Genomic DNA, 72,089 nt, shown 5'->3' on the forward strand with positions numbered 1-72,089 from the left:
TTGCAACCATCAATTCTAACTTTGACGCATAACAACAATAACAATATACCCAGTATAATCCCACAAGTGGAGTCTGGGAAGGGTAATGTGTACGCAGACCTTACCCTTACCAGGGGAGGTAGAGAGGCTATTTCCAATAGACCCTCAGCTCAAGAAAAGGTGGAAAGGAAGAGAAGAAGAAGAAGAAGAAGAAGAAGAAGAAGAAGAAGAAAGATGGGGAGAAAGACAGATGAGGGAGACAAAAGACGATAAGGAAAAAGAGGAGAAAAAGTAGCATCAGATAGTAACAATCAGGGAGCAACAATTTCCAGTAAAAGGTAGAAAAAGTAGCATCAAATAACTTTAACGCATAAACATAGCTAAATAACACTAACCCAATCAATACCAAGCATAATATTAATAACCCATAAGATTTACGCACTAGGGTTGAACCCGAGATAAAAATCTACCTACTCATAGTAAAAGACATGAAAAGATGAAAATAAGAAGAAATAAAAGACTTAAAATAAAAAATAAAAGAGAGAGTAGATGATTTTCTCCAATCGTAGCTCAAACTTGCTCAAAATAGCTAAAAGTAACTAACTCGTAGCTGCTATAGTGAAAAGATGCCCTAAAAAATTCATAAAGTTCTATTTTTAGGGCGCCCAAAATCTCTATCAGAAATGCTCTTCGGAGGGTTCTGCAGCTGCACATCAGCTTTTGCGGTCCGCACTTTGCTGGATTGACATTGCTTGTGCTTTTAATAGGGGAAGTTCTGTTGTCGTACTTCAGCTTTTGCGGCCGCATGTCAACTTTTTGGGCCGTACTTCAAGTTATGCTGACCTCATTTGAGGAGGCTTCAGAATTATTCAACTGTTCATTTTATGATCTTTCAAACTTGTCAATGCAAACTTGTTTTGCGGACCAAGTGCCACCACACTTTTGCCAAAAATTCCTAAAGCTTCAGTTCTTCCTTTGCGGCCGCATTCCTTCTTTTGCGACCACAATTATAATTTTGCAGACAACACATTTCTCGACACTTCTCTTCTTCATTGAATTTGGTTAAAACATCTCCTTTTTGAATCATTTCTCTTCATTGAACTTATATTTTCTAGCACACCTGCAATTCCAGCATTTTTATTAGATTAGGGGACAAAATCAGTACTTTCAGACTAAAAACTATAGCAAGAAGGCACTAATAAGTGGTTAAAATCCATACTTATTAGTGTTCCGATTCCAACGAAGGCAAGTCAACCAGATATGTTGTAGTGGGTTCAGACTGTCTTTCATTATATATTATTTGCGGACTGTGTCCCTTGATCCTTTGTACTTACCGTCTATTTTAGATGCTCTTTTGATTATGTATGGTGGATTGTGATATGTTTAAACCTTGCGTTATATTTTGAGACTTCTGTTATATTGTGAGAGATTTAGATATATTCATCTTATGATTTTGTCCTATGTACTATGATATTGTGTTTATTTGATTTAAGTTGATATCTTAATGAGTAGTAGCTCGGTTACGACTCATGAATTTAGATCGTAACAATTACTTGGTTAACTTTTTAGTTTTTATAAGATAAACATTGCCTTTGAACAGAAAAAAAAGGTGGGGGAGGGGGAAGAGGAAGCTTTTAATAGTCAACTTATAATATGCTAGCATCTACTATATATTTATCTATATTATATTAAAAGCACGAAGGCCCTATCGAAATGTTGATCGTCTTTTTTACCCTTTGTAAGTGAATTCTATATAGGATAAAATTGTAATTGTAGTAATTAATTTTTTTATTTTAGGAAAAAATATAATAGCGTGTGATTTCCTTTTGGTTCATGATTCTTTAGATTTTACTTTGTTTAGGATTCTTTCCGTATTTTTTTGTATATTTTTTGTTTCGTTTAGGTTTAGGATCTAGACTAGAATAGATTTTTCTTACTTTATAGTAATGCTTTACTTACATTGTATCTTTTCTTTGTTTAATTAGGTTTAGATTATCAATAGTAGGTTTTACGTCTTCTCTTTAGGATTTTAGAATTTTAGGACCAAAATAGCTTAGAATAAGGTGGTCAATAAGGAGCTGACCACATCTATAAGAGAAACCACAATTTTTATATTTTTTATCATAAGCTCTTTATTGTATCGACATCTATATAGATAAATTTACGTGTGATTTTGAGGTAAATTTTCTAACCTATAACATATTCTCAAGATTAAGCAAATAACTGCAAATTGAAAAGTTATCAATTATAATTTTTATTTATAATATTTGATATATGATCATTAGTTTAAAATTGATTTATTTACACATATTGTACATGTTGTTTCGATCATTGCATTCGTAACATAAAATTGGTTGGGCATTCTAAGTCATAACAATTGAATATTTTATCAATTCAAGATTATTTTTGTTCTATGTTTATAGTTAAAATTACTATAATTTTTATGCCATCTGTTTTTCTATGTTCTATAGTTAAAATTACTAATTGTTATGCCAGCTCAAGCTGCTCGTATTTGGTACGAAAAGTTAATTTGATTACCTCTTTTACTTTACTATATTATAATTTAAAATTTGTGTTCTTCAAGAGTAACCTTTGGTAATCAGCATCCCTGTATACGAAATTATGACAATTTTATTGATTCAGGTAAATAATTTTTCTTATCTCATAAATTTTATTTTATGTAATCTCTTTTATGCGGTGTCTAATTTTCGTACGTCTTGAAAGGTATTGCCTTTGTTGCAGTTCAACTATATAAAGAGTCCGAAACCAAAATGTGTTTTTTTTTGACTCAAAATACGCAAATAAGTGTTAAAAAAAAGTTACCAAACTATATATAACGCCACAAAAAGTGGCGCTATACAGTAACGGTGCAGATTGTGGCGTTATATATAGTAAAACTGACACGTTATATATAGTAAAACTGACACATCTTACATAGCGCCACTATAAATGACGCTATACTCCAAAATCCCATCTTACATAGCGCCACTATTAATGGCGCTATACCCCTTATTAAAAATCCTTCCGTCTTCTTCTTCTTCGTTTCATCTCCATTATTTTACTCCCTTTTGGTCCCCCCCGATTCTGCCCCATTTTAAAAAAAAAAAATTTGGGTCCCCCGACACATAAAAGTTGAAGATTGGTGGTCCCACTGTCGAGTAGAGCTTCGTGTTATTGTGGATTCACTCTTCCGGAGTCAAAATTTCGATCTATTTACATTCCGAAAATTCTAAATCGAGGTATTTCGATTTATTTTAAGTTGAAACTTTTATAACAATGCATATTACTTGATTTGTATGTGTTCTATTTCGGTTTGTGTTTATTTTTTCCGAAACTAGCATGTTAAATTTTATCCGGATTTAATTTTAGTGTTGTATAAAAATATGTAAATTAGTCTAAAAATGTGTTTGTTAATATCCTCATGTATATTTATGTGTTTTTATGCCGTTTAGTTTAGATTATTTTTTAGCGTAATAAAATGTAGACCTTTTTAGCGTAGTAAAACGTAGACCCTTTTAGCGTAGTAAAATTTAGAGCCTTGTAGCGTAGTATTGTGTAGTATTTTAGCTTAGAATTCATTTTGTTTAATTATCTTATATTCTAGCACGAAACCCATAATTATAAAAAATTTATATATATATAATTTTTACAATATAATTATAAAATTTTTATATATATATAATTTTTACAATTAATTTATTAAAAAATATGAATAAAAATTATAAAAAAAACATAAAATTATTAATGATAGTTTGGTACCACTGGGCCTCAGAAAATCTAGCACGAAACCCATAATTATAAAAATTATATATATATATATATATATATATATATATATATATATATATATATATATATATATATATATATATATAATTTTTACAATTAAGTTATTAAATAAATATGAATAAAAATTATTAAAAAAACATAAAATTATTAATGATAGTTTGGTACCACTGGGCTTCAGAAAATCTAGCACGAAACCCATAATTATAAAAAATTTATATATATAATTTTTACAATTAAGTTATTAAAAAATATGAATAAAAATTATTAAAAAAATATAAAATTATTAATGATAGTTTGGTACCACTAGGCCTCAGAAAATCTAGCACGAAACCCATAAGTATATATATAATTTTTACAATTAAGTTGTTAAAAAATATGAATTTAAATTATAAAAAAACACATAATTATTAATGATAGTTATTAAAAATTATGAATTTACAGTTGACGACATGGATGCACCTATACATCCCGGCCCTCGGACGTCGAAGCTACTACCCCTACAGCCCCAGCATAGATCCGAGCATATATGGGGGGGAGAGTTGCTTACGCAGACTTTTCGGGGCAGGAGAGTGGATTTATTGTGGGAGTTTTTGACTCCTCCCCGCGTTCTACATCCCCGTGTGGTCCATCACCTGGAGGAGATGGGATTATATAGGATCATTAGCATTGGCCGGATACAGCTCGACTATGCTTTGATCACGGCGTTGATTGAGCGGTGGCGACCGGAGACGCACACTTTCCATCTGCCCATCGGCGAAGCCACCATCACACTCCAGGACGTCGAGATTTTATATGGCATGTCCATTGATGGCTTGCCAGTTTTACTGCCTGGGAATATGAGATATTTTAATCGGGATTCATATATGGATATGCTGCACAGGCTCACGGGCTTCAGGTCCGAGGACCCAGATGTAGCAATTGGGAGCAGTCGTATGCAGTTGGTCCCCATTAGAGACCATTTGGTGCAGATCCACGATACTATCACCGACGACTCAGCGGAGGTGAATGTGGAACAATATACGAGGCTGTTGTTGCTCCTTCTATTTGGGGGGGGGGGGTCTTGTTCCCGAACACTTCGGGGAACCTAGTGAGCCTCCGTTTTCTGCATCATATTGCGGACTTCGATGATACAGTCAGCTACAACAGGGGTGGTGCTGTCCTATCATTTTTGTACAGGCAGATGTGTCGGGCATCCATTGGCACACAGAGAGACGTTTCTGGCTTTCTTCCACTTCTACAGGTGACAACTTATTCAAATAATATGTCCTTTAGTTACAATTCTACCTAGTTATAGTTAATCTTTACGTCAACTTTGTATGTTAGGTTTGGGTGTGGGAGCGATTTCTGCAGCTTCGGCCACCTCTACCACAACTACCGGCTAATGTACATATTCCTGATCTCCCTCTAGCTTATAGGTGGGTATTGCGTCGTAGACTTGCACGAGAGTATCATGGCCATCATAATCTCCCCTTCTGTAGGGATGTGTTGGATTTTCTGGAGGACGCACAGGTGAATATCTAACTAAACTTACCAATTATTGTTTAACTAGGTGTTGCGCATACTAACGGTTTGTGTTATTATTTGATAGTTCATCTGGACGCCGTACAACGAAGAGCTGATAGGTACCCTGCCAGCGTATTGCACGCACGACCGCCATATTTGGAGGGCTTCCGTCCCTCTCACGTGCCTCGATATTGTTGAGCATCATGCCTCAGAGCGAGTATTTCGTCAGTTTGGATTTCCGCAGCCTATACTGACTCGGCCTGCATGGGATCCTTTACATTATGAGAGGGATGATCGGATGAGGGTGGACGACACATTTATTGATTGGCTGACAGCGCAGTTGGGTATTTGGGACAAGCCGAGGGGACTTGACCCCAGCTCCGCAACACTTTCCTATCGAAGTTTATATGGCATGGTACCGCACTGTTTCCCGACTTTTTATCGGGAACCCAGTTCATCAGGTAGATGGTCGGTACGTCTCATACGCCGGGAGACATGAGGCTCTGGTATGTTTTCTGTTATTATCAATTACATTAATAGTAATTTCGAGTCAAATACGTAGTTTATATTAAAAACTTTTGTGCAGGCGATTGGATTGCATACCGTATATCGTATGGGGCAGCAGATGCAGAGTTATGTCCACGATCCTGTGATCATGCAGGACTATAGTCGTCGCTTCATGGATGTGGCTGCCCAGACACTGCAGCGAGGCCGATCGGATCAGTGTTTGGCACACCAGCCAGATTATATTGACCCAGACACATTGATTCAGTCTTCCATTTTTATGTTTTTTTGGTGTAAATAATATTTTTGTATACATTAACAACAATATTTAATCGAATATGACAGTTACTTTTTTTAGTTCTCATTTCGTTTTATAGTATTTGGTATAGTAACACAACAACTTAAACTTAACTTCCACTTAAATTAAAACAAAATTTAGTACAACAAACAAGGAAAACATTACTACAACACAAACACAAACATAACAAGCCAACATAATAAAAATACATGAAATATGAAAATGACACTAAACACATACACGCCAATGCTCCATCCTCAGTTGTCATTTATTCTTCGCTCCAACCACTTAAATCGTTCTTCCATTTGTTCTTTTTCTTCTTCTAACTCTTTCACTCTCACCTTCACCTCCGCAAGTTCCCGTTTATATTTTTCTTTGCGTTTCTTGTGTGCTTCACAATTCCATTCTGCTCTCCATTTTTTATCTTCCACCTCCTTCAGTTTCTCCCTCATTTCTGTAATAATTCTATCTCCCTCCTTTTGTATTCTCTGCTGGTATAACCACATATTATGAAAATCATGTAATCTCTCCATGTAGCTTTTCTGATAATATGGTTCCTCAACCCATTCATCAAATTCACAAGTAGGTTCGTTGGGTTGCTTGTATAACGTGTTCATACAACACCAATAGCGGCGTCCAGCGTTAGCACCTTCCCACCCACAATCCATCATGCATGGTTTTCCACAAAAGCAAATTGGTGGACGACCAGGTTGAGTCATTTGTGAAATATTTGCTTATAATAAAAAACCTTACTTACTTTTAATGAAATATTTATGGGGGAAATTTTTAGCACACAAAATAACTACAATGACCCCATTATTTATAGGCGAAACAATACACATATAGCGCCATATCTAATGACGCTATATTAGATAGCGCCATATCTAATGGCGCCATATCATGATGTTGACAAGACGAATTTATGTCAGCCGGTCAGCTTTTTCAGTTCGACAAGACAAGACACACATAGCGCCATATATAATGGCGCTATATTTTGCGTATTAAATATCGTGATGTCGACAAGACAACACACACATAATAAATATACCGATAATTATATTAAATTATTATTTAAATAGGTAAAATGGGAAAGTACAAATCATAATTAACAAACAAGAAAATTTTATTTCATAAATAGTTAAATCGTATACATAACAACTAATTATTACAACATGAACTCATGGGTAGTTAGGTACAATAGAAGAACACCCGCCCTGAGCTTGATTACTGTTGCCACCCAAAGGACATTTTCTACGGTCGTGTCCTGTTTGCGAGCATATACCACATTTGCGCGCATATACGGTATCACTAACATCCATTTGGTTCCGTATACGCGTTCTCTTCTGCACCTGTCTTTTACGCAAATAGGACTTGTTACACACCATTTTAAATGGTTCTGGGGGCCAGTAATGCTCAGCACCCACTGGCTGCAACTGACCACTATATGTGTTTAGGTATTTGGAAACACTATATTGTTGATCAATATAGTTGGTCTCCGCATAACCAACACGTTGAAAACACTTGATGGCATGTGAACAAGGCATGTGGTAGATTGACCATTTCCCACATGAGCATAACCTTGTAGATTCATTTACAGTATGTACATTATTACCCCGATTATTATGGATAGCGGTGCGAACTTCAAAAATACCTCGTTCGTTATCATATTGCAAAAAGGAATGCCAATGTGCTCGCCGTCTGTATTTCTCTAATCTCTTCATAGGCACTGGCATAAATTCAACACCCCTTTCCATCAATTCCGTTGCAGCTGCAGACCGTTGCACAAACCTCTCCGCCATCTGCTTGAACGACATACGCACCATGGCTGTGACGGGCAATCCTCTTGCTGACTTTAATAACCCGTTGAAGGATTCTGACACGTTTGTAGTAAGAATTCCCCAGCGTCTGCCACCATCTGCATGCAACGTCCACTTTTCAGGATCATGTCGCATTAACCAACGATATGCTGCCTCGTCTTCTTGCCTGATAGAATCCATATGCCTCCGGAATTTATGTTGTTGGTGGTCTGTTGCTGCCATCCACATCAAATCATGTAGATCCTTTTTGGGATGTGCCTTCTTGAAATTGGCCTTAAAGTGCCTCACACAGTAACGGTGGTATGCATAAGGTTCTTGCCAGGCAGGAAGGTTCTCCACAGAACTTAATATACCCCCGTGCCGATCAGATATTAGACAAATACCTGAACGATGTTTGACAACGTGCTCTTTCAAGTGGTTCAAAAACATTGTCCACGTCTCTGTGCTTTCATTGGCACAAATAACAAAGGCTAGAGGAAATATCTGTCCATTAGCATCCACTGCCATGGCTATCAATAGCTTGATATCGTACTTTCCATAGACATGAGTTCCGTCTATGGATATTACGGGCCGGCAATACGGAAAACCATCAATTGCTGGCTTAAACGCCCAGAACACGTAATTGAATATATATTCTGGTTTACCCGGACTCCGCTCAAGCCTCCATTCAACAACTGTTCCGGGGTTAAAGTGCTGCAGTGCAGCCATGTACCTAGGCAGATCCGCAAATGACTTATCCCAGTTACCATAGACTATTTCAAACGCTCTTTTGCGCCCAAGATATGCCTTTCTTTTAGTAATTGTGTTGCCATATTCCTGGTGGACTGCTGTAATGCACTCTTTGATTTTATACCTTATGGACGCTTCGATGTGCGGAATAAGTACAAGAGATATCAAGTCAATATCCAAGTTGAAGTGATTCCCGTTGAAAGTGTCCATTTCGCATGTGTGGGTGGGAATGTATTTACCCACTTTCCACATACCTGTCTTCTTCTTCGACGCACGCAACATCCAATTACATGGCCAAAACCACCTGCGACAAATAGCCTTGTATACCGTCGGACTTGACTCCGATACTTGCATCTCACGACACTCTTTAACATTGTGCATTTTACAAGCCCTGCTTACGCGTGCTTTATCAGGAAAAAACATCTCCTTTGCAAGCACCGTTGGTCTAGACTCATCCCACATTGCTGTCCGGATTTCATCAAAATCCCTTGTGAGAGCTTCCACATCCGGCACGGCTGGCAAGTTATCAATATAAGGAATCTCCCTTGAATGAAACGACACTTCAGACTCGTACACTTTTCGTCTATGGGAGGCTCTCTTCAAATCGGGTCCTTCCTCCTCGTCCTCTTCATCACCATCCTCACGAGCAAATGGTGTCTCGTCTCCCGATTCATCCGCATTGTTATCGTAATCGTTGTTCTCTTCCTCACTCTGTGCATCTGCCAGATCCTGATGTAATACGTCGTTTTTGGGCAATTGAGTGAGTACGGGTAGTTCAACTTGCTCGTTTTCACTGCACATTTCAACAAAAATATAAGCTACTAAATTAATAAATGCTTTATATATGGCTATATCATTTCACTTACAAGTCGTAATGTGATGACATTCCATGATGGACGTTTTCAGTTAGGTGATGACTACCGGATGAGTCACTTGTAAAATTCATATCCGGCCGGTACCCCCTATTAAATAAATGAGCGTTAAAATTAATTCAATACGCCAAAAATATACATAATTAACACAAATGAAAATTGAAGTTTACCACTCTTCTTGTGAATTATGGAAAGCAGGGTATAAATTATTTCGCTGCTCATTCGCCGACGGTGATAAATTTAAATCAAGAAAAAATCTTTCATCCGGAACATGTCCGGCAAAAACTGATCCAGAATAACCACCCGATGACTGGGGGTTATCTCTACTACGCACAACCTCATTTTTTGGAACGTCTTCGACCTTCATGTACATCTCCAACATTGTGATTACAAGAAATGCCCAGCATTCGTCCGGAGTCCTCAGGAAATCACTCAAAGTGTCATCATCGTCGATGTTAAACTCTGAGTAAAAAGCAACCCCTTGCGGCGTAACGGAATACGGATATCTTCCGGTTACTTTGAGTATCACTGAACGTTTTCTCACACTCATTTTTTTGCATAACAACGATATCAATGTTTCGTACTCCATTGAAAGTGGCAATTTAACATTACACTTAGCAGGTAAACTGTAGCCCACAGAGTTATTCTCCATCACAACCTCACCCCCCAATATAATGATACTCTTATTCTACGTTCTTCAGACATAATGAAAAAATCCTGGAGAATTTAACAACAATAGAAACCAACAAGAGTTAATTTTTTTTTGAATGAAGTTGTGGCGATTCTACGATGTTTATATAGGAAATGGCTAGCCGGAGAGGTTTTTTTTTTGTATATAGCGCCACAAAAAGTGGCTTTATACGCTTTTGAATTATTGAACCCAGAAATTATTGGTGGGGTCAGGTAATAAGGGGTATAGCGCCATTAATAGTGGCGCTATGTAAGATGTGTCAGTTTTACTATATATAACGCCACAAAAAGTGGCGCTATACAGTAACGGTGCAGTTACCGTTACTGTATAGCGCCATTATTTGTGGCGTTATATATAGTTTGGTAACTTTTTTTAACACTTATTTGCGTATTTTGAGTAAAAAAAAACCACATTTTGGTTCCGGATTCAATATGAGCTCAGTTGACAGGGCTGTTTGGCGAAAAGAATGGATAGACAGATTTGACAAGCTTCATGCGGGAGAACTACCGAACAAAAGTAACCTACATGCTGTTAGAGTTAATATATTATTGTTGGAGGACTATCGTTCTCCAGAAGAAAACTACAACATTGGAGGAGTCTAACTCGATCAAACGTGATGACAAAATAAAAAGTTACTGGCTTAATATTTTGTTAGTACACTCATTTCGATTGGATCAAAATACATCAGTGCATTATCAAATAATTCGTTTTAATATGTTCAATCCTTATTATGGGTTCAAGTATTTCCTTTAAATTTTCTTTTAAAAAAATTACTAAATATTTTCATTGGCTTGTATGACCTTACTGCCATGTTGGCATTAGAACACTTGTGGCACATGATTTCAAGGATTGAATTTACAAACGAATATGTGCTAATTAACATTTTAAGAATACAACAATCTTTTTTAAAAAATACAGGTAGATATATAATAAATTTCTAAAAGATTATTTATATATAATGTAACAAATTTAAGTGTAGTATAGTGATTGACATAATTTGAGAACTTTTATGTGAAAGTTTTTTCCTTTATTGAGTTAACCAAATAAGATCAATATCATAATTTTCAGAAATTTATATATTTTTTTTACTTTTACTATATAACTTAATTATAACTTTTAATATAATAGTTATGTGATTTAAAAACTTTACTTATTCTAACGGGTACACGCGTACCCGAAAACTAGTATCATTTAAAAGCGAACATGGTTTGGCATCATTTTTTAAAATCAAAATCAATCAAAACAAGTGACAAGATGTACTTAATCTGATAAAATATGATACAATCCTTTGACTCCTAACTATTTTTTAAATCTTTGACTATTCCATAATTATACCAAAATTATAACCCAATGCCTTCTAAACGTATAACAATACACTAGAAACTTCTTAATACCAAGAAAAAAAAACTTTTAGAGCACTAAACAAACCGTTGACAGATTGATATTTTGACATTCCTCCTCTTAAATTAAATCAAACATAAAATAAATACCCAATAAAATAATTAAGATATACACAAGTTAACTTGAACACTAACGTTCAAGTTTGACTTTATTTGTTCACACATGCGTCGGTTTGCTAGATCAATTCAGGGGAAAGATTGCCTTTTTTTCTTCTTCTTACAATAAGAAATTTATTTTGTTTTAGTGTTCTGAAAAAATAAAAAAAGGAGGAATCATGAAACAAACAAACAAATAAAATCCATCCATAAATGCAAGCCTGAAATCCTGTGGTTTTCAATCCTTTGTGCCCCACCTCTCTCCCTGTTGTTTTTTCGCGTCTCTTTCTCTCTCTTCTTCCCATCAAAATAATTCATTTTTAGTTCCTTTTTTAATTTCTGAAAAGAAAAGTTCCTTTTTTTCTCCTTTTGGTTCCTTTTCTTTCCCCCACACAATAATATATACTATACATTTTCCTATATATATAAATATTTTCTCTCACTAGCCGAAACTTTTTATCTAAAAACCCTAATCTCCATTGGAATTTCTTCTTTCCTTTTTGCTTCAAACCACCTGCATTTGCTTTTCATTCGACGCCAAAATGTATGTACATATATATATACGCACCGTTTTTGTTATCTTTTCGTTTGTGTTCGTGGGAAAATGCCGCATCTTTTTATCTGTGTGATTTTCTTAAACCGCATTTTCGGAATTCGGAAATTCTATTTATTTGAATGTGTGTTTCTCGTTTATTTCAAATGTAGGGAATAGGAATGGGGATTTTTTCCTGTATGTTTATCTGCTGGTTAGGGTTTAGAAGAATTAGCATTTGTTTTTTTTACCGTCTTTGTATATATAGGAGGAAAATTTATGGTGCGTGTTGTTAATGTGTTTTTGTTGAGCTTTTAGTGAAGGAGTGAAAATTTAATTGATTGACAGGACAATGATGAGCAATGAAGAAGAGAAAAGGTGTCCTCTTTGTGCCGAAGAAATGGACTGGACCGATCAGCAATTTAAGCCTTGCAAATGTGGTTATCAGGTCTTTTTTTTTAATAAATATTTTCATGGGAATATTCCTCTTTTAAGTTCCTGTCGTTTGATAGATAATGCTACTTGGAATTGAACGTTAAATTAACCTTAGGAGCAGCTGAATTTCATCTTGGTACTTTTTTTTTCCATTGTTTTAATTCCAATTGCTATGATTTTTGACATTCAATTATGTTAGGCTTTGTGAAATTTTTTGCTGATAGTTTTTGACTCTGCTTTAGAAATTTGATGTTTGATGTATCTTAAAGAATTGTTGATAAAGGTTGGTTATGTACTTTTCAAGTGGTTCCCTCATTTCTTTCTTAGGGAGTACAACTTATTTGAATGGGTGAATTGGTTTAGTAGTCTTTCAAACTACTGCCTCAAATACTTTCACAATTTAGCTACTGACGAATTGATTTAGATGGGTTGATGGCCATTTACCGGACTGCCTTCAATCTTCATCATGAAGTTTCAGAAATAGATGTAGTAGCATACCATCAAAGACCTTATGATGTTATTTAGAAGCTTATGTTCATCCTCTTCTATGCTGCTTTTGAGTGAGTGGTACTTTTTTCATACTGCTTTCACAACACTTTCTATCTTTAGTCAAGTTACATAATCTTCAAAAGTTAATTTTGTGGGAAGTACTTCATGAAATTTTAAAGTTCTTATGATATTTCTGAACGGGGTAGTAGATCTGCTCTATTGTTGAGTAGTGGATTGGAAATTTACTTGTGTGATCTATTTTATGTACGCACTAGTGTATATCGTTTTTGCGCATTGATTCTCTCAAATTCTGATTGAGTAAAAGCTTAATGAAGGACATTTAGGTATATTGTAATTAAGATGGGCATACAGTTATTCCCTGCTGCGGAAGCAAACAATGCTTTCATATTTCAATATTAGTCCTGTATAAAAGTTTCAGCTAAGTAAGCAAGAGAACTTTTAATCATATGATAGTTAGCAGAGTTCATTTGTGAAGGGGCGGTACTTAATTTGTGCTTGAATCAGGTCTGCTAGTTGGTTTCAATTCTTCCAAATAGTTCTGGAGATGTCATCTTCTATATTCAAAGACATACTGGGAACTTAAATGAGACTACTTCTTCAACTTCTCTCGTGATATTGTTATTGATTAACTTCTTTTAGGAAGGAATACCAAATTTATAAAGTTACGTTTGTCAATTGATTTTGTTTTTCTTTGGGTTTTTAACCTCAATTCAATACAGGTATGTGTTTGGTGTTGGCATCACATAATGGACATAGCAGAGAAAGAGGCATCCGAGGGACGATGTCCTGCATGTCGAACTAAATATGAAAAGGATAAAGTTGTGGCAATGCAAGCAAATTTTGAAAGGTTATTACCCTGATTGACTAATTTACTTCTCAAAGTGTTGGAGACAGAATCTAACGGACAATTATAAAAACAGGGCAGAGAACAACAATTCAAATCGGAAAAGTAAACCACCAAAGGCAAAGCCAAAAGCTAACGAAGTCAGGAAGGATCTTACAAATGTTCGGGTCATTCAACGTAAAATGGCATATGTGACTGGGCTGCCTCTTAGTCTTGCAGATGAAGATGTATGTAGCTTTTATGTTATACATTTGCTACTTTTGAATATCACTTGTAGAATTCTCCTTTACCATTTGCTCGAAGAAGGTTTCATTATCTTTAATTCTCTAGTATTAAGCAATATTCTTATATTTTTTGGGCAGCTCTTACAGCGGAAGGAATATTTTGGGCAATATGGGAAAATTTCTAAAATTTCTCTTTCTCGGACGGCCGGTGGTTCAATCCAGCTATTAACCAATGATACCTGTAGTGTGTGAGTTTGACATATGTCTATCATCTTGGTTCTATGTTATTTGTATTATGACTGTTGGATTTGCTTGTGTTTATTTTTTATTTTATTTTTTTTGTTTGATGCAACTGCCCTTATTGTTTCAAGTTACATTAAAAAAAGAGCTAGTTTGTGACAACGGTGATGTTAGGTTTGTTGATTATTACTGGAACTACGACAAATGAAAAATTGAGGTTATCATATGAATATCTCTATTTTTATCTATGAAGGCGTCTAATGACTGAATTTCCTGTTACCTTATCCCCAAAAAGTTGTGATTTTACTGTTGAGTTTCTCCCAGGTAGAAGTATTATCACATTCACCTTTATCTGATACTTCTATCATTTTCAGTTAGAATGTTGCAGAACCGTACAATTTGAATTTAATGGTAGTTTCCTTCCTTCAAAATTTAGTAGTAGTAGAGAGGCTAAAATGTTGTACATGATAGATTGTAAGAGCTGTCAATACTTATAAAAAGAATTGATTGTGAGAGATATCAATAAAATATCTTGCAGCAGAAACTGCATGTGGGAGAAAATTGAAGGTTTGATTGGATGTCTGCCTGTAATGTGTCCAGTATTTATGGAAGTTTGCAAGTGTTGAATTGTAGGTGTTATTAGATGATGCTGAAATGACAAAATCCATATTCACTGGACTTTGCCTATTTGTAGAGTGTGCGTGATTTGCTGTCAAATTTTTTGTTTGATTGGGGCTTTCCCCATTTTCTTCAAAATTATTGTTTGCCTGTGTAATTGTTTTCTTTGTCATTTTCTTCCTTGTAGATATATTACGTACTCTAAAGAGGAAGATGCCATACAGTGTATTCAATTTGTACATGGTTTTGTCCTGGAAGGAAGGTATTTGAGGTAAGGGCCTAACACTTTCTCTTTGTCAAACATTATCATCATTTATAATTTAGTGACAAATGTGAAAATTGTAATTTAGAGAACCTCTAATTTGTTTTATAAAAGATAAATTGTTTAGTGTTGGAATGAAGATAGCCCAAATAGAGAGAACTAGATACAAAGGATTCATAATCCGCCTCCAATTGGTTTGGGTTGAGGCTTAGTTGATTTTTTGATTTTGATTTAGTGACAAAGTGAAATTGCCCTTGCAGAGCATCATTTGGGACTGCAAAATATTGTCATGCTTGGTTGAGAAACATGGTACTGAACATGGTGTTTTGTAATCTCTGCTCTTTCTGTTATAACCTTTGTAGAAGAATTTAAAAGCAACCAATTTAGTAGAAATGTTGACATGTGCTTCTTTTGTCCAGCCTTGCAGTAATCCTTCTTGTCTATATTTGCATAGCCTTGGCGCTGATGAAGATAGTTTTGGTAAAGATGAGGTAGCTGCAATTCATACAAGGTATTGGCCATGCAAATATTTACCCTGTGCATCTCCAGTTTGAGACATGCTATCTCTGTTAGGTTTCTGTGACTGATTGAAGTGCTTATGAATTATGATCCTCAAACTAAAGTTGACATAGAGCAGCATATAACTGGATCACGCATAATGAACTTTAACTAGCTCTATTTTTTTTTTCCTGAGTATGTTCTTCAGATGGGCTGAAGAATAGCACATAAAGAAACTATCGTGTCTCAGATTGGCAGTATGAAATTAATATGTCTAAATCCAATCATTTTCCTGCAAAAATTTCATTTGGAAACTCTGTTTCCTAGCTGTTGACTTTGACATTCTTTGACAAGATAGATACTCCTGTTTTATCTAAGTAGATATTATCTTGTACAACTACTACTTGCGGAAGATTATTCTAGACAATTGCAACTTCCTGAATGTTTATCATGGAGATAAATGAGGAAACTCAAGCAGCAAACAGCTACATCTAACTGGTTTATATTTGACCGCCTAGTCATAAAATGTTGCATCAATTTACCTTTATTGATCCGCATCCACTTGATTATTGCTTCAAGTGTTCTCCGTTTCTAGAGCTTTATTTTTTTGTCTTAATATGATTGAAGTATGTAAACCTGATTTGGCAAGTCATAGAGGCTCGAAACCATCATGTTCTTGATATTCTCTAGCTGTGGTTACAGGTTATCAAAAAATTCTCTAGCTATGGTTATTCAAATGTTACCAATTCGTCTTCCATAGAGAGAACTATCTTAATCTGGGGATATCATGTTAAGCTTGGTTGTACAGCTGTTTGTTAATTATGTGCATCTTGGTTCCAGCTCTAGAACAGAATTTTTTATTTGTGTTTATGCAATCTGATTTTTTTTTTATTCTGCTGTAGGTTTAGTTTGTTAATACAAGCACCTTAAGTTTTACCAAATATTCAGAACTTGTTACATGGCATTGAAGTTTCAGGTTAATGTCTACCAGTCAAACCTGCTAACATATAGTGACAGAAGTGGTGCTTCTTGGCTCTTGTTATGTGAATGAATCTACTATCTTCCTGTTAGAAATGATGAATTATGTTGCATCTTGGGGTGCATTTATGGAAAGATTTTACTGCTATGGAACAATAGTGAGGTGGCAGTTTGTATTTTTCTCATTTTTTCAGAATATATTACTCTCTCGTCTTGGAAAGTGACAAGTTCTCTTGCTAATTGGATGTTATAGTAAATGGAGATCTTGCATGACATCTCTGACTGAATCTCTTTATATGCTTCTTTTTGTTGGACCTCACAGGTTCTTTTACCGTTTCTGTTTATTGGCCTTTTACTTGCATAGATAAAGGGTCGATTATACACTGTCTTAATTGGTTGATAAATTTCTCTAAGAGTGTATGCTAACTGGCGGTTTTGCGCTTTGGCGTTTATTCAGAAGTAGGGTTCAACAAATTGTTGGTGCCACTAGTAGTGCAATGAAGCGCTCAGGAAATGTCTTACCACCTCCAATTGATGAATTGTCCAATACTAGCTTTACTTCTACAGAGAATTCTACCATCCGAAGTGCAGTAAGTGTAAAATCTTTAGTGTTTTATTATGCTTGTTGGTAGTATATTTCTGTAGCAAAGCATCTAAGGCAATCACTTCCCTAATTTTCAGTGCAGAAGATGCTATATTTTTTCTGTTGTAAGCTCTGATATTTTTGGAAGCTACCATTTCTTGATTTCTGGCTTGAACTGAAAACATTCTCACCAGATCCTTTTTGCGTTTTTAGGGTGCAACTAATGATACAGTGGATCACCGTAGCTATATGGCTCGTGTAGTCCCTTCTAGTGATAAGGATGGAGGTGCTGGTGAACCAAACGGAAGGACAACTTTTGTAGATGTTGGACTGTCTAATAGTTCTCGTGCAGAGAAAGATGGAAATAGCAGTGAGGATAGTAGAATTTTGGATTTGTGTTCCAATCTATCTTCCATACCAATTAACAAAGATAATCATGCTCAAGAAACATATTCTGATAGAGTTCTATTTGAAGTTCCGTCTCCTAACCAGCCTGTCAATCATTTGAGGGATCAAAACACTACAGAAATTTCAGATGAACCATTCAGGGAAGACTCCACATCTTTTGATGGTCAACGATCGAAGGATTTGAATAGTATTTGTCAAGAGCCATTTCTTATGTCATCCCGCTCTGCTAAATGTACAGAGGATTATGGTGGCAATTCGCTCTTGCATAGGGCATGTAGTTCGAGTATCAATGGCATGGAGCATAGATCATTACATAACCAAGCAGAAGAAACTTTGCCGCCACTTTCATGTGTAAATTCCACACTAAATGATGGATTACATGACCTGAAATTTCAAAGTTCCGTGAAGTCTGATACAATTTATAGAGGTTCTAACTCATTCTCCAATGAAGAAATAGTGGAGCACTTACGAAGGACTGAAAATGGTAGCTTGAATAATTTTGATGAAAGTTCTGCATTCAATCCCGTGAAGAACAGTATAATTTCAAACATTTTAGCTATGGACTTTGGTTCATGTGAAAATTCCCTGACTTCGCGTCACAGTTTAACTGGCTTGTGTAATGAACCTAATGGGCAGCGTGGTTCCTGGAATTCTTTGCACAGTGGTCAAGGGTTCTCATTTATGAAGCAAGATGGGTTTTCAAGTCAAAGGGCTGATTTGGATTCTTCTAGTAATATCAGTCTGATGTCAAATCAGTCATCCATCCTTCATGACTTCAGAGAAAGGAAAGAGCAGCATATGCATGAGTCTCAGTATCAGAGTAAGTGTTAACAGAATTTTTTCTTTATTTGATGCCTAAAGTAGTTGATTTTTGCTGCCTACGTTTGTCATTCATGGGTCTGTCTTCCTTTTCCTTTCAAGTGCAATCTCCTATGTTGTACTATTGTATGATGTCTTTTCCTGTATCCACTAGACAACATTTTATTTAACGGCGATGGAAATGGGGCTGCAGAGGCTGTGGACCTGCTAGCAGGGTAAGGGAGTGACTTGCAGAGCTGTAGAATAATGGTTTTTGCTACAGCTGTAGAGCGGGACTGAGTTTTTTTTTAATAAAAAATTATAGTCAGATTTAGTCTGAATATAATGTGTTGTATCAAACAGTCACCTATAAAGAAAGAGGGGGCCTATATCTGACCTCTTTGATACAATACAGGAGAGACATGAGCCATGGTTCCTTTTGGGTGACAAAATTGTTAGGCAACTTATAGCTGGGCCAAAAGGAAATGTTTTGGCGGTAAATTTTGAACCAAGGCTCACAGTTGTACGGCTATTCTCAGGCTGTCTCTTCTCAAGTCCTTCCTCATGCGCTACTGTTGCTTACTAAATCTCCATCATCTACCTTTGTTGGTTGCTTCTCTATCTTCAAGCATATTATACCACTATAGACCATAAAATTCCTTCCCCCCTGCCAATTCTCTAGATTGAGCCAAAAGGATTCAAGTTTAATTCAGAGAAACAAAGAAACAAAGGTGGTGCCTTTACTTCTTCTTTGGCAGAGTTAAGTGTACAATACAATAAAAAAGATGCCAAGGGGCAGGGGCAGGGGCAGGGTGGGCTAGTTGTCTGGTGAGGAATACATGGGTGGGGGTGTGAGATCTTTTATCGGGACAGAGTTGAACAGCCCAGAAGTGGCAGTTTGGGTGGGGGTGGGAGGTGGGGGACCAAATGCTCTGGCACATCTCAATTCCCGTCCATCATCACAGTTATTGTAAACCAGGGTTAAACTAGTTTCTAAACTTAGTGCTGCTTGCGCATCATTCTTCTTGCATTAAAATTTAATTTGCTTTGGTATGTTTTCTGACAAGCATTTCACCTAATACTTGATTGCCACTTTATAATTCAACTAGTTAAAACTGTTGACAGCACTAGCAGGAATATTAAAAAGTTCTAGCTCTGCTTGGTATTGATCTCTAGGGAGGAAATGGTTTGTTAGGCCGCAAAATGTGCTCCAAGAAGGAATTACATAGGACTTTATATGTGCATGTGCGTTTTCATGAGTTAATTGAGTTTTGTGATGGAACCTCCTAATTTCCTGTACCATGTTACTGCTAAGCATTTTAATATGAAAGCATTATATCATTAAGTTTTGGGCCCATTTAATTTCAAACTGAATCTTTCGAACTGTCTTAGCAGTCTCAAGACCAAAAGGTCTGGCTCCACCCGGGTTCTCAATACCCTCAAGGGACCTACCTCCTGGTTTTCCGTTGTCTGATGAAATTGGAGGATTCCCTCATACTCTCTCTGGTAATTCTCTCCTGTCCTGTTGGATATTTTAATGGCAAGCTTTTTCTGTTTCAAAAAAAATTTGACAATAGGTTTTTACAGTTACTTCTATCTATGCAGGAAGTCAATTAGTAAATAGTTCATCAAATTTGATTCACCCCCCATCAACGAGAAGCACTAGAACTGCAGGTGAGGCTGATTTTGTTGACCCTGCCATACTAAGTTGTGGTAAAGGCAAGCCAACAAATGGTTTAAGTATCTCAGGCCTGGAAGTTGGGTCTCAGAGGAGAGCTTTGGAAGATGAGGCAAGGCTCTGGCTTCTGATGCAACAAAATTATGCTGATCAAGAAGGGAAATTCTCACGTGTTCTTGCTTCACAAACTCCATCTGCACATCTGGAGCAGAGGTTTCACGGTGCAGATGAGTATGCTGGCCTAAATGACTTACGTGGCTTTTCATCAAGGATGGTGGATCAGCGGCAAAACCTTGATCAATCTCTGTACGCACACTTATCCCAGCAGAAGCTTGCGAATGGCCACAGTTCTAATGGCTACCATCATAACGTTTTGGATGAGTTCCAATGTAGAAATGAAGTTGGCAGGATGGCGGAACTTCAGAGAAATGACAGATTAGGTCTCAACGGATACTATGCTGGGAATGGAAATCTTACATTCCAGGGGTCCAGGTCCGGCGATGTATTTGCCAGGGTGTTTGGGATGTAACTGTCTGTCACTATGCAAAACGAAACTGTCTTAATTACGTTATTGCTATGTAGTGTGCGGAAAAGTATAAATATGTTACTAATTACTTACTACATTTGACCTTGGCTGTTTTTGGGTTCTAATCGGGTGGTAGGATGGTGCAAATCCTCCAGGTCAACGACTCCTTACTCCCGTTCTTCAAACTTCATAATTTTTATAAAGAAATCTCCGACCAAGGATAAGAATAAAAGCTTATATTAAGTGAGTCCTTGGTTCGGGCAGAAAAAGCAGCATTACTCAATTATCAAACTAGTTGTAATGTTTTCTTATCCATGAATATGTCGCCAGGGCATTCTCTACTTCTAATAAGCCATGAATTAGAACAGAATAATTCTCAACATTCTATAGTCTTTGTCCCTACATTTCCTTTCTCCACATTGTTGGACAAACTTGTTCGTTTTGGGTTCGTATGATGCACATTTTCCTAATTCATTTGGACCTAAATGTAGTTTGCTACATCTATGACTGATTACGATTGGTGCATAAATTTAACTGCACGTGGTAGACAGAATTTCCAGGTGCCGAAATGCTCTAACTCCGGAGTAACATATCAGGCTTTTCACTTTTAGATTGTGCCAGAAATATTTACATTTAGTAGCCGAAAAAATGTATAAAACTTGTATAATTTTTGTATTAGGTCCTATGATAATTAGGCATTTATCAAAGCCAATTCACGAACTAACAAAATTGCATTAACAAATCTGTAACATGCTTACCTTAGTTTCTAGTAAGAAAATGGAGTAGGTTGGCATCCATAACTTGTACTATATGTAACAAAAATAAATGGATATTTAAATTTTTATTAAAACGATAAAAATGGAATGGTAATTATGTTTTAAAAGATTAAAGATATAAAAAAGATCATTGAAATCTACAAATTCTTCAAAATTTCATAACTTTTTTTTTTTTTGCTTTCATCCTATAGTCTAGATAGATAGTTTCCGAACCAATTCCTCATCTTAGAATTGAATTTACTTGTCACTTGACCTTGTAAAAGTAAAACAGAATTATTAGTAAAAATAGCACGGGTTAGCCAGTTTTCGAACTGGTAATTGAAAAATAGCCAGCATTTGCAAAGTCATTGAAAATAGCCACTATTTTGCTGCAACACGGAAAGTTCCAGCATAATATACTGGAGGTTGATGCACATAGGTATGAACTTCCAGCATAATATGCTGAAACTCCAACACACAAAAAGTTCCAGCACAATATATTGAAGATTTGAGCATCTGTGTATGAACTTCCAGCATATTATGCTGGAAAATTTTCCGGATTTTGAACAGTGTTTTCGTTTAGATTTATCCTTATATGAAAAGTGACTAAATTTCGATTACTTTTGAAACTGTGACTATTTTTCAATTACCACTTATAATCTGGCTATTTTGAATTTTACCCGAATTATTGTTACTCATTTAAATTAATCATGACAAGAAGTACAAAAGAAGTTCAATAATACGGTTTTGGACGTCTAAAACGAAAAACAGGAAGAGAAAACTACTATTTGCTCCAATTAGTTTAATCTTTAAATTTAATATATATCTAACTTCATTAATTATTGCCTAACTCCAATAGATAGCCGAACCACCATGCTTAGGATTAGGGATAGTTTGTACCTAGTAATACTTATTAAGGCGCAAATATTTCATTACTTTGCAATTAGGTAGTGCTAATGAAATACTCCAACTGCTTTAATTTATCTGTCTTATATCACTACTAGAAATTGGCCTATTGCAACATTATTTGGCTTGCTTACATGGCTTCTATTTGGCTAGCTCTTGTAGTAGTTGCAATGCTTGCTTATTTTCTTCAAGAATTAATGAGGAAGAAGAAGAAACTTCCTCCAGGACCAAGAGGACTTCCACTTATTGGGAATCTTCACCTAGATTTTTATAAAATAGCCAAGGAATATGGTCCCATAATGTCCATGCGATTTGGTCTTGTTCCTGTCGTTGTTGCTTCCTTTCCTTATGCTGCAGAACAATTCTTGAAAAACCATGATCTTGTTTTTGCTAGTAGACCTTACAGTGAAGTTTCTCAATACATTTTCTATAATCAGAGAAATCTTGTCTCTAGCAAGTACGGACCTTATTGGCGAAATATGCGTAAATTGTGCACTCTACAATTGCTTAGCAATGTCAAGATCCATTCTTTTCAGCCTATGAGGAAACAACAAGTTGGAACTCTTGTGAATTTCCTCAAACAGGCGGCTGCTTCTGATGGCGATGTTGTCGTGAATCTTAGTGATAAAATTGGATCTCTTAGCACAAACATGGCGTGCATGATGTTATTTGGGAAGAAGTACATGGACGAGGATCTTGGCGAGAAGGGTTTCAAGGCTCTGGTTCAAGAGACTGCGTATAATAGCGATGCCAAAACTTGGTGATTACATTCCTTTTCTTCGTGTGCTTGATCTCCAACGATTGACTCGTCGTATGAAAGAATTAGCTAAGCTTTTTGATGAATTTTTGGAGAGAGTTATCGACGAACATGTTCATCAATCCACTAATGAGCATAAGCAAGCTAAAGATATTGTTGATACACTGATGAGCATTATGCACTCTGGAGAAGCTGAGTTTGATCGTCGCCATGTCAAAGCAATTTTGCTGGTAATGTTCACTCTAAATGCCCTTTCTTTGTCTGTCTGAAGTTAGGGTTAGTTTCACGTATAGTCACCACTGGATAATATATATTTTTGTTTCATAAGAAAATCATTAAATTTTACCCATCGTAACAAAAATACTTTTGTTCTATAAATTAATTGGACATTAATTACGTACCTACTATAACAATAAAGTCATAAAGCTTTAGATACTAGGTTTGTGTTTAATACTACGTTGGTAAAGCTTATATATCACTTTATTTTATAGCGGGTAAGTTTAGATCCTCTAATGTGACAAAATAGATTCAGTCTTTTTAGGTAACTCAAATTCCTCATCGTCTGAACGTAAAAGTATTCTGAAATATTACAATAAGTTGCAAAAGTGGTAGTTTAAGCTTAGTTGATTAAACAATATTCTTCCCCAAGTCTTTCATGATTTCTGTTGCGGAAGCCAAATGTATATACTGTGAATGAGTCACAATTACTATACCAAAAATTATGGCAGCCATCAAATAATAAATAAGACAATAAAACAACAATAAAAGGAACACCAGAATTTACAAGGTTTGGCCAATTTTGCCTACTTCCTCGGACACAACCAACATTTTATTCCACCCCAAAAATACAAGTGAAATAATACTAAAGAGAGAAGATACAAATGCCTTAAGAAGATAAGAAGGCAAATGAGAGGTGTGTTTAAATCCTAAACATTAGGCCTTTTTTTATAGGGAGAAATTCTTCCCAAATTAAGTCTCCCACCGATGTGGGAGTTTGCCATTTTCAACAAATCTCCACCTTGGCAAATTTCCACATCTTCAATTTTCTCTCGGTAACAAATTTTGGTTGTGTCTTCATCTTCAGTGTTCAACAATGTTGATCAAATCCAAACAATGTTGAAACTTGATCGCAATCACCACTTTTGTCAGCATATCAGCAGGATTCTCTGTAGTATGAATTTTCTTCACCGTGACTCCATCTTCTTCTATGATTTCTCATACGAAATGATACCGAACATCAATGTGCTTCGTCCTTGCATGATAAACTTGGTTCTTCGCTAATTGAATAGCACTTTGACTATCAAAAAAAATTGTGATACTTTTTTGTTCAACACCAAGCTCTTTTAGCAACCCCTAGAGCCAAATTGCCTCTTTCACAGCCTCTGTAATAGCCATGTATTCCGCCTCTGTTGTAGACAAAGCAACTGTTGACTGCAAAGTAGACTTCCAACTAACTGGTGCCTTTGCAAAAGTAAACACATAACCAGTAGTTGATCTTCGTTTGTCCAGATCACCCGCAAAATCTGAGTCACAATATTCAACTACAGACTGATTGCCTTCCTGCTCAAAAATTAACCCAACATCTACAGTATTGTGAATATACCGTACAATCCACTTCACAGCTTGCCAATGCTCCATTCCTGGATTATGCATATATCTACTAATAACTCCAACAGCGTGTGAAATGTCAGGTCTCGTACAGACCATTGCATACATCAAGCTACCAACAACATTTGCATATGGTACCCTTGACATATACTCATGTTCAGCTTCATCTTTTGGCGACATAGTAGTACTTAGCTTAAAATGGGGAGCAAGTGGAGTACTAACCGGCTTAGTCTTCTCATCTATGCTAAAACGCTGCAGTACTCTCTTCAAATATTTTTTCTGAGATAAACAAAGTTTCTTTGAACGTCTATCTCTTATTATCTCCATGCCAAGAATTTTCTTTGCCTCACCTAGATCCTTCATCTCGAACTCCTTCTTTAGTTGAATCTTCAACTTATCAATTTCTTCTGAATTCTTGGAAGCTATCAACATATCCTCAACATATAAGAGAAGATATACAAAGGAACCATCTTTAAGCTTGTGCAAATACACACAATAATCGTATTTGCTTCTCTTGTACCCTTGCCGCAACATAAACTCGTCAAATCGCTTGTACCATTATCTAGAAGATTGTTTCAATCCATACAATGATTTTTCAAGTTTGCATACCATATTTTCTTTTCCAGCAACTTTGAATCTTTCTGGCTGAGTCATGTAGATTTCCTACTCTAAGTTTCCATGTAAAAATGCAGTTTTTACATCCATCTGAACTAGTTCCAAATCCAACTGTGCTACCAAAGCCAATATAATTCTAATGGAGGAATGTTTTACAACTGGAGAAAACACTTCATTGTAATCAATTCCCTCCTTTTGAGCATATCCTTTGGCCACCAATCTTACTTTGTAGCGAACATCTTTTTGGTTAGGAAATCCTTCTTTCTTTGCAAATACCCATTTGCACCCAATTGCTTTTTTTCCCTTCGGGAGATTGGCCAATCTCCATGTATGATTCTGATGAAGGGATTGTATTTCATCATTCATGGCAATCCTTCACTTATCTTCTTCTGAACTTTGGACTGCATCTTTATAAGTGGTAGGAACATCATCAGCTACAATTGAGGCGACATAAGCAACCGTCTCTATAAGACGAACAGGTTTTGGTATTGTCCCTTTTGGCCTGCTAGTTGCAATTGATTCAAGTTGTTGTTGAGGTTCTTGAGTTGGAATCTCCCTCTCTACTGGATCTTTTTCCATAGGATAATCTTCATTTGTTTCCTCCTCTGCTTCTTGTGTAGGAAAAATAAATTTTCCCTCAAACTCCACCTGCTTAGAAGCACCCTCATTTTGTTTGGTATCTTCTGTTACCTTATTTACCATAGCAGATTCATCAAAGGTAACATCCCTGCTGAATATTACTTTCTTTGTCATAGGACACCATAAGCGATATCCTTTGACTCAAGAAGTAATCCCCATAAAAATAGCCTTCTTTGCCCTTGGATCCAATTTTGACTCTGTATATAATAATATGCAGTTGAGCCAAATACGTGCAAAGAGTCATAATCTACAACAGGCTTTCCATACCATTTTTCAAATGACATCTTGCCATCAATAGCAACAGATGGTAAGCGATTAATGAGGTGACATGCATATGTAACTGCCTCAGCCCAAAATTCTTTTCCCAAGCCGACATTGGACAACATACACCGTACCTTCTCCAGCAAGGTCCGGTTTATACGTTTTGCCACTCCATTCTGTTGTGGTGTATGCCTGACAGTGAAGTGCCGGACGATGCCATCTTTTTCACAGACCTTATTGAAATGATCATTTTTGTATTCACCTCTATTGTCTGTGCGAATACACTTGATCCTCCTGCCTGTTTGATTCTCCACCATCGTCTTCCTTTGAGAAAAATTCCCAATACTTCATCTTTGCTCTACATTGTATACACCCACACTCTTCGGGAAAAATCATCAATAAATGTTACAAAATAGTGCTTCCCACCCAATGAAGGTGTTTTGGAAGGACCCCAAACATCAGAGTGTACATAATCCAAAATGCCTTTAGTATTATAGATCGTTGTACCAAATTTAACCCTTGTCTGTTTCCCTTTGATACAATGCTCGCAAAACTCCAAGTTGCAAGCCTTTACTCCTTTTAACAATCCTTGATCTGATAGAGTTTTCAAGGGTTTTCCTCCAGCATGTCCTAAGCGCATGTGCCATAGCCTAGTTGCTTCTGCCTCTTTGTCGTCACTGGATGTCACTGTCGGTGTCCCAATAACTGTACTGCCACTATAGCGGTACATATTATTGTTCTTCCGATTAGCCTTCATTACCACTAGTGCACCGGAGCATACTCTCATCACTCCATTTTCTGCAATGATTTTGAACCCTTTTGATTCTAGGGCTCCCACAAAGATGAGATTCTTCTTCAAATTCGGTACATATCGAACATCTGTTAATGTTCTGATCATTCCATCATGGTTCCTTAATCGTATTAAACCAATGACATATGAGGTAAGAGGGCTGTTATCCGCTGTGTGGATGACTCCATATTCTCCTTCTTGAAAATCCACGAACCAATCCTTGTTGGGACACATATGATAGCTACAAGCCGAGTTCATCAACCATATGTCTGATGATGTTGATGGCTCTGTTGTAACTAATGAGAAGTCCGAATCATCACAATCAACTACATTTGAATCCATAATGGCCTTTCCATTGTTATGTTTGGCCTTCAACTTCGGACAGTCTTTCTTCCAGTGTCCCTTTTCTCGACAAAAGGCACATTCATCTTTGCTGGGTCTAGATCTTGACTTGGATCTTCCCTTCTTTGTCCTCATTTGATTTTGAGGACGACCCCTCACAACCAGTGCTTCTCCTTCTCCGCCCTTTTGTTTTTCTCCCTTTCTTTGTTCATAGCTGTACAAAGCCGAACAAACTTCTTTGAGAGAAATTTCGTCATTCCCATGAAGTAGAGTAGTTTCAAGGTGCTCGTACTCATCAGGAAGTGACCCCAATAACATCAAGGCCAAGTCACCATCATCAAAAGTTGCATCCATATTTTGCAAATTTGTAACCAACTTATTGAAACCGATGATATGTTCGTTCATTATGGTACCAGGAACATAGGTGAAGCGAAACAGTCTCTTCTTCATGTACAATTTATTTTGACTGTTTTTCTTCAAAAATTTATCCTCCAGTGCTTTCCATAATTTACTTGCAGAAGTTTCCTTTGTGTATGGATATTTCTGCTCTCTAGCAAGGTAGGATCGAATGGTACCGCAAGCAACACGATTGATAATTCTCCAATCTTCTTCTCCAATAACATCTGGTCTTTTTTCTTCAATGGCAAGATCTAGCCCTTGTTGAAAAAGGACATCTAGAACCTCGCCTTGCCACATCCCAAAATGTCCTGATCCGTCAAAAATTTCTACCGCAAATTTCGCATTTGACACAATTCTTGTCATAAGCGAAGATGCCAATGATGACGTATTGTTGACACTTGATGTAGATTCTTCTTGTTTATTGTCTCCCATCTTTGACACGAATATTATTTAATAGCTGACGACACAAATCAAGATTATTTCCTTTCTGGTGTGGAAGATCAGACTAAGCTGCAACCACAGAGCATACTAAGACAGAACCTTGACACAGTACCAAGATAAATCTTTTCTGATGTGATAGATCAGACTATGCTGCAACCACAGAGCATACTTAGACAGTACCTTGGTTCTGATACCAATTGTTGCGGAAGCCAAATGTATATAGTGTGAATGAGTCACAACTACTATACCAAAAATTATGGCAGCCGCCAAATAATAAATAAGACAATAAAGCAACAATAAAAGGAACACCAGAATTTACGAGGTTCGGCCAATTTTGCCTACTTCCTCGGATACAACCAATATTTTATTCCACTCCAAAAATACAAGTGAAATAATACTAAAGAGAGAAGATACAAATGCCTTAAGAAGATAAGAAGGCAAATGAACGGTGTGTTTAAATCCTAAACATTAGGCCTTCTTTTATAGGGAGAAATTCTTCCCAAATTAAGTCTCCCACCGATGTGGGAGTTTGCCATTTTCAACAATTTCAAGTGACTGATTTTATTTTTTTCTATGACTTCACTAATTTAGGTTAGAAAATTAAATATAGTTTTGTCTATGTAATAATGATATTGATATTTGGTAAATGTTGTATACTGAAAATCTTTACATGACTGACCAGACATAACTTTCTAAATTTTCGATACTATATTGAAATAGTCGTAGATAATTTTTATATTGTAACATGCAATATCTTTTTTGCTTCTTCTCTTGGACTCTATACTGGCAGTGCTGGTTGAGTTTATAGCTAAAGAATAATGATATAAATGTAGGACTTGCTGATGGCTTCTATGGATACTTCATCAACAACGGTTGAATGGATTTTTTCAGAACTCTCAAGGAACCCCGATGTAATGAAATAACTCCGGAATGAGTTGGAACAAGTTGTTGGTAAAAACAGAATGGTAGAAGAATCAGATTTAGAAAATTTTGAGTACTTAGATATGGTTATAAAAGAAGGTTTTAGGCTCCATCCAGTAGTAACACTATTAATTCCTCACGAGTCCATTGAAGATTGCACGGTTGATGGTTTTCATATACGTAAAGGATCTCGATTTTTGGTCAATGTTTGGGCAATTGGAAGAGATCCAGATGTTTGGCCTGAGCCAGAAAAGTTCGAACTAGAGAGATTTTTGGGACCCAACATTGATGTCAAAGGGCACAGTTTTCAACTTTTACCATTTGGCTTTGGTAGAAAAAGTTTCCCTAGTTTGCAGCTTGGCCTCACTATTGTCCGATTGTTGGTAGCACAATTGGTTCACTGCTTTGATTGGGAGTTACCAAATAATATGTTGTCAAAAGATCTTGACATGAATGAGAAATTTGGTTAGTTACTACGAGAGTTCAACATATAATGACCATTCCAACATATCGTTTGCATGTATAGTAGATTAAAATCTCAATAATATGTAGTTCAAGATTAGTTGCACTTTCTTAATTTGGCCTGAATAATTATACGAGGGAAAGGCAAAAAAGAGGGGGATTTTGTCTTATGTTCATGATTTTAGATGTATTCTTCTAAATATAGAACCAAACGTTTTTGAAAAATTACCATTAAACGTTAATTATAACTTGTAAATAAAGCAAGACATAACAACGTCACAAGTACTTTGGTTCCTATTTTGATGGATCAACATATTTTGTGTTTTCTTTTTATTTTTATCTTCGATCAATTTTTTAATTAAATGGGAACTTGGTCAGTAGCAGGCCAGAATTAATGGTAACGTTATTAATAAGGGATATGTATCCTTGTTATTTGATTCCTTTTAATGGACATGTGTTATATATATATATATATACATATATATACGCTCTGCGCACTATTCCTACTAGTTTACTATGGAACCAATTGTCAAGAATAGTTTTCTCTAGAAATATAAATGTTATGTTATCGGATGGCCAACTGTACACCTTCACTAATATCAGAAGCTATATATGTCTAATAAAACAATAAAAGAAACCTCATGTCTAAGCATCATAGGAAATGCAATCAAAATTAGCAAGACTCCTTAGACGCCCCATTTCCTCTCTTTTTATAGAAAATATTATTATATTATACTGCATTAAAACTATAAATTATTACACAGCTTGGTCTTTCTGGATATATAATCTCTTTACGTTAATTAACATAATGAGATGTGTTTGCCAATACCTCATGCAACATTAATTAACATGCAAGCGTGAATCAAGTGATAGTAGTAAGTGTTACCATTGTTAGACATGAAATGCTAAACTTAAAATTGGACCAATCTCCCATCTACGCAATTTAAAAGAAAATAGTTCAATTATTTTATTCACTAGGAAATTCGTCCGCGATGTGCGGGGTTTTTAAAAAGTAAGTGAATTTACGGAATGACTATTATTTTTGTGAATTTAGTCTAAACAGACGAGATGGAAAGTTTCATATATATGCATACAAAAGACTTGAATTCTATGAATTGATTAAATAACAAATAGTATTGATTTTTCTTTAGAATTAGAGCAGTTCACATTGATATTAGACAATCCATATTTTAACATATAATCTTAGAAGTAATTAATTCTCGCTATATAATTTATACTTAATATATTTGTATGTATATTAAAACTTGATTTGTTTCCATTTAGATTAAATTTCTTGTTTTTTCTAAAAAAATTCAAAAATAAACTAAATCACCATGAATAAACATGAAATAGCAAGAAAAAATGTACCTTCTCTTTCACTCAAAAATTACTAAAATGTCTTTATCCATAATGTGGAATAAATTCCACCATTAAAAATTACTACTCCGCTTTGTTACCTGATGATGGAAATCACCATAATATACAAAAGGAAATGTAAATCTTATCCAATTTAAAACACCCACAAAATTATACACAAAAAAGAAGTACAATTTGCAAAAGATTAGTTACCAATTTGTTTTGATATTTGTTCAAATACAAGACACAAAATATTCAAGAAATATTATAATACAAAAGTAGAAGTATCTTGATTAGATTTTATATCCAGGCACATATAGTGATTGCAATGCTAAAAGAAAAAAAAAGTTGTCGTTATATTGAGACGATGACCTTTTATTGACATATTGCACTCCATGGCAGAAGAAGATCACAACTTTTGATCGATAATCTGTAAGAATAAATACATGTGAACAGTTGTATACATTCTTGTTAAACAACCACAAATATTAGGATATAGTATTATAAGGTGAATAGACAAAGACCTGAAAACTCAACAAATTAAAATTTATAAAAAAAGCATTACATAAAGTTAATAACAAAAGTCACAATGAACTTTTTGTTTACCTCTTCGTATCGAACACCTCCGCATTAGCATAGACGAAGATCTGGGAATATTGAAGAGACACAAAATTTTAAAAAGGAAGAACATACAAAGGACAAAACCCATCAAAAACATAACAACTATGGTGTAACAGAAATTGTAATAAAGAAATAGGGGAAAACAAACGGTCAGCATTAATATCTCTTTAATAGACATTGTAACCTTTAATAAGTTGGATTGAATGAAGTAATAAAAGAAAAGAAAAAAATTCAAAAAAGGAGAAAAAAGATAGGTGTGTTTCTTGGCTAAAGAGATATGCCACATCATCTTTTCTAATCCATCTTTTATATATATATATATATATATATATATATATATATATATATATATATATATATATATATATATATATATATATATAAATTTTATATATTTTTTCGACTATATTAAAATGTAGGTAATATAATATAAAACTTAAAATCCAAAAGCATACACATTAAAATACAAAATATACACATACGTTAAATTTGATGTTTCCTCTAGCCATAATTTTCCAATGTACGTTATTACTCTAAATCAGAACAGTGGGAAAGAAAAACAATTGAACTTGTAGTAGTTTTTCAATACCCTCGTTGTTTTTTAATTAGACCCTGATCCTTCTAGTCAAACGATTGGTTGTCTATGATTAACAAACTCAGTATGAAACTTTTATAATACTATCACCAAATTAAAAATCATCTTGTAAGATATTATTCGATTTAAACATATAGCAAAAGGTTAATTTAGTGACATGTGGACTAAATTTTAGCTAAACCTTACGATATCTAATGAGATTAGGTAGAAATAGTAGACTTGATAGCTAATTATTTTCTTTAATCACATCCCTAACTAGCACGTGAATCTGATCGATTCTGTTGCATAGCCGCATTAATTAATTACAATTTTAATTTATTTCAGTACTTTAGAGGCTGATCCATTAATTGCATGTGGAGCTGGTGCAAAATATTGCCAAGCTTTTTCGAAAGTAAACACAATTTTTCTTTAACAACTTGTTTGAATGGTTGTTACCTATTTTATTGTATCGTATTGTTACTTTAGATATGATATTTGTTTTTTATTGTTACTTAAATTTTATTATATCGTATCATTAAATCCGTCGTTACGTAACAACGAAATGTGTAACTTTATGTAACGACCGATTTGGTGTGGTCACGTCGTTACCTTGTCTTTTACTTTATTTCATCATTTACCCTAACTTTTTAAATAGTAATTTTACCCAGTATCATAATTTTTCTTCATAATATTGCAAGTTTATACTTCTCAACAGTTTCCCATTATCAAAGAAGTCCTTAACAGCTTGCTTGACTTCACTTCCAACAAGTTTCAAGTACACCTTAAAAAATTCTGCAGGGACGCCATCCACTCCTGGAGCTTTGTCATTAGGTAACTCTTTAACTGCATGTTCTATATCTTGTTCTGTTATTGGTCTGATCAGTTCCTTCTGTTGATCTTTTGTTAGATAAGGTCCATTCCTTGTTGTTTCCAGATCAATACAAAGCTGTTCTTTAGCACACTCTCCTAATAAGGATTGGAAGAAGCTTGTGAACTCTTGTTCTATCATTTTTGGTTCTGTAATCCTGACCCCTTGATCATTGTATATTGAACCAGTTCTATTTCTTGTTTGACTTGCCTTTAGCTGTGCATGAAAGAATTTGATATTTTGATCTCTTTCTTTTATCCAAATTGCTCTAGATCTTTGTCTTAGCATCTGCTCATTAACTTCTTCCTATTTTACTATCTGGCTTATCAGTTCTCTTTCTTCTGAAATCAACTCAGTATTGAATGGATCTTTATCAAGGTTCTCCTGAGTGTTCTTCAACTGTTTTCTTAGATTGTCCAGCTTCTTGTCTAAGGATGACATCTCTTTATTAAGCTTCATCACTCTATCCTTTAATCTCATCAGTTTCATCCACACACATTTCATTTTATATCCTTCTATTTGCTGCCCCCATGCTTCTTCCACAACTTGCTCAAACTCCTTATTATGCAATAACTCATTGTATAGTCTAAATGGTTTAGGCAAATAGGACTTAACTACCAATGTGTTAATGATAATAGGAGAATGATCAGAAACACCTGGCTTTTCAAAAATAGCTTCAACAGTACAATATTTTGTCAGTTGTTGCTCCCAAACGCACACACAAGTATACGTGGTTGACAAGTAATATAGGATTGTAAGTCCAGATATCGTACCCACAGGGACTTGTGATTAACTATCAACTAAATTAAACCAAACAATTAATCTATTCAAGCGAATCTTAACGTATGAATATTTAGCTAAAACTAATCTAACGTAACAAACTAAGAGATTAAAGAAAATAAGTTGGAAAATTATAAAGACGAATTCAATGTGAGTGAATATTCTAGAGCCATGGGTTAGCTAAAAATCTCGTTGAGTTTTTCACTTAACTCGTCTAATTAATTTATCTGGTTTATTGATTGACGGGGTTAATATTGCTCGTAGCCTTCTCCCGAAGTAAAACTCGCCTATTCAAGCTAACCTAACGCCTATATTCCTATGGAATTAGGATTAACAAGAACACATTAATGATTCCCGTATAGTAAACAAGCAAGACGATTAGGTATATTCCTATTCTAACCGCAAATCCGCTCCCCCTCAGAGTTAAGGTCTTGCTATACTCAATCTTATATGCAATCTAGAATTCCCTCTCCCGAGTTCAATCCTAGATTCGTAGATAGTATTTAATTGGTGATCAAACAATCAAATAATTAAGCGCAAGATTGAATAAATAAACCAATATGATAAATAATAAGAACAATTCAAGCTTCAAACTACAACGTTCATGTAGCACCCAAAACTCTAGAACTAATAAACTGTGAAATTAAAGGAAGAGAAGAGAAGAAAAACTAGTTAGAAGCCTCCTCCAAGCGTGATGTGTGTTCTTCCACGTGAATTACCCTCTAAAGTGTGTTAGATCCCTCCAAAGTGGCGTCTCCCCCTCCAAAAATAGGTTTAGTCTTGCTTTTATACGTGTTGGGTAGGTCTAGGGCCGAAATAACCTTGCCCCGGACGAAATTGGACAAAATCACGTCACCTGCGCCCTGGGTAGCACCAGGCGCCCACTAGGGCGCTGCCTCAAACTTCCATTCTGCCTCCAGCACCACAGGTGGCGCCAGGCGCTGTCTGTGGCGCCCAAATGCTCAATTCGTCCAGTTTTGTTCGTTTTGGCTCAAATCTTGCGCGTTTCGCCCCCAATTGCTCCCGAATCATTCCTACACATAAAATACTTCAAATTAATATAAACCATAGCATTTAACATTCCAAATTCACAAAACAAAAGTAAAATATGAGGCGATATACATAGAAATATATATGCTTTAAGCTAAACATCAACACCCCACACTTAGACTCTTGCTCGTCCTCGAGCAATGAGACTATATAATAAACCCCCAACTACGTACAAGTATCTAGAGGAGAACCTTAAATTTTAACCACACACTATACCCTTGACTATGATCAATATCGGCACACAAGCATGGACACACAAAATTTCACATTCTTCCCGTTTACGCATGCCCAAATATAACCCTTCAATTTAATCAATTTCAATAACCTATTTGTCACCACCCAACCTCAAAAGCCGACTTGTAACCACTAAGCACCCTCAATTCATGTACTTACCCAACATGAAAGTTTACAACATTACCAATCATTCATGAGATCATGTGCCCTTACCAACAAACAAAAGAGTGAATATAGTAGTCCACACATTCAAATACTTTTGAATATAGATTAAGGACATCACACAATTGAACAAAATTCGCTCACTCTCACAAAGAGTTCATATGCATCCCGTGGTCATACCATAAGCCTGCCCGTAGTGTATATCTCTACTAATTTAAGCTAGCAAAATCTAGGATTAAGACTTTAAGGTTGTAATGTAGGCTAAGGAATGGGTATGGTACATTTAGAAATAGTGGCTAACCCTCCTAAGCACTTTAATGCACTACATTCATGATTCAAGCACATATTCTTCTCAATCAATTCACTTGCCATATACAACATAGCTCTCTTTTCAATGAAGCACTTCTATATTTCCACTAGCACAAATCATTAAGAATTGGAGGTGTGTATTTTCTCCATTATTTGAACTATCATATTTTTTTCTCTTTTCTTGCAATTTTTCTTTTCCTTTCTCTCTTTTTTTTCTTTTCTTCACACACTCCATACATTAAAATTCATCGGCTAGTGACTTTTAATTTCAACCTTAGTGCACCAACGGGTGACTTTTGATTTCAACCTTAGTGCACCAACGGGCCCTTCCATGGTTCCACTCAAAAGATACTCCCCAATCTCTAACCTTACTTCTTTTAGCGACTAAGTGCCTTAGGAGGTAAATGTTCTATCTCAAATTAAGAAAAAAATAGGAGTATGGCTTGTAATGTTGGTGCCAAAAGAAAGGTCTATAGGCTCAAAGGGGCTAGCAACGGAAAATTTTATTTCTATGTGACAAGCACATCCATAATCAAGCAAGAAAATGCCTACGTCATCTCCTAGATTAGAACAACTTACAATTTTGCTTCGATTAACACACGGGGCAAGTTCTAGACTACACAGGATAGCACAAAAAATCATAAATCCTTACACACACGTTGCACATGACTCAATTAAGACGGTTTTGTTCAACTCTCAAGTCAAGCAAGCACACATAATTGAGAAATTTAAGCAATATTGCACTATGTGGCATACAAGTCAAACAACCGAGAAAAGGCGTCACAAAATAGGCTATTTACTTTATTTAGGCTTCACAATTCAAACCAAATACAAGGGAAAACAGAAGGAATGTCATAGCCTAATGTGCCAGCATCAACCATGTCAATGAGTATCTTAGAGTGACTCAGTTTCTTCCTAAAGTACTCCTAAAAAAAATAAAGTACCCGGTTCGAGCTACACCCTTGGAAAAGAACCGACACCCAAAGAAAAACCAAGGGATACTACCTAACTATCTTTAAAAACAAAATCTTTTTGGTGTTTTTAATCGGACTTTATCCCTCAAGAAAATTGTCCAAAAGATCCATCATCGGGGAAAGTCTGAACTTTTTCTAAAAAATTTTCAATTTTCGTTTCTTTTTTTACCTAGACTATGTCTACTACGAGTTCTAAAAGAAAAACTAAATAAAAAAATAGTTTATGCAATCACACTTCAGAAAGTAGTTTCCCTACCCCACACTTATTTTATGCATAGTCCTCGATGCATGATCATAGAGAAAAATAATAAAGCAAAGGTGAGAAATACTCCCTGAGACCCTCTCGGGCCTAGATCAGACATGATTCTCAATCTGAAGGGTCAGGACGACCCCACACTTAAGCTCAACATGCTCCTCAACTTCAACTTTGGGTACTCAGACTTCCCCTATTCTGCAAAACAAAAACAACACGAAACTTGACACTATAAAAAAAAAATTAAAATACAGGCTGGGTTGCCTCCCAACAAGCGCTTGATTTAACGTCGCGGAATGACACCATCACTTCACCACTTTTCCTTCCACTTTGAGGATATAAATTGCGCCCCCAATTTTGCATCAATTTTTCTATCACGTTCCTGGGGCGGTGGTATACAAATAAATGAACCAAGCAATAGGTATCGCATCTTGCACTTCTTGGCCTTTAAGTGGGGGATGTCGTTTTGTCTCCTTGACATCACAAATTTCAGAATATAAGCACTTTGTTCCTCATCCATTGACTCCTTCATATGCTCGACTGGATCAATTCCCATGTCACCAACCAAACACAATGTTGAAAAATATTTAGAATGAGGTCCAATATGCTCCAACTCCAAAATTGTATTATTTTTGACATCCTCAATTTTGCACTCTTCGTCAACCTTGGTATCATTAATAATATTTTGGTCGAATAATTGGAGTTCCTCTTTTCGCTCCTCAAGCTGGCCAGTATCCACAAAAATTGGTTGTAGGACATCAGACGCCTCAACCTTTTTATTCAATTGATTATGCAGGTCATGCATATCTAAGCCAAATTGGTCTATTTCTTGCCTGAGCTCAGTTCTTTCGTCTATCAGCTGTTCTGTCATATTTGAAAGACCATCACGGAGAAACTCATGAGATTTTATCAGTTGAGCTTGTTCCTCAAGCAAAGATTGGCTCACTATATCTGCTTCTTCAAAATAATCTTCTTGTGGGAACTCGCTCTCTTTATCGAATTGAGATTTTTCTTGGAAATTTGCCATTAATTCATCCATTCTAGCCTGGAGTCTTTTGATCGTTAAAGCATCAAGGCTTTGTTGCTCGACTATTTGCCTCATCATGTTCTGTTGCTCGGCTATTTGCCTTATCATGTCCATAATACGAGTCATGCTTTCTATATCCTCCACTTCATTGCACCTACAAAACTCATAAACATTATTAGAAACATTATAATAAGAACCCTGAGACGGATAATAAGAATTAGGACAACCATTCCAATGGCCACCTTGACAACCACACGCAGTACAAAAATTCCACACATCAGATTGAGATGCACAATTTTGCCCTAAGTGTGATCCTCCACAATATGGACAAGGATCACCATAATAAGAATAACCAATATTTGACCAATTATCGTTCCAAGATGCCATGCCAACAAAGATAATAAAATATTAAAGTAAGTTAAAATAAAAATAAAATAAAAACTTGAATAGGGCAAAAGTAAAAATTTAATCTAGTAGAATAGTTAATTTCTAAGTCCCTGACAACGGCGCCAAAAACTTGTTGCTCCCAAACGCACACACAAGTATACGTGGTCGACAAGTAATATAGGATTGTAAGTCCAGATATCGTACCCACAAGGACTTGTGATTAACTATCAACTAAATTAAACCAAACAATTAATCTATTCAAGCGAATCCTAATATATGAATATTTAGCTAAAACTAATCTAACGTAACAAACTAAGAGATTAAAGAAAACAAGTTGGAAAATTATAAAGACGAATTCAATGTGAGTGAATATTCTAGAGCTATGGGTTAGCTAACAATTCCGTTGAGTTTTTCACTTTAATCATCTAATTAATTTATTTGGTTTATTGATTGACGGGGTTAATATTGCTCGTATCCTTCTCCCAAAGTAAAACTCGTCTATTCAAGCTAACTTAACGCCTATATTCCTATGGAATTAGGATTAACAAGAACGCATTAATAATTCCCGTATAGTAACCAAGCAAGGCGATTAAGTATATTCCTATTCTAACCGCAAATCCGCTCCCCCTCAGAGTTAAGATCTTGCTCTATTCAATCTTATATGCAATCTAGAATTCCCTCTCCCGAGTTCAATCCTAGATTCGTAGATAGTATTCAATTGGTGATCAAGCAATCAAATAATTAAGCGCAAGATTGAATAAATAAACCAATATGATAAATAATAAGAACAATTCAAGCTTCAAACTACAACATTCATGTAGCACCCAAAACTCTAGAACTAATAAACTATGAAATTAAAGGAAGAGAAGAGAAGAAAAACTAGTTAGAAGCCTCCTCCAAGCGTGGTGTGTGTTCTTCCACTTGAATTCCCCTCTAAAGTGTGTTAGATCCCTCCAAAGTGGCGTTTCCCCTCCAAAAATAGGTTTAGTCTTGCTTTTATACGTGTTGGGTAGGTCTAGGGCCGAAATAACCTTGTCCCGGACGAAATTGGACATAATCACGTCACCGGTACCCTGGGTAGTGCCAGGCACCCACCAGGGCACTGCCGCAAACTTCCATTCTGCCTCCAGCGCCACAGGTGGCGCCAGGCGCTGCCTGTGGCGCCCAAATGCTCAATTCGTCCGGTTTTGTTCGTTTTAGCTCAAATCTTGCGCGTTTCGCCTCCAATTGCTCCCGAATCATTCCTACACATAAAAACACTTCAAATTAATATGAACTATAGAATTTAACATCCCAAATTCACGAAACAAAAGTAAAATATGAGGCGATATACATAAAAATATATATGTTTTAAGCTAAACATCATCAGCCAAGAAGCATTACCAAAGGCCCAATCTATGTTACTGTAGATTCTTTTATTTGCATCCTTCTTGTTACACCAAGACCATTGGCTTCCCTTTCTGTTTAGTTGTCCCACCCCAATATTATCTATACATCTCTTAAAGTCCACAATTCAGCTTGTTGTACTGGTTGTCCATTAATTCGATCATCAACAGACAACATATTGTTAAAATCTCCTGTTAGCAGCCATGCCTCCTGAATATTACTTTGAATTTGCCTTAACTGACCCCATAAGTTCCTTCTTTCAGCTATAGTGTTCTTCCCATATACAAAAGTAATGTCAAAAGTATTCTGTGTACTTTTATCCTTTACTTTGCAATGGACTAATTGATCACTAAATAAGATTATATTGACTTGTACCAATTGTTCTTTCCACAGTATCCATATCCATCCCCTCTCATTTATAGTTTCATCAGAATACACCTTCCATTCTCTACTGAATTTAGCTCTAACTTTAGCTACACTCCTAGGCTTTATCTTTGTCTCAAGGCAGCCTAGTAGAGTTATTTTATGTTCTAGCAGAAATGCCTTGAGTTCTTTCTACTTGAAGGGCTTATTCAACCCTCTAATGTTCCACGAGCTAACTATCATAGTGGATTCTCCTCATTGAGGACAACCCCTTCAGTCACTTTGTCAGTGCTGCAATCTTCTTGAATTCTCAAAGGACCATATTTGTTTTTGTTCAATAAATCTTCTAAGCTTTTATCTAACAATGCCCCTTCCTATTAATCTGCCCTTGATCCTTCATTATCTGTTTTCCTCTTCTCTTTTGCTGTGAGTATTCTGCATCTATATTCTCCTCTTGGTGTGGTTCTGGACTATCTTCCTTCTCTTTTTGATCTTTCTCGTTTACAATCTTTACTCTCCATTGGCCTGCTTGTTGCTTTTTCTTCTGTTGTTTCTTTGGTTTTACATGCTGTTGGTTAACCTGCCTTTGTGCTTGCTGGACTTTTGTACAACTTTCTGTATGTTGCCCTAGCTGAAGACATTCCTCACAATATGCTGGTTTCCATTCACATTCCAGCATTTGTTCCTTGTATTTTCCATCAGCCACTTCAATCATCAAAGAATCAGGCAGTTTTTGTGATATATCCATCTCAATTAAAATACGAGCATATGAAATTCTATCACAGTTAGCTGTTAGTTTGTCTGAACAGATAAGTTTTTCTAGGTAACTTGCAATCCGACCCAAATTTTCCTTACTCCAAAACTGAATTGGTAAACTAGGAAAAATGACCCAAATAGGAACATTCCTTGTTAATTCCTTACTCAACTGAAAGTCAGGTTCCCATTGTTTTAGGATCATAGGTCTGTTCTGAAATGTATATGGCCCTTGTTGAATAACTTTGTTCTTGTCATCCTCTGTATCAAATCGAAATATGAAATAGCCCTTATCGTGTAGGTACACTTGTGAAGTATTGACAAAATTCCACACTCCATACATAAAAAGGAGTATTGATAAAATTCCATGCTCCATACATAAATTTAAGCTTCTCCTTAAATGAGGGTGATCCACCCAGAACATACCCAATTAAAGTTGCCCTCCATTTTTGAGTTTGCTCATTTACCTCATTCAGATTTAATCGAACAATTTTTGTTCCTTCCTTCATTATCGGTGGATAGTATTCCAATTGGAGCTCTTGTTGCTGAGATCGATTTCCCTGTACAACTTCAGTCATAGTTGGAGTTGGTTGGCTAAGGTTTCCTTTCTACATTGAGAATGTCAATTTCCTCGCCGCTGAATTAGCCTCTACTTCCGCTTGCTTGAGAATCTCCATTTCATTACATTTTGAGGTCTGCATCACCATGGGGGTACTTCCCATTCCTGTCATCCGTTGACCTAATTGAATATGTCCTAGTGTTTGAGGTACTCCCGATTACGGTGTTACTAATCTATTTTCTTCTTCCTTCTCCTATATAGTCGTCGGTGTTACGCCTTTGTTTTTCCGTCGAGTCATGGCTTGAATGCGTACGTTAGCTAGCCCTGCTTAATGTGCGCCTGCAGAGCCATTTTTGCAAGTAACAGATAATTACTGTAAGTAGAAGTGTATTAATGGTGTCCTTAAGTAACGTTAACAATTAGTGAACTAGTGGTATCCTTATATAAGTAACGTTGGTGATTGATTAGCCGATACATTGATAATTATACACTAAATGAAAGTATATTAATGATATTTGTGAGAAATGTTTATGATTTTTTATTTTTAATTTGATAATTAAAATAAGTAGAAGTTTATTAGTGGTATCGTTAAGTAATATTAGTGATATCCTGAAGTAACGCTAGTGATTCATTAGCCTATACATTAAGAATTACACTAAGTAGGAGTGTATTAGTAATATTAGTAAGAAATATTAGCGATTGATTAGCTTATAAATTACTAATTACATAAAGTAGATTCATATAATTAGTGGTATGCTTAAGTAATGGTCACTGTAATCTTCTGACATTGATATGTATTTGAAATCCAATGTCATGTTTGGAGCTGTTTGGTATTTAAAATTTATTAGCTCAAGCACAAGGTCCTTCTTACTCACAGAGACACAGACTAAGATTTTGATACATCAGTTAAGATTGTGATTCAAATTTTGTACATGTAAAAAAAGAAGGGGTTTTGACACAGTTACCCACAAAAACAAAACTATTTACTTTTATCTACCTATTTGTTTTTTTACCCATAAACTAATTACATTTCTTACCCATAGTAGGTTTTGTGGGAAATTGTTTCTTTATTCTCCAATTCTTTTTTATTTTTATGTTTCTTTTCTTTTCTTTTCTCTTTTCTCCTTTTCTTTTTTCTCATTTTCTTCTTATTTTTTTCTTTTTTCCTTTTCTAATTCTATTTAACTTCTTTTTTTATATTTTTTTTCTCTTCATAATCTAATTTCATTTACTGTTTTCACTATTTTTTATTATTCTTTTCTTATACTAGTCTTAAGGTACGCGCGATGCGCGTGTATTCTATCTTAGTGGGTACTAACTAATTTATTTAAAATGTATTTAAGTAATACAATCAGACCTCTCTATAACAACATCTGTATATAATAACCATTTACTATAAAAGCCAAGTTTTTTTCGGACTAATTATTATGTTATGTTATAATTTATGTCCTTTATAACAACACCTCATTACAAAAGCAAAAAAATATCAAAACAAACGAGACTATTATAGAGAGGTTTGACTGTTAAATAAAAACATAAGTTTATGAAGATGATCATAAATATTGATTGTGTATAACTAACTCAATAAATAAAAAAGGCCTCATAAAATCCTCAATTATTAGTTCATAATTCAACTTAAATTTTGTTCCAATTTCATAACTTTGTAACTTCAATTTCACAAGTTATCATATTTCCTTTTCAGTTTTAACAAGAACAAGCCCTTGAAAGCCTAAATAGTGCCGAATGATAGAACTTAAAACATATAACCATGTAACTAATAATTTATAACTTTCATCAGATCACAAAATCACATTAAAGAGCAATAAAAAAAACACATTTAAAAGGATACGAAAGCAAGCTTGTGAGAGAATTTACATTGAAAGATAATTCATTAGTGATATATTTACTTCAAAGAATGACTTAGAATTAGAATTAAAAGTGTATACTTTGGTTTTAAGCGTCACAATCAGCGGAATTAATATTCAAATAATTCCACTATTGGTTAACTTCATAATTTTAAATATTAGAAAAATAATTAGTTTTGTTCAATATAAAATTTATTTTTAAAGCGAAAAATGTTCAATCAACATTTCATGTTGGAGGATATGCAAGGAGGGCATAATCTTTGAAAAAATGTAACAAACTTTGAGTCATTTCTGTTGTATAATATTGAATCTACAATGATCAGATATTTATTATATACTTTTATCATAATTTTTCAAATATTCGTCAAATTAACCTAACTAATGTTGTGTGAATATATATATATATATATATATATATATATATATATATATATATATATATATATATATATATATATATATATATATATATATATATATATATATGAGAGAGAGAGAGATATTTATTGGAATAGATGAAAAATGAAAATAAAAAATTAATGTCAATTCATTTTGAATACATTTTGTCTTCTACTATTTCATTCTCATTTCTCAAGTTTGAATTTTTACGGTAATCGATTTTACTCTATTTCCGATTTCTGTCATCACCAGTGGTCTTTTTATGAAAATAAATTTATGTACTCCAAGATTTGTTTTAACTTGAAAATAATTTTACTTTTATGATAAGTTTGGAAAATAATATAATTGGAATCTTTTTCAATTAATTAATTCAAATGCTTAATTATTCGTTCTTAATATTTAAAAGAAATAATTAGTTTTTATTTATTCAAATTCTTAAGATTAGCTCATACCAAATTCAAAATATTTAATTATAATTATATTTTTATTCAATAATTTTTTTCAAATTGTAAACAATTGAATGGGGTGGAAAATCATCCATGCTAGACGTGTTCCAAAACAAAAAAGGAACGCAAAAGAGAAATCTTTGTAAATCTCAAAAAACTAAGAATCACTGTATATCAAAAATAAAATTTAAGATTTGAATATCCTTTTAGAAACCACAATTAATGTTTGTAGTTAAGAAAGCCATTTATATTTAGCTAAATGTATCATTAATTAAAAATAAAAAAAATCCCATAACTTATCTTGTTCTAATAATTGATAAATTTTGTGCTTATTATTGATTTGTGCTCAATATTTCGCATAATAATAATAAAAATAGTTCTTTTGAAACTCAAAATGTAATGTCGAATAATATTATTAGTGTCATAATCTTGTATATTTAAATTATCTTAATATTTAAAAACACATATAAATCAAACCTAAATAACTTATTAGAAAATGGATCACATCAGTATTATTCAAGAATTGGTTTCATACAGCATTTATTGATGAGGTATTGGAAGTTGTTTTTATCCTACTTACATCTTCAAGACTTGTAGGAGGATTTCAAATCACTTACATCCTCTTTCTTCAATCTTTTTTATTCTTTCTTGTATTTATTTTGTTTATTGTTTATACATAATTTAGGGTATGATTTATATAAAATAAAATCTTAAGTTTTATTAATTTCAAATATCTAAAAATTAGAAAAATAATTAAATGACTTATTAAATGAAGTATTTCTTATAATAATTAACATAAATTTGGAGGAACTTCATATTTTCCTTTTTGTTGATAAAGATCAAGTTTGAAATAGTAAAAAATGTTAGTTTTAAATTCTCTTATTTTATTCTAGGTAAATATGAATTCATTAATATTATTTTATTGAATTTTTACAATTCAAATTATAGGCACACTATCTCTTATTAATGAAAGGTATGGGAAAACAAACGTGCTAAAAATATGTCGGTGGTTTTTCTTTCCTTTAACGGTCTTATTAAGATAAAATTTAGTATTTGATTTTGAATCCTAAAAATTAGGATTCATACCTACTTCAGATAAGGAAGTATTTGATATGCAAAATATAATTAATATTGAAATCCTAAATATTAAGAAAATAACTTAAATTACTATTTTATCCAATATGTAATATGTTTTTAAAGGGTAAAAAAGGCGAATGACATTTCGCTAAGGGCCTTCGTGCTTTTAATATAGTACTAGTCTCTATGTTCGTGCTTTGCACGAATATGTCTTGAGTTACAAATTATGAAACACGTAACATCCAGTTTCATAAAGTAATTATTATTGAGGAATATGTACAAAGTACAACAAGCAATTCTTATAGCAATAATAATAATAATAATAATAATAATAATAATAATAATAATAATAATAATAATAATTTAGACAGATGAGAATAATACATGAGTTTTTTTGGTCCGGAGAAATATATATGTTTCAATTCAATGAAATAAGGAAAGGAAAAAAATTATTAAATAAAGGTAAAATATATACAAAATTTAGTTGAATTCGGACTCTAATATTAGGCAAAGTATTGAATATTACAATGTCATTCAGCATAGATTTACTTAAGTATTAGAAAATCAACTTGTAGACTTGGTAGGCTACGTTGAAGATGTCACAAAAGAATTTGGCTCAAAATCAACTTTGTATATTATAGTATAAATCGGAAAAATGTTCTAGCCTCAATTGATTTACAATTATATCCTTAAATAATATGAATATTTAAGGGTATAAAAGTTTATCAATGTTTGAGGGATATTTTAGTCGTTCAATATTTAGCATAAATTATTTGTGCTTTTATAATAATATAGATAGATATAGATTATTACTAAAGAAAAATCAAATTGTGTACCAATTAAATGTAGCTAATACAACCAAAAAAATATTAACTAACATATGATACCAGTATAGTATATAGCTATACCAACAGAGTATACAATTATACACAAAGAGTTAAAAAAAATTAATTCAATTATTAAACTGAAATAATATCAGTTGTCAATAAAAATTTTAAAAAATTCTAACAGGATCTAATTGTAAGAGTATACCGCTACATTATATAGCATACTATAATTTTTTTTTTGCATTTTTCAATTTGCTCCTCACGCTCGGTAAAAACTTAAAGCAAATTAAAAGGGAAAAGGCAAGTGAATTTACGGGTAATAAGTATACTATTATAGTATATTGTATACTATTAGAGCATATTGTTATAGTATATTGCATATTATTATAGTATACTATAACAATATATTGTATACTATAATAGTATACTGTTGCAGTATAACTATATACTCCTATTGTATATTGTACACTGTAGTGGTATACTGTTAGGTAACTGTGTTCTTCTTCGATTATTAAAATATACTGTTGCAGTATATTGTAAATTATAATAGTATACTGTTGCAGTATAGCTATATACTCCTACAACATATTGTATACCGTAGCTGTATATTGTAGCTGTGTTCTTCTTCGATTTTCAACTGAAAATTTCGATCTCAAATCAGCTCCAAATGCTATCAAATTTCAGTATGAACTTCCAGAAGGTATTATAAGCAATATTTAACAGCACCCACTTTGAATCAAACAAGAAATTTTCAAAATAAAAATTTAAATTCAAAAGCTTCAAGCCCAATAATGGTGAATGTTGCAATTAAAGCTCCGGTCATTGCTCCTAACAAATCCACTTTCTGTCTCTTGGCCCATTAAAGCTCCTGTCATTGCTTCTAATAAGGTGCCCACTGCAAAGAACCAAATTCATTCCTTATTAGCTTCAAATTAGAAAATAACTTTAAGAAATTAAAGTCCAAATATTTGGAAAACAATCACCAACAATTAAAAAAAACAGATGTAATTGAGAGATTCATTCCCCTCTATTTCAAAGGTCAGATTTTCCCCTTCTTTTTCTGCTTTTACTTTTAATACTACTTACCAAATGTAAACTCATTGAATTCCCTTTTCACTTGGGATTTGGGATTTCTGCTTCTTTTTTTCTTTCCTTTTCACAATGCAATTCTGCAAATAGGTAAAGAGATGATCAGAGGCGGTGGAGACATACACAAAATAGCTACAGTGAAAATAACCGGGTAAATAATTTAGGTCCTATGAATAGGAATAGTAAATAATTTGGGCCTGTGCATTAAAAGATAAATAATTTAAAATTAATGAGTATAAAATGAAATTTTCTCAAAAAGAAATATTCTTCAAATTTGTGAGGTAGCAACGTCATGATATCTTTTGCGTAGTCTTTGTTGTAAACTTAGAAGAAGCATCCTTGTTTCGATAGCTTAACGTGGATTTATTATTTAGGCCATTATTCAAGTCTTGGTCCTTGTTTTTTTTAATTCATTTTTAATTCACTGATAATGAAGACTTGTCCCATTTAATAGCTCAAAACTGCAAATCTGCCCTTGAAAATTGTCGAGGTTGCTGTTACTTGATGGAATTTGATTATTGAAACAAAGATCGGGTTGGATTCATGTGTTACCCCAAAGTTCATCACTTGTTTTAAATTAAATTTTGTATTTCCGAGGCCTTGAAAACCTTATTTAGAGCCGCCTCGATTTGTGTGCGCAGTCCGAGCGCGTAACCGGAAAGCTTAAATATGAAATTCTGTGAAAAATGATAAAATTTAGTAATAAAATGAGCAAATTTGACTTCGGTTAACATTTTGGATAAACGGACCCGGACCCATGATTCAACGATCCCGGAGGGTGATCTCGCCCAACTATGCCTTATAAAAGGACAATGCGGACGTTGCAAATATAACCTGAGTATTTATGCCCAGAGTCAAATCCACAGAGAATTAACCTATCAATTACTTTCGTTGGACTTACTAAATTCTTTAGAATCAACTTCCCCAAACGTTGTGAATAACAGTTGATGGTATATTTAATAACTAAGATTGAAAGTCAATAAACAGTTGTAAACTAAATAAGCTTAAGTTGTGAACAATAATGAGAAGGTTCTAAGGTAGTGATTTCCCCTATTGATGGAATCCCTTCTGTTTATGTTTCATATAGATTTACCAACACATCTCTATCAACCATGAACACTCTTTTTACCGTGAATCTCTCCCGAGTAATCACGATAATTTACTAGACGCACTCTCCCGAGATACGCTAGCTGGCTTTGTTTATTACAATTCACTTTAGATTGCACCCAAGACCTCGTTATTCCTAATCCCGCCTTTAAACCCGCAGTTATAGATCCCTCTTATACTTTGGGAGTGATGTTGTTCAACAATTACCTAAATATGCACTCTCTCCCGAGTTATGCATACAAAATAGGCACAACTAATTGAAGATCCTGTCAATTAACTACAACAAACACGTAGTTGAACAAATAGAGATTAAACTGGCAAACTATATTAACATAATCAAGAAGTTCATCCTTCAATAGGTTCCATCAAAACCTTAGACAAAAGATTTAGCTACTCATGACAATGGGTAAATAAACTATGAAAATATTCATGATCAAATTGCAAGAAAAATAAAATATGATGTTTTGGGTGATCTCTCACACTTGTTTCTCTTGCCAAAGTACTTTCTAAAACATTACATGCTTCCCTTGGACGAGTTCTATTGTTTAATATAGGGTTTTGGGCTAAAAATTCTGTGTTTTGCACTTCAGTCCCTCAATTTTTCGCTTCCTATCGCGGTCCTACCGCAGTTACGCCAGGACCGCGACCAACTAGCCTCTCAGAATCCGCAACAGCCTTCTGCCGCGGTCCGACCACGGTTACGCCGGGATCGCGGCAGTCCATCTCTAGTTCTGGTTTTTGCTGCCTTCGCGTGGTGCACTTAGCGGATATTGTACGATTGGCCTTTTTTTCTCCATAATTGATCCCAAAAGTAATCCATAAACTTCTTTTATTGTATATAGCCTGCAAAGCATGAAAAGCACTAATCAGAACATTTTGTTATCACTTTTTACCACAAAAACTATACAAGAAGGTGGTTCTTTAGGGCCTAATTATAGTCCAATTCACCTATTATCAACACCCCACACTTAAATCTTTGCTCGTCCTCGAGCAAGTTGAACCACACTTCTAGGCCTAATCGTTCGATGCATTACCCAGTTTATGTCACACCCGCCATTATGAAAGAACAACCTAAGCAGTGCAACAGCCACACCTCAGATGAAGACTCTAATGCCATGCCACACTCGTGCTTACTCTAGTTACTCTAAACAGAGGTGAAAACTTGCTTTTTCTTCCTGAGTCACATGCCCTCACATAACATTTCTGAGAGAAGTTCCACACACATAAAATCAAGCAACAAGGAACTATAGATAGAACGAATCCACTCACTCTCAGCAAAGAACATTCACATGCCACACAGATACACCATAAACTTGCCCTTAGTGTAATACTCTACTAATCGAGTTGTTCAGTCCAAGATCAAGAGGTCTTTATTTGGTTATAATGTAGGCTAAGGTATTAGTAGGATATATTTGGATATAGTGACTAACCTCCCTAAGAACTTTTAATACAATCGTTCCCTTTATTCCAATTTCCCTGTTCAACCCAATCATTCTTCCACACTTGTTTCATAAGCTACCCCCACTTTTCTTTAGGTGCAATTGGCCTTTTTTTTTCATAGCCATTGCACCATTCAAGTATTTTCCTGATTTTCCTTTTCCCACTTCATTACTACCCCACACTTTGACTTTTATATGCTCTTTAACAATTCAAGTGCTTCTAGGAGGTACAGGTTTAAACAGTCAACTATTCAAACACAAGGATGTAGGTTGTTGTAAGGTTATCAAAGAACAAGCTTCAGGCTCGAAGGGGTTAACTATGGCAATATGTACAGGTGGATTCATAATTATACAGGCTACACAAGGAAATGCCTCAATCATCTCTAAGACCAAACAACTTCTATTTCGCTTTGCAAACATACATGGCAAGTTTTAGGTATCGCATGCAAGCACAAAATACAAGTATTATATCACACACACTTGGCATGTAACTCATTCCGAATTAGTTTGTCAACACACTCACGTGAGCGTTCAAGAAAGACAAGGTGTGCAGAATTAAGGCATAAAATTATGAGTCTACAAACGAGCCTAGACGTCGCACCCTCAAGTTCGTTTTAGTTATTTGCAGGTGTGTACATTACGAGTCGCATTCTTGCCTTCACTCATCTTGGTCCAATAGAGTCCTAAAAATATTAAAGAAAAATCTACCTGACCCGGTTCAAGAAAAGCCCTTGGAAAAGAACCGTGGTCAAAAGAAAAACTAAGGAGGAATTACTACACTACCTAAAAAGAAAAATAAAAAATAAAAAATAAAAAAAATAATTTAAATGGACTACTTCCCTCAAGAGTACTGTCCAAGTGGTCCGTCCTCAGGAAGAGTCTCCTACATTTATTTATTTTACAACCAATGTATATGTACACTAACAATACACCATTAAAGCAAGTCTCCCACCCCACACAAAAAGAATATGGCATGTCCCCATGTCATAACACAAATAAAGTGCAGAAGGGTAAGAAGACTTTCCTGAGCGTCACTCGGAGTCGGAGACGGTGCTGGGATCCACATGACAAGCCCTCCCCAAAGCACGGAACCAAGCCATCATCCGGCTCTCAGACCTGGCATGCCGCTGAGACATGGCATCCATACGCACATGCAGGCCATCCACCGAGGAGCGAAGATCTGCCACCTCTTCCTCCAAAGAATGCAACATGGGTCGGCTGGACTGTGATCTAGAGAACCCTGCCCCAATATGGGGTTGCCGAGAGGATCTGGCTCCATCATAGGATCTCCTGGATGGTGCCATAGGTGCTGGGGCCTCATCCTCATCATCAAGCTCAATAGTTGTGGGTGCATCTCTGCCCACTGTGATCTTTGAAGCTCTGAATGCCGCTTTTGTGGGCAAAGCTCCATCTGTAGGATTGGTGGGGACACCATCCAGCAGACACAACCTCGTCACAAGTGAGGGGAAGTAAAAACCCTTAGATAGCAGAGGTGACCGAAGGATCATTTCATCTCCAATAATTCTCGCCACATCAAAGTATTTCTTGGTGATGAAGCACCACACCAATATAGCCCGTAGGTGGTTCACATCTGTCATGTTGCCCTGGGCAATAACCGGCTACAAATAATGGTGAACCAACACTTAGCCTCATGTGTGAACGACTTGGAGTGAAGGGTAATGTTTTCCTGTATCCAGATTGGTCGACCCCCTGCGCAAATTGTCTCAATCATAGTGTCCCAAGTGACCCCTTGGGGCGTCGTGGTAATGATCAATGTCACCAGTGAACTGGGGCAGCTGCAAGACCTGGCGAATCTTCAAAATTGAGGCATCCACCACCCTGCCCTGCACAATCACAGACCGGCACAAATTTTCCGGGCAGTTCGCGTAGAACTCCCGGACTATCATCGGGTTCTCCGTCTCAGGTTCATCAAACAAGAACTCCATCTCCCTCCGTCTGATTTCCTCATACATGTCTGCTTTTTCCATACGGAGGGCAGCCCTGTCAACAGGAATCTCAGGGATAAAGCTTTTGGTGGCCTTAGCATGAAACGCGTCCTCGACCTCCTGTGACTGGAACCTGGTGGCATCATATGTTGGCATTTGGGAAGTGCTTGCCGAGCTCTTTCGCCCTTTTCGGGCCATATTACCTGCAGACAATTCAGGGTAACAATCAGATGCATCCTAACATGTGCCAGTCGGATGGGTACTCAGACTTCGCCACCTGATGGCACCAAACAGTTTCCTTTTGTCAAACAATGCGAGTATACCCAATTAGTAAGGTGCCCAAAGTTGACAACCTTCACTATTGACCTCACACCAATTATTAATTCTACAATTCCGCCATATAATACCCCACACAATCTCCCACAAGTGAATCATGTCAAATGCTACCACCACCACCACAAACTAAGAAGGGTACAAAGTGCTCCAAAATTTTACAACATACCCCCAATTTTCGGCCATTTAGACCCCTCCACCAAGCTTCACCCTAAAAAATTTGTTTAGGCCTCCAAACCTTCTAAAAATTGCCCCAAGATAAGCACAATGAAAACCCAACCATTTAAACATCAATCATGGCTAAAAGAAGCAAATAATGGATAAAAGGAAAGAAAAGAAAGAAAGAAAAAAAAACATATTTACACTAAAACACTACACTAAGTTATGTAAAATAAAGAGAAAAGAATAGAGAAGCTTACCTTGAGAAGGAATGGAAGGGATAGGTTGTGAAGAGAGAGAGATGAAGAAGAAAGGAGGGGCAACAATGGGGGTTTGAGGGATGAGAGATGATGTGAAAGAGAGAAGAGAAGAGAGAATGGGATGGGGGATGCGGGTGGTGAGAATAAAAGAAGGGTTTGGAGGAATAATGGGGGGTTAGGTTTATTAAAAGGGGGGGACAAAATAAAAAAAAATCTGCACTTACCTGGCCCACGCTGGTCTGCCGCGGTCCTACCGCGGTCACGTTGGGACCGCGGTAGACCCCTTTCAGAGGGTGTATTTGACCGCGGTCCTACCGCGGTTACGCTGGGACCACGGTAGACTTCTTTCAGAAGAGGTCCTTGACCGTGGTTACGCTGGGACCGCGGTCTGGGCGTGTTCCTGCTACCTTTTTTTTTTGAAGTTATGCATTACACTTACAAGACATTCGTGGGTTTCCTCCCATGCAACACCTGATTTAACGTCGCAGCACGACGCAGATGAGGGCATTTAAGGCTCGCTCGACCTCTGTGATTCAGTCAAGTGTAGCTCAGACACTTCCTTTGGTTCGCTCATGCCCATATATAGTTTCAATCTCTGCCCATTGACTCTAAATGTACAAGAGTCTTTCTCTGTGGCAATCTCGACAGCACCTGAAGGGAAAACTTCAACCACTCTAAATGGTCCAGACCATCGCGACCTGAGTTTACCCAGAAATAGCCTTAATCGTGAGTTATAAAGCAACACCATATCTCCAGGATTGAAATTTCGCTCCACAATGTTCTTGTCGTGCAACCTCTTCATTCTTTCCTTGTACAACCTTGTGCTCTCAAAAGCAAGATGTCTGAACTCGTCGAGCTCATGCAATTCTGTGATCCTCGTTGTGCCCGCAGCCTCGATGTCTAGATTCAGCTGTTTCAGTGCCCACCACGCTCTATGTTCAAGTTCCACTGGCAAATGGCAGGCCTTCCCGAACACCAACTTATATGGTGACATACCAATCGGTGTTTTAAAAGCAGTTCTATAGGCCCAGAGTGCATCATCTAACTTTTTCGCCCAATCAGTTCTTGTGGCGTTCACAGTCTTGGTTAGCACACTCTTTATCTCTCTGTTGGACACCTCAACCTGCCCACTAGTTTGCGGGTGATAAGGGGTAGCCACCTTGTGGCGTACATCATACTTTGCAAGCAACTTCTCGAAAGCTCTATTATAGAAGTGAGTGCCTCCGTCACTGATAATCGCTCTTGGTGTCCCAAATCTGGTGAATATGTTCTTCTTCAAAAACCTCACCACCACTCTTGCATCATTAGTGGGCAACACTGCAGCTTCTACCTATTTGGACACATAATCCACAGCAACAAGTATGTACTTATTGCCATAGGAGCTAACGAAGGGACCCATGAAGTCAATCCCCCAGACATCAAACACTTCCACCTCTTGAATTGGGTTCATGGGCATCTCATGGCGACGAGAAATGTTCCCGGTCCGCTAACATTCATTGCAGCCCTTCACCCATTGGTGCGCATATTTAAACACTGTTGGCCAAAAGAATCTAGCCTCAAGCACTTTCGCAGCTGTCCTGACCCCTCCAAAATATCTTCCATAAGCCGATGCGTGACAAGCCTGAAAAACAGAAGATTGTTCTATCTCGGGGACACACCTCCGAATCATATTGTCAACACAAATTCTAAACAGGTAAGGCTCATCCCAATAATACATGCGGCAGTCACGATAAAACTTTTTCTTTTGTATAGATGAAAGGTCATAGGGAACTATACTACAGGCCAGGTAATTTGCAAAATCTGCATACCATGGCGCTTTCTCAAGATTAGTAGCGAGCAGCTGCTTGTCTGGAAAGGTTTCCAGAATATCTTCAGCCTCAACTACATTTTCAGCTCCCTCAAGTCGTGATAGATGATCAGTGACTTGGTTCTCTGTGCCCTTACGATCACGAATTTCAAGGTCGAATTCTTGCAGCAGCAACACCCAACGAATCAGGCGCGGTTTAGACTTTATCTTCTCAATCAAGTACCTGAGAACTGCATGATCAGTGTATACAATTACCTTAGAACCAATCAGATATGATCTGAACTTGTCGAAAGCAAACACCACAGCCAACATCTCCTTCTCAGTCACAGTATAGTTCAGTTGGGCTCCACTCAGCGTTCTACTATCATAGTAGATTGGATGCATCAGCTTGTCCTTCCGCTGTCCCAACACTGCCCCCACTGCGTAGTCACTGACATCACACGTGAGTTCGAATGGCTGCTCCTAGTTGGGGGCAACAATGATAGGTGCTGTGACCAGTCTCTTTTTCAGCTCCTCGAATGCTACCCTGCAATCATCAGAAAACAAGAAAGGGTGATCTTTTTCTAACAACTTACAGAGAGGGTTGGCAATTTTTGAGAAGTCTTTGATGAATCTCCGGTAGAAACCGGCATGCCCAAGGAAGCTTCTGATTGCTTTGACTGAAGTTGGAGGAGGTAGCTTTGCTATTAAATCCACTTTAGAACGATCCACCTCAATTCCTTTGCTTGACACCCGATGCCCCAAGACTATGCCTTCTTGTACCATGAAGTGACACTTCTCCCAGTTCAGAACCAGGTTAGTCTCAATATACCGTTTCAGCACACGCGTTAGATTTATCAGGCACTCATCAAATAAATTTCCCACCACTGAGAAGTCATCCATGAACACATCCATTATGTCCTCTACCATGTCAGTGAATATGGTCATCATGCACCGTTGGAATGTGGCGGGTGCGTTGCATAAGCCAAAGGGCATCCTCCGAAAGGCATAAATTCCATAAGGACAAGTGAAAGAGGCCTTATCTCTGTCCTCTGGTGCAATGGAAATATGGTTGTATCCTGAGTACCCATCCAGAAAATAGAAGTGTGACCTCCCTGCCAGTATGTCTAACATCTGATCAATGAAGGGAAGTGGGAAGTGGTCTTTCCGGGTGGCTAGATTTAGCTTTCTATAATCCATGCAAATTCTCCAGCCAGTGACTGTTCTTGTAGAGATCAATTCGTTGTTATCATTCTTAACTACCATCATGCCACCCTTTTTAGGTACACATTGAACTGGGCTAACCCAGTTGCTGTCAGAGATTGGGAAGATAATTCCCGCGTCTACCCACTTTATTACTTCCTTCTTCACCACTTCCTTCATGTTAGGGTTCAGCCTTCTTTGGTGTTCCCTGGAAGGTTTGTGTCCCTCTTCCAGTAGAATTTTGTGCATTTAGTAGGCGGGGCTGATCCCCTTTATATCTGCCATGATCCACCCAATGGCAGTCTTGCACTCCTTAAGTACCTGCAAGAGTTGTTGCACCTGCACATCTAACAAACTAGATGAGATAATAACAGGTAATGTGGAGTTAGGTCCAAGGAATTCATACCTGAGATGGTTGGGCAATGTCTTTAACTCCAACTTTGGTGGTTCTTCGATAGATGGCTTGGCTGGAGGAGTCTCTCGATTTTCCAAGTGTAAGGGCTCAAATTCTAGAGTTCTATCCCAGAACCCTCTACCCTCTAATGCCAACACCCATTCTGCCAGTTCCTCTCCATTCACCTCATTCAAATTCATTAAACATGCAGCAAGGGGGTCCTCAATGGTTAACACCTCATCATCAGTCTCCACGATTACATCCACGGCATCAATAAGAGAACAATTGGCGAATTCACTTGGTCGCCTCATAGATTTCTGCACATTGAATGTTATCTCCTCATCGTTCAATCTCATCTTGAGCTCCCCGGTTTCACAATCAATGAGAGCTCTCCCTGTGGCCAAGAATGGTCTTCCCAAAATTATGGGAATATCTTCATCCACTCTGCAGTCTAAGATCACAAAATTTGCAGGGAACACAAATTTCCCTACCTGAACTAGCACATCATCCAGTATACCAGAGGGTCGTTTCACTGTCCTGTCAGCCAGCTGCAATAACATAGAGGTGGGTCTAGTTCTTCCAATTGTTACAACCCATATCCACATGTGTTAGTTCATGCCATATATTAGTTAACATAAATCCAAGAAGGAATTATCTTTGAGATGATAAGAAGTCAATCCTATTGGTCTTAAGTGATACAAGAGTGTATAAGGGTGATTAACTAGTATTAGAAGTTAAACGAATCAAGGATGTTGTAACTCGTATTTTCAGGTAATCTAGCGGTGCTTAATACACTCAAGAGGTCATTTATTAAGGTATTTTAATCATATAATATCCGTATCATAAGTCTTGAAGTCAAACGAGTTATGAAACAAAAGTCGACAAAAGTTGTCGCAACTTAGGTTCATAATTTTACTTAAATATTAGGTCAAATGTTTCTAATCTTTTCTCATAATTTACAAGGAATTACGGGGTTATATACCAACTAAATTAAATATCTATGAGTCTAGTTTCCAACGCATTAAACCGTTCATCGATACAATCTCGGAGTAGAGAGATATTCACGTTTTCACGAGACTACGCCAAGCACCTCTCTATGGGGCCCACTAAGGCGGTTTAAGATATTTGGACCTATATAGGATTCCTCCAACCCGTTTTATGTCATTTCTTTTCACTATTTTCAGACCTTAGAACCCTAGGAACATCCTCTCAAGGTTCTCTCAAGATTCAAGACCCAAAAAGGGCAAACAACACAAATCAAGTGTCGGGAATTCCGTGGCGCTAGTAAGTCTCTTGTTCTTCTTGTTGCTCATTTTTATGTCGTTCCAGCTCATGTGGGAGGTTGTTTTAAAGGGTTTATGTTCTGTAAATACTCCCTCATGTTCTTAATATCAATCCTAGGTGATTTCAAGCCTTCTAAAGTGATTCTAGTGCCGAAAAACACTAATTGATCGCTAGTTTCGCTTTTTTGTTGTTGTGGCAGCATTGGAGGGATATTTCATGGAAATTTAAGGTCAAATTGGAGTTGTTCTTTCTGTATAAAGGTAAGGAACCTCTTACTCTATATGTATTTAAGATTATCCAAGTTGCGGCTAAGCCATTGAAGCTAGAACTTGTGAGATATATATCGAAAGGCTTGGTAGTAATGTTATTGTTTTGTGGACTGTTTTGCGTTGTTGTTGGGCTGCGTATTTTACTACTATCTTGTGGAGTTTTGGAGGAGGAAGTGTGTGGAGAAACACCATATATATGTAGGGTTATGGGCTGATAGTTATTCGTAATATTTTCAGGTTGTTTGATACGACTACGGTGGTCGTCGTATGTATGGAGTGATTAGGCTGTGTGTGGACTATTTTGGGATGCTCAATATGTTTATTATTGATGTTGTTTGGGCTGTTTGGTGACTGTTTTGAATGGTGTGAGGTCATATATATAGGGGAGGTGCTGTCCGTTTCATCGTAAAATAGGTTGTGGTCGATACATAATAGTTATGACGCTTAAATGATAACGATAGTATCGTTTCTCTTATTGTAGACTAAGGAGTTTTGACAATTGCATAGCTTGAGATTGGGGCAGTATATACAAGGTATGTGAGGCTATCCCTTTCCTTCTTTTGCACGACTCCGATTGTACATAATGTAATGAACGAGCTTCCAAGATACTCTACTCTTAGAAGCTAGCAATACTTACATTGTTTTCCCTCTTATGGAACGATTGATGTTAATGTTGCTTCTCTTATTCTTATGTTATCAATGTTGTTGGTACTTCCTGATTCTTATAAGGTTCATAGTGAAGAGTTAGTCCTAATAACGTGTATAGAGGATACCGACCTTACGTCACTCCGAAAGGTTTAGAATGTGATTCCATGAGTCGAGCATGCATTATATATATGTATCTATTTTACTCTACCGAGCCACGCTATAGTTGGCCGGGTACGACACCTATTGTGCAACCACTGATCAGTTGGGTTTTACCGAGCTCCACGTGGCCGGGTACGATTCTACCGAGCCTTATGATGGCCGGGTACATTTTTTTACCGAGCCTATTATGGCCGGGTACGATATGATGATGATGATGCCCACAGAGGCGAATGCTTTAAAGGTTTATGTATTTATACATATGTATCATGCATTTCATGTAAGTAGCCCTCAGAGGTACTAAGATGTTACAGGTTGTATATTCTCTATCCTTGCTTACATTACTGATCGTATTTATGGTTCCTTGCCTTACATACTCAGTACTTTATTCGTACTGACGTCCTTTTATTTGTGGACGCTGCATGTCGTGCTGCAGGTCCTGATAGACAGGCAGGTGCAGCTCCCCCACCACAGTAGACTGTCCAGTTCAGCGGTGATTGGCGAGATCCCTTCTCCGGACTTGCCTTGGTCTTGGTATGCAATTTTTGTTATAGACATTATGGGTATGTTGGGGCCCTGTTTCGGCTATGTTGCAACACTTATGTTCTTTTAGAGGCTCATAGACAGGTGTCGGCTCATGTATAGTTTGGTATGCCTTGTCGGCTAGTTTTTGTTGTATAGTCTTTCATAGTAGCGTGGTAGCTCATACCTTATATGTAGTTTCTTGATTGTTTGGTCATCCCCTGCTATATATGTTCATGCCGTCATATTTTATTGCTGGTTGTCCATGATCTAGGTCTACCATTTATATTGATCTCGTCAGCCCTAAAAGATAATAATGAAGGTTAGATGAAATGTACGTTGGTACTCGGCAAGTGTGGTCGGGTGCTAGTCATGGCCCTTCAGTTTGGGTCGTGACAAACTTGGTATCAGAGCAAGTCTGTCCTAGGGGTTGTCTATGAGCCGTGTCTAGTAGAGTCTTGATTATGGATGTGTAGCGCGCCACATTTATAATCAGGAGGCTACATGACATCTAGGGTTGTTACCTTCTTCCTGAATCTAGATCGTGCGTAGAATTGAGTCGTAAGTGTTCGTCTCTAATATTCACCTTGTTTTTTTTCCAGTGATGCCTTCGACTAGGAAGCAAACGATTAGTAGACGGCTTGATACAGCAGCGGGAGAGGGTACCAGTCAGGTGCCCCAAGTCAGAGCAGGACAAAGTGAGGCTCAAAGTGAGATGCCCTCTCATACCTCATCTACTCCATCTCCTCCAGAGGATATTAGAAGGCACCCAGCGCCTCCAGTTCCTCCGTCTGACACTCCAGACCAGGATATGCGGAGTGCTTTGCAGTTATTGACTAGCTTGGTAGCTGCTCAGGCTCAGAGGTAGAATACAGGTGCTGCTGAGAAACCAGTTAGTACAAGAGTTCGTGATTTTATTAATTTAGACCCTCCAGTGTTTATCGGATCAGACCCCAAAGAGGACCCACAGACTTTTATTAACCAGATTCATCGTACACTTCGGGTTATGCATGTTAGTAATACAGAGGCAATAGTTGGCTTCTTATCGTCTACGGGATTTAGCGGTTCTCTGGTATGATAGTTGGGAGAGATCCAGGGGTCCGAACCCTCCTCCAGCTGTGTGGAAGGAATTTTCTGAGGCCTTTCTTCGTCACTACTTGCCAGTTGAGATACGACGAGCTAGAGCTGATAAGTTCTTGAACCTTAGACAAGGTAATATGAGTGTGCAAGAGTACAGTATGCAGTTTGATTCTTTGGCAAGGTATGCTCCCCATATGGTGGCCGAGATGAGTGATAGGGTGCATATGTTCGTGAATGGGTTGGGACCACATCTGATAAATGAGTGTACGACAGCCTCCTTGGTGGAGGGCATAGATATTTCCCGTATTCAAGCTTATGCCCAGACCCTAGAGGATCGTAAGCGCCAGCAGAGGGCAGTTAGGGAGCAGGATAGAGGCCAGCATAAGAGGGCGAGATTTGCAGGGTATTCTGATGACTTCAGAGGCCGCATCAGGCCACAGTTTTCGAGGAGTTCGGCGCCACCTGTAGCTAGTGCTCCTCCACAGTTTCAGAGGCCTCGATATGATCGATCCTATTCTGGTCCAGGTCAGAGTTCGCGGGCATCTGGCTCGCAACATCACAGGGATACTAGTCAGCTGAGACCCCCAACACCACATTGTGATCAGTGAGGCAAGGCCCACTTTGGACTGTGTCGTCGAGGTTCTGATGCATGCTATTCGTGCGGGCAGCCTGGCCATATGATGCGGGATTGTCCTAATAGAGGAGGTGATGGTATGGCTCAGCCGACTGGATCTGTGTTTGGTTCTTCCTCATCAGTTTGACCTCCAGCACAGGGTTTTCAGCAGTCGACAGGTCGTGGTAGGGGTAGAGGTGCAGTGCCGAGTTCGAGTGGTGCTCAAAATCGAACCTATGCTCTAGTAGGTCGACAGGATCTCGAGTCGTCTCCAGATGTTGTTACAGGTATTATATCTGTGTTTTCTTATGATGTATATGCGCTGATTGATCCGGGATCTACATTATCATATGTTACACCCTTTGTGGCTAATAAGTTTGGCATTGAACCTGAATTGATAAGTAAACCCCTCACGGTATCTACTCCGATAGGAGATTCTGTGATTGCTAGAAGGGTATATAGAGGTTGCACTGTGATGATTTGTAGTCGTCAAACCTCGGCAAATTTATTTGAGTTAGAAATGGTTGATTTTGATGTGATAATGGGAATGGACTGGTTGGCCTCATGCTATGCAAATGTTGACTGTCGTACGAAGATGGTTAGGTTCCAATTTCCGGGTGAACCCGTCATTGAATGGAAAGGGAACATTGCTATACCGAAAGGTAGGTTTATTTCCTATCTTAAGGCAAGGAAAATGATCTCAAAAGGTTACATTTATCATCTCATTCGCGTTAGGGATGCGGAGGCGAAACCGCCTACTTTACAATCATTCCCTGTGGTCAACGAATTCCCAGATGTTTTCCCAGATGAACTCCCAGGCCTTCCTCCTGAAAGGGAGATTGAGTTTAGCATTGATGTGTTGCCTGACACTCAACCGATCTCTATTCCTCCATACAGAATGGCCCCGACAGAGTTGCGAGAGTTGAAGGTGCAGTTGAAGGACTTGCTGGATAAGGGCTTTATTAGGCCTAGCACTTCACCTTGGGGTGCACCAGTCCTATTCGTGCGGAAGAAAGACGGGTCGTTATGGATGTGTATCGACTATCAACAGTTGAATAAGTCTACTATAAAGAACAAGTATCCACTTCCAAGAATTGATGACCTGTTTGACCAACTCCAGGGTGCCAAGTATTTCTCTAAGATTAATTTACGTTCAGGGTATCATTAGGTGAGGGTTAGGGAGAAGGATATTCCAAAGATGGCCTTTCGGACAAGATATGGGCACTTTGAGTTCTTGGTGATGTCGTTCGGGCTAACAAATGCCCCAGCAGCTTTTATGGATCTCATGAATACTATATTCAGGCCCTATCTTGATGTCTTCGTGATTGTATTCATTGATGACATTCTAGTGTATTCTCGTTCGGAGGCAGAACATACGGGCCACTTGCGGATAGTATTACAGACGCTTCAGGATTGTAAGTTATATGCTAAGCTCTCCAAATGTGAATTCTGGCTGAACTCAGTAGCATTCCTTGGCCATGTGATATCTGATGAGGGTATTAGTGTCGACACTCAGAAGATCGATGCAGTAAAGAATTGGCCGAGACCTACAACACCATCAGAAGTCCGCAGCTTCCTAGGGCTAGCAGGATATTATAGGCGGTTTGTAGAAGGATTTTCCTCTATATCATCACCATTGACTAAGTTAACACAAAAAGCTACCAAATTCCAGTGGTCTGACACTTGTGAACGTAGTTTTCAGGAGCTGAAGAATCGATTGACATCTGCACCAGTGCTCACTCTTCCTGAAGGAACAAAAGGTTATGTGGTATATTGTGATGCCTCAGGTATAGGTTTGGGGTGCGTATTGATGCAGCATGGGAATGTGATTGCTTATGCATCAAGACAATTGAAGAAGCATGAAAAGAATTATCCAACCCATGATTTGGAATTGGCTGCAGTAATATATGCTTTGAAGATATGGCGGCACTACTTATACGGCGTCCATGTTGACATCTACACAGATCACAAGAGTTTACAATACATCTTCAAGCAGAAAGAGTTGAATTTGAGGCAGCGTAGGTGGCTTGAATTATTGAAAGACTACGACATCGAGATATTGTATCATCCCGGTAAAGCTAATGTTGTGGCAGACGCTCTCAACCGTAAATCAATGGGAAGCTTAGTACATATTGAGGCAGGTAGATGGGGGTTGATTAAAGAGCTTCATCAGCTAGCCAATATGAGAATCAGATTGTTAGACTCTGATGACGGAGGTGTTACTGTACAGAATACATCAGAATCATCTTTGGTAGCCGAGGTAAAAGCATGACAATATGAAGATCCTATCTTAGTACTATTAAGAGAAAGCATTCAACAGTGTAAAAGTATGGCTTTTGGGATCGGAAAAGACGGGGCACTGAGATACCAGAGCCGATTGTGTATGCCTAATGTGGCAGGGTTGCGAGAGAAGATTATGAATGAGATTCATCAATCCCGATATTCCATCCATCCCGGCTCGACAAAGATGTATCATGATGTCAAGGAGCAGTATTGGTGGGATAATATGAAGAAGTCTATTGCAGAATTTGTAGCCCAGTGTCCCAATTGTCAACAAGTAAAGATAGAACATCAGAAACCCGGTGGATTGCTTCAAAATATAGAGATTCCGACCTGGAAGTGGGAGGTGATTAATATGGACTTCATTATTGGATTACCTCGCTCTTATCATAAGTTTGACTCCATCTGGGTGATAATTGATCGACTTACAAAATGTGCCCATTTTCTGCCAGTGAAGACAACTTACACGGCTGAAGATTATGCGAAGTTGTATATCAAGGAGATTGTTAGGCTTCATGGTGTGCCCATATCTATTATATCAGACCGAGGAGCTCAATTTACGGCTAACTTTTGGAGGTCTTTCCAGAAGGGTTTAGGCACACAGGTAAATCTCAGCACTGCATTTCATCCGCAGACTGACGGACAGGCTGAACGTACCATTCAGACACTGGAAGATATGCTACGAGCATGTGTTCTAGATTTTAAGGGGAATTGGGATGATCATCTTCCACTCATAGAATTCGCCTATAACAATAACTACCATTCCAGTATTAAAATGGCCCCATACGAGGCACTATATGGGAGGAGATGTAGATCACCAGTTGGATGGTTCGAAGTCGGTGAAACAGAATTATATGGGCCAGATTTGATTCACCAAGCTATTGAGAAGGTGAAAGTGATACAGGAGCGATTGAGGACGGCACAAAGCAGGAAAAATCTTATTCTGATGTCCGACGTCGTGATCTAGAGTTTGAGGTTGGTGATTGGGTTTTCCTGAGGATCTCACCAATGAAGGGTATTATGCGTTTTGGGAAGAAAGGTAAGCTGAGTCCAAGTTATATCGGGCCGTATAAAATTCTTCGACGAATTGGACAGGTTGCTTATGAATTAGAATTGCCATCCGAATTGGAATTTGTCCACCCGGTATTCCATGTATCTATGTTGAGAAAATGTATTGGAGACCCTTCTCGAGTCGTCCCTATCAAAGATGTACAAGTTACAGAGGACCTATCATATGAAGAAGTGCCAGTGGCGATATTAGATCGGCAAGTCCGCAAGCTGAGAACAAAAGATGTAGCTTCCGTCAAAGTATTGTGGAGGAACAAAAATATGGAAGAAATGACATGGGAAACAGAAGAGGAGATGAAGTCTAAATACCCTTACTTATTCCAGAATGAAGATAACAAGGATGCTGGTGGAAGGACAGGATACATTGGAAGGTGAAACGGCTCTATGAGGTAAGCAATAATTTGAGAATACTCCTCCTTAATACAAAATGGTGATATGTAGATAATGTAAATACGCATAATGCTTTGTGTAGCCTTGTGAAGCCATATGTTGGGCTTAATTACTTGCAAGTTTTGCTAGTGACCATTTTATAGGGGAAAATTGATCGGAAATTTCCATGGGAATCCACGATGATTTAAACTCCCCATAAACCCTTACATTCGAGGACGAATGTTCCTAGGGGGAGGGTGTTACAACCCATATCCACATGTGTTAGTTCATGTCATATATTAGTTAACATAAATCCAAGAAGGAATTATCTTTGAGATGATAAGAAGTCAATCCTATTGGTCTTAAGTAATACAAGAGTGTATAAGGGTGATTAACCAGTATTAGAAGTTAAACGAATCAAGGATGTTGTAACTCGTATTTTCAGGTAATCTAGCGGTGCTTAATACACTCAAAAGGTCATTTATTAAGGTATTTTAATCATATAATATCCGTATCATAAGTCTTGAAGTCAAACGAGTTATGAAACAAAAGTCGACAAAAGTTGTCGCAACTTAGGTTCATAATTTTAATTAAACATTAGGTCAAATGTTTCTAATCTTTTCTCGTAATTTACAAGGAATTACGGGGTTATCTACCAACCAATTTAAAGATCTATGAGTCTAGTTTCCAACGCATTAAACCGTTCATCGATACGATCTCGGAGTAGAGAGATATTCACGTTTTTGCGAGACTGCGCCAAGCACCTCTCTATGGGGCCCACTAAGGCGGTTTAAGATATTTGGACCTATATAGGATGCCTCCAACCCGCTTTAAGTCATTTCTTCTCACTATTTTCAGACCTTAGAACCCTAGGAACATCATCTCAAGGTTCTCTCAAGATTCAAGACCCAAAAAAAGGGCAAACAACACAAATCAAGTGTCGAGAATTCCGTGGCGCTAGTAAGTCTCTTGTTCTTCTTGTTGCTCATTTTTGTGTCGTTCCAGCTCGTGTGGGAGGTTTTTTTAAAGGGTTTATGTTTTGTAAATACTCCCTCATGTTCTTAATATCAATCCTAGGTGATTTCAAGCCTTCTAAAGTGATTCTAGTGCCGAAAAACACTAATTGATCGCTAGTTTCGCTTTTTTGTTGTTGTGGCAGCATTGGAGGGATATTTCATGGAAATTTAAGGTCAAATTGGATTTGTTATTTCTGTATAAAGGTAAGGAACCTCTTAATCTATATGTATTTAAGATTATCCAAGTTGCGGCTAAGCCATTGAAGCTAGAACTTGTGAGATATATATCGAAAGGCTTGGTAGTAATGTTATTGTTTTGTGGACTGTTTTGCGTTGTTGTTGGGCTGCGTATTTTACTACTATCTTGTGGAGTTTTGGATGAGGAAGGGTGTGGAGAAACACCATATATATGTAGGGTTATGGGATGACTACGGTGGTCGTCGTATGTATGGAGTGATTAGGCTGTGTGTGGACTATTTTGGGATGCTCAATATGTTTATTATTGATGTTGTTTGGGATGTTTGGTGACTGTTTTAAATGGTGTGAGGTCATATATATAGGGGAGGTGCTGTTCGTTTCATCGTAAAATAGGTTGTGGTCGATACATAATAGTTATGATGCTTAAATGATAACGATAGTATCGTTTCTCTTATTGTAGACTAAGGAGTTTTGACAATTGCATAGCTTGAGATTGGGGCAGTATATACAAGGTATGTGAGGCTATCCCTTTCCTTCTTTTGCACGACTTCGATTGTACATAATGTAATGAACGAGCTTCCAAGATACTCTACTCTTAGAAGCCTAGCAGTACTTACATTGTTTTCCCTCTTATGGAACGATTGATGTTAATGTTGCTTCTCTTATTCTTATGTTATCAATGTTGTTGGTACTTCCTAATTCTTATAAGGTTCATAGTGAAGAGTTAGTCCTAATAACGTGTACAGAGGATACCGACCTTACATCACTCCGAAAGGTTTAGAATGTGATTCCATGAGTCGAGCATGCATTATATATATGTATCTATTTTACTCTACCGAGCCACGCTATAGTTGGCCGGGTACGGCACCTATTGTGCAACCACTGATCAGTTGGGTTTTATCGAGCTCCACGTGGCCGGGTACGATTCTACCGAACCTTATGATGGCCGGGTACGTTTTTTTTACCGAGCCTATTATGGCCGGGTACGATATGATGATGATGATGCCCACATAGGCGAATGCTTTAAAGGTTTATGTATTTATAGATATGTATCATGCATTTCATGTAAGTAGCCCTCAGAGGTACTAAGATGTTACAGGTTGTATAATCTCTATCCTTGCTTACATTACTGATCGTATTTATGGTTCCTTGCCTTACATACTCAGTACTTTATTCGTACTGACGTCCTTTTATTTGTGGACGCTGCATGTCGTGCTGCAGGTCCTGATAGACAGGCAGGTGCAGCTCCCCCACCACAGTAGACTGTCCAGTTTAGCGGTGATTGGCGAGATCCCTTCTCCGGACTTGTCTCTGTCTTGGTATGCAATTTTTGTTATAGACATTATGGGTATGTCGGGGCCCTGTTCCGGCTATGTTGCAACACTTATGTTCTTTTAGAGGCTCATAGACAGGTGTCGGCTCATGTATAGTTTGGTATGCCTTGTCGGCTAGTTTTTGTTGTATAGTCTTTCATAGTAGCGTGGTAGCTCATACCTTATATGTAGTTTCTTGATTGTCTGGTCATCCCCTGCTATGTATGTTCATGCCGTCATATTTTATTGCTGGTTGTCCATGATCTAGGTCTACCATTTATATTGATCTCGTCAGCCCTAAAAGATAATAATGAAGGTTAGATGAAATGTACGTTGGTGCTCGGCAAGTGTGGTCGGGAGCTAGTCATGGCCCTTCAGTTTGGGTCGTGACACCAATGCCCAACCTCTTATAAATCGCCAGGGGCATAAGATTAATGCTTGCCCCTAGATCACACAGTGCTTTAGCAAAAGCAAAATTACCAATAGTGCATGGAATTGTAAAACTCCCTGGGTCAGACAGCTTTTCTACAATTGGTCTAGTGACCACTGCACTACATGTCTGAGTAAGAGTAACTGTGGCCAAGTCTTGGAAATCAAACTTTCGGGACATCAAGTCCTTCATCATTTTTGCATACCCAGGCATCTCCTTTAAAGCTTCAATCAATGATATGTTTACCTGGATTTGTTTCAGCATTTCGAAGAACTTCTTGTATTGTTCCTCCTTTTGGTACTTAGCCAGCCTCTGAGGGAAAGGTGCAGGAGGTCTCTTCTTCCCAATCAACTGGGATTGATCCTTATCAGCTGCTACATCAACTACTGGTTCTTGGACTATCTCAGCTTATTTCTCGGTCGCATTCTGGATGCTATTTTATTCCTGGGCAGGCTGGACTGGCACCTCCGTTAGTTTCGTTGACTCATCCAGCTCAATGGGCACTGGCATAAGTGTCTCAGCTTGTCTAGTTTCTCGAGCCCTCTCTTGCACTACATCCAGATCTCTGCCATTACGTAGACTTACAGCCATCAACTGCTTTGGGCCTTGATCTTTTGGATTTATCTGGGTGTCTGCAGGTAGTGTCCCATGAGGACGATTATTCAGAGACAGAGAAATTTGGCCCACCTGCACTTCAATATTCTTGATTGCTGCATCATGTGCATCCACTCTCTCATTAATCTTTGCATTAGACCCAATAACCTGCTGCATCATTGCCTCAAGTCTAGCAAACCCATCTTCATGCCTTCCACCATGCTGCTGCTGAGGAGGGTGATACCCCTGCTGCTGATTCTGATTATTATATCCCTGTGGCCTTGGGTGAGGTGCCATATTGTTAGGGGGTCTCATACCTCCCATATTTCCATTGTTGAACTGTGGATGGACTGGCCTGTATTGCTGATTTTGATGGCCCCAATTTTGACCACCTTGTCTCTGGCCTCCATAATTAGACACATAATTCATGTCTTCAGGGTAGTGGTGATGATCATGTTCTGCATTCCATTGGTTACCGATTGGCTGACTAATGCAAGATGCGCACAAGCCCCCATTGGTAGTATCTACGATGTGTACCTGCTGCTTCTGCCCTGACTCTTCTACCTTTTTGGTGAGTATACTCATCTGTGTCAATAAGGTGGCCATATTTTCAGCCATAGAGTTGGATGGATCTAAAGGAACTGAGTAAACCACTGGAGTGATCGGTGCATTCCTGGTTGTCCATCCCGAATTTTGTGCCATCTTGTTAAGCAGACTCTGGCCTTCTCTCCATGTTTTGCTCAAAAATGCTCCACCAGCTGAAGCATCAACAATGGTCTTCACGCTATCTGACAATCCCATGTAAAACCGCTGCCCCAACATCAAATCTGGAATACCATGGTGCGGGCATATAACCAGCATCCCTTTAAAGCGCTCCCATGTTTCATGCAGTGTCTCCATTGGTCTCTGTTTAAAACTCAAAATTTCATCAATTTGTTGAGCAGTCTTATTAGGTGGGTGGAACTTGTTATGGAATTGCCTGACTAACTCATCCCATGTTGTTATAGAATTTATGGGAAGTGAGTTTAGCCAAGTCTGGGCAGCTCCTGTCAATGATAATGGAAACAATAACAGCTTGATTGCTTCAGGAGTTACGTTGGGCTGCCTTTGGGTTTTGCAGATAGAGAGGAAGTTCTTCAAGTGCTGCTGAGGATCTTCGACTTGCGACTCCGAAAATAGTCCCTTGTTTTGCAACAAGTGCAGCATGTTATTCGTAATTTGGAATGACTCAGCCTGTATCTGCGGAACTACAATGGTTGTGGATAGATTTTCAGTTGTGGGTTGTGCCCAGTCATAGAGAGCAGCCTCTAGCACTATTGGTACCGCTGGGTTTTCCTCATGATCCCCCATGATTGTTTCGAATTGTGCAGGTGTTAGTTGTTGTTCGTTTTTCTGATTAGCCCGATTCAAGGCCTTGAAAACTTTCTCTGGATATGATAATGCTTCAAATACTTCACGAGATCTCGATGAGTTTCTAGGCATGCACCAAGTCAACAAACGTTAAAATTTCAATGTAAAAATTGGGTATAGAGAAAAATGACTACATTAAGAATTTTTGTACTTCTTTCAATTGTAATTGATAACACCGTTAAAGTCCCCGGCAACGGTGCCAAAATTTGATCTAGCCCAACTATGCCTTATAAAAGGACAATGCGGACGTTGCAAATATAACATGAGTATTTATGCCCAGAGTCGAATCCACAGAGAATTAACCTATCAATTACTTTCGTTGGACTTACTAAATTCTTTAGAATCAACTTCCTCAAACGTTGTGAATAACAGTTGATGGTATATTTAATAACTAAGATTGAAAGTCAATAAACAGTTGTAAACTAAATAAGCTTAAGTTGTGAACAATAATGAGAAGGTTCTAAGGTAGTGATTTCCCCTATTGATGGAATCCCTTCTGTTTATGTTTCATATAGATTTACCAACAAATCTCTATCAACCATGAACACTCTTTTTACCTTGAATCTCTCCCGAGTAATCACGATAATTTACTAGACGCACTCTCCCGAGATACGTTAGCTGGCTTTGTTTATTACAGTTTACTTTAGATTGCACCCAAGACCTCGTTATTCCTAATCCCGCCTTTAAACCCGCAGTTATAGATCCCTCTTATACTTTGGGAGTGATGTTGTTCAATAATTACCTAAATATGCACTCTCTCCCGAGTTATGCATACTAAATAGGTACAGCTAATTGAGGATCCTGTCAATTAACTACAACAAACACATAGTTGAACAAATAGAGATTAAACTGGCAAACTATATTAACATAATCAAGAAGTTCATCCTTCAATAGGTTCCATCAAAACCATAGACAAAAGATTTAGCTACTCATGACAATGGGTAAATAAACTATGAAAATATTCATGATCAAAATTGCAAGAAAAATAAAATATGATGTTTTGGGTGATCTCTCACACTTGTTTCTCTTGCCAAAGTACTTTTTAAAACATTACATGCCTCCCTTGTACGAGTTCTATTGTTTAATATAGGGTTTTGGGCTAAAAATCCCGTATTTTGCACTTTAGTCCCTCAATTTTTCGCTTCCAATCGCGGTCCTACCGTGGTTATGCCAGGACCGCGGCTACCTAGCCTCTCAGAATCCGTAACAGCCTTCTGCCGCGGTCCGACCGCGGTTACGCCGGGACCGCGGCAGTCCATCTCCAGTTTTGGTTTTTGCTGCCTTCGCGTGGTGCACTTAGCGGATATTGTACTATTGACCTCTTTTTCTCCATAATTGATCCCAAAAGTACTCCATAGACTTCTTTTATTGTATATAGCCTGCAAAGCATGAAAAGCACTAATCAGAGCATTTTGTTATCACTTTTTACCACAAAAACTATACAAGAAGGTGGTTCTTTAGGGCCTAATTATAGTCCAATTCACCTATTATCAGAGGGTCCGCAGGAAAATATGGGACTTGGGCTTATTCCCGGAATCGAATTCTGAGGTCCCAAGCCCGAGAAATAATTTTTAAAGAAAATTATTTTCTGAAATTGTTTAAGGAAATTTAAAATGAAATTTGATTAGAACATGACGGTATCGGACCTGTATTTGGTTCCAGCACGCGGTACAGGTCCTATATATGATTTAAGATATTTCTGTAAAATTTGGTGAAAACGGAGGTTTAAGAAGTTTCGAAATATTTCCTTGATTTTGAGGTTTAATTCGTTGTTTATGATGTTATTTTGGCGATTTGATCGCACGGATAAGTTCTTATGATGTTGTTGAGTTAGTACGTGTGTTTGGTTAGGAGCCCTGAGGGCTCGGGTGTGATTCGGATGTGTTTCAGACTTAGAAAATGTTGAAGATTTCTGCTGTCAGTGCCCAGGGATTTTACCCTTCGCGTTTGCGTGGACCCACTCGCGAACGCGTAATACAAAATTCCCAGGTGCCCAATTTCTTCTTCGCGAACACGAAGGTTGAGACGCGAAGCTGAGGGGGGAGACCCTTCGCGAACACATCCTTCCACTCGCGAACGCGTAAGGTTCTGGGGAGGGGTCACCATTTGTGCATCGCGAACGCAACCAAAGCTCCGCGAATGCGTAGGCTTGAGGAGCCAAAGCTCCGCGAACGCGAAGGCTTAACCAGCCTGACCCATCGTGAACGCGAAAGGTCTATCACGATCGCGAAGGGCATTTTTGCCCAGTGATTTAAAAGACCAAAAACAGAACCCATTATGGGATTTTACCAAAATTCCACAAACTCCTTCTTCTCCAAAGCTCTTGGACGATTCGTGGAGCATTACTTCACCAAAAACTCTTGGGTAAGTAATATTTAACTTGTTTTCTTCCATTTTCATCAACACCCACTAGATTTCTAGGCCTAAAACATGTGATTAAGGGTAGAAAATTAGGGGTTTGGGTAGAGTTAGAGCTTTTTGACTAATTGTGATTTAGACCTTGTTTTAGGGTCAAATTTGGGAACTAATTATATATTCGGGCTCATGGGTGAATGGGTGATTGGAATTTGGTTCGAACCTCATGTTTTGACCAAGCGGGCCCGAGGTCGATTTTTGGAATTTTTGGAAGAATGTTTAGAAAGCTATAATTAGGCATTGGAATTGGATTGTTTAGCATTTATTGATGTTATTAAGTCAATTGTGTATAGATACGATTGAGTTGGAGCCAGATTTGAAAGGAAAAGCGGTGCTTGAGGATTGAGTTTGCCGTGGAAGCTTGAGGTAAGTGTTTGGTTAAACCTTAGCTTGAGGGATTAGGAGTTGAGTCATATTTACTTCGTGATAATTGTTGAGTACGACGTATAGGCATGGTGAGGAGTATCTATACGTTGGTGTCTAGCATGATCGTGAGTCTTTATATTGTGAATATCATGATTTCGTTATATTTTTCATGCCTTGGTGATGATTTCTATTTGTTGTGAAAAGCTTGTGGAAAGAATTGTGAACTTGAACAACGAGGAGCATTGACTCAAGTTATATTACAAATTGTGAAAGTATATGAGATGATTGAACTCTTTTGTTGCTTTGTTGATTATCTTCCTTGCCGGGATGTTGAGATTATTGATGTTGTTCCCTTGCCGGGATT

General features: G+C 37.2%; 1 protein-coding gene, 1 long non-coding RNA gene, 1 other non-coding gene and 1 pseudogene across 7 annotated transcripts; 3 read left to right on the forward strand and 1 right to left on the reverse strand.

The window, feature by feature from the left end:
- Positions 1-11,994: 11,994 nt before the first annotated feature.
- On the forward strand, positions 11,995-20,909 carry LOC107772630 (uncharacterized). Of its 5 annotated transcripts, none has more exons than XM_075225153.1 (12): positions 11,995-12,222; positions 12,559-12,658; positions 13,875-14,002; positions 14,076-14,226; positions 14,362-14,471; positions 15,269-15,352; positions 15,604-15,652; positions 15,763-15,854; positions 17,277-17,409; positions 17,616-18,630; positions 20,004-20,114; positions 20,214-20,909. In XM_075225153.1, coding segments are annotated over exons 1-12 (2,577 nt in total). In that variant the 5' UTR covers positions 11,995-12,220; the 3' UTR covers positions 20,816-20,909. The 5 variants fall into 5 exon arrangements, with proteins under 5 accessions (XP_075081254.1, XP_016447604.2, XP_016447606.2 ...); XM_016592118.2 differs by having other exon boundaries at positions 11,997-12,222; positions 20,001-20,114; positions 20,196-20,909; XM_016592120.2 differs by having other exon boundaries at positions 11,997-12,222; positions 20,001-20,114.
- Positions 20,910-22,566: 1,657 nt separating this feature from the next.
- Positions 22,567-29,910, forward strand: LOC107772632 (cytochrome P450 71AU50-like; annotated as a pseudogene).
- Positions 29,911-31,302: 1,392 nt separating this feature from the next.
- On the reverse strand, positions 31,303-31,776 carry LOC107772631 (uncharacterized). Its single transcript, XR_001645123.2, has 2 exons — positions 31,671-31,776; positions 31,303-31,494 (listed from the first exon to the last, which is right to left on the reverse strand). It is a non-coding gene; the product is annotated as an uncharacterized LOC107772631 (long non-coding RNA).
- Positions 31,777-68,366: 36,590 nt separating this feature from the next.
- Positions 68,367-68,473, forward strand: LOC142166643 (small nucleolar RNA R71). Its single transcript, XR_012697046.1, has one exon. It is a non-coding gene; the product is annotated as a small nucleolar RNA R71 (small nucleolar RNA).
- Positions 68,474-72,089: the final 3,616 nt, after the last annotated feature.

Source organism: Nicotiana tabacum, chromosome 11, assembly GCF_000715075.1.
Source record: "Nicotiana tabacum cultivar K326 chromosome 11, ASM71507v2, whole genome shotgun sequence".
NCBI classification, from domain to species: Eukaryota; Viridiplantae; Streptophyta; class Magnoliopsida; order Solanales; family Solanaceae; genus Nicotiana; species Nicotiana tabacum.

What these genes read in the sequence shown, in the direction of transcription:
- LOC107772630 (XM_016592118.2), top strand. An exon ending in CTGGAAGGAAGGTATTTGAG is followed by an intron (nt 15,353 to 15,603) that starts GTAAGGGCCTAA and finishes TTGCCCTTGCAG; the next exon opens with AGCATCATTTGGGACTGCAA. An exon ending in ATTCCCTCATACTCTCTCTG is followed by an intron (nt 20,115 to 20,195) that starts GTAATTCTCTCC and finishes AGGTTTTTACAG; the next exon opens with TTACTTCTATCTATGCAGGA.